General features: G+C 34.9%; 2 protein-coding genes across 2 annotated transcripts; both read right to left on the reverse strand.

Annotated features, from left to right (window-relative positions):
* Nucleotides 1–15,039: 15,039 nt before the first annotated feature.
* LOC149194528 (putative serine carboxypeptidase-like 23) lies at nt 15,040–17,415 on the reverse strand. The gene is made up of 8 exons (XM_089407695.1): nt 17,307–17,415; nt 17,109–17,201; nt 16,739–16,824; nt 16,268–16,507; nt 15,830–15,963; nt 15,593–15,688; nt 15,274–15,379; nt 15,040–15,180 (listed from the first exon to the last, which is right to left on the reverse strand). Exons 1-8 carry the CDS (start codon nt 17,413–17,415, stop codon nt 15,040–15,042), a joined length of 1,005 nt encoding a protein of 334 aa, XP_089263821.1.
* Nucleotides 17,416–33,222: 15,807 nt separating this feature from the next.
* LOC149194529 (putative serine carboxypeptidase-like 23) lies at nt 33,223–41,697 on the reverse strand. The gene is made up of 10 exons (XM_089407696.1): nt 41,313–41,697; nt 41,129–41,236; nt 35,489–35,584; nt 35,291–35,383; nt 34,920–35,005; nt 34,448–34,687; nt 34,013–34,146; nt 33,776–33,871; nt 33,457–33,562; nt 33,223–33,363 (listed from the first exon to the last, which is right to left on the reverse strand). The coding sequence occupies exons 1-10, from the start codon at nt 41,695–41,697 to the stop codon at nt 33,223–33,225; spliced, it is 1,485 nt and encodes a 494-aa protein (XP_089263822.1).
* Nucleotides 41,698–72,089: the final 30,392 nt, after the last annotated feature.

Genomic DNA, 72,089 nt, shown 5'->3' on the forward strand with positions numbered 1-72,089 from the left:
TTTGGTTTCTTATGAACCATACTGATGTCTTTGTTTGTGCATCTTTTTGTTGGTTATTAGGTGATAGTTTGGTTCAGTTCTATAGGAATTATTTCCAATGTTTTAACATTTTTCTTATCATAGAAATCATTTATGTTACAACGATGACATTATCTCATGTTTCAGAGGTATAATAAATTGGCCAAAGAAGCAATATACTATGTTCAACACATTCATGAGTATTGTTCAATCCAAAACACAATACTTACTCATTTCTCATGTACACGTCATTCAGCCCAAGAATGTAAAAACATACTTAATGATATTACAAATACATACTCAATGACATTGCAAATACATACTTACTGACATGGAAAATATATACTTAATCACATTCCAAGAACAATAACACTTATATTTTAATGTTTCAGGCTATTGAATCTGGGACAAAGACTATCCACCCAACCTTAGAGAGTTGCAGCCATTTTCACCAACAATTGTCACCCCCATGCCAGATTCTAGAGACTGAGGGGCTTACTTCATGGATAAAACACCAATTACCAGCTAAAACATGGACTCCAGAGGATCTCCATCCTACACCCACTAGCCACTTGGTAGTAAAATGAAGCACATGGAGTACATATGCCAACTTCCTCCACCCAAAGGTATCAAGGGAATCCAGAGAGTAACATCTCCACCCTTAAAAAACATATTGTGGTTCCACCCATGTAGGGGACTCAAAAACCCATTGTCAATGAACAACAAGAAGGTTTCAGAGGCTCTCCGTCCAGGATTCCAAGGAAAAAATCATCCACCCAAACCATTGAGGGAATCCAAAGAAACCCATCTCCACCCTTTGGCTTTACAGGGACTCGAGAGGCATTGTTCCTCACCAAGGAGAAAACACCTGTTTACCACTATTTCCAACTGAAACAATTCACGTCCTTCCTCTCTCTTCTTGTGTAATGTTGAATCCTATATGGTTGAATGAGTGAAAGAGTATTATGTCTCTCTTGTGTGAATTATAGTGATAATCCCCCCATTGAGATCGATCCCCCTCTCTTTTCTTTGATGTATTCTCTTCTACGTTGGGATTGATTTCTATTCTTACTACCAATACAATCAGCTTCATTAATTTAGTTTTCCTAGCCTTATAAGTGTTTCTTAAGGAAGCATGGGTTTTATAATTCCTTTCCACCCAAATTAATTTCCTAACCAGTCCATCAAGGCTCACCAATCGACCCTTTAATGGGTGTCTCAAAGAAATTCATATTTTTGCACAAGAAAATCATTGACATCCCAAGCAACAAAGATTCTCTCTATTTTGGAATCTGTATCCCCTGACTCTGTCCCAGTTTAAATTTTATTCGTAAAAATGTTTACAATGTATTTTACAAATAACAATAGTTAGGGCTGTCAAAAATGTTTAATATCTCGCTATTATACCTATTATTTTCTCCTCTTTTATCTCCTCTTCCCCCTTTTCTCCCCCCTTTCTTTTTCTTCACCTTTTCTCTTTTTTCCTCTCCTCTTTCTTCTCCTTTTTTTTTTAATCTTTTGTCCCCCCTTTCATCTATTTTCCTTCTCTTCCTCTCCCATTATTATCATTTTTTTCCCTTGTTGGTTTATTCTATTATCCTTAATTTTATGATTTCCTTCCTTTCTTTATTATATTTATTATTTATATATTGACTCCTTTCTATTCTTTTTTTTGTCTCATTTATATTTTATTTTATTTTATTTTATGCCTTATTATTATTTTTTTATTTTTTATTTTTTATTTTTTGTTGAGCTTCCCTATGGTCTCATTTCTTCCTTTATTTATTTATTTATTTTTCTTCATAAGCTTTCCTTATTTTGACATATTATTATGATGATGGTTGTTGTCTGTGACTCCAAACATTGATCTAAAATGCCTACTGGGGATTTATCTCTCAAACATGATTTTTTAAGGATCCTAATTGTCTTTAAAATATAAATTAATTTAAAAATATTATGTTGATGAATATGTTGAAAACAATCAATTATTATTATTATTTATGGTGAGATTTAAAAATGGTTTGAATCCACCTTTATGCTTCATGCTCTATTTTTCCACCATTACCTTTGATTACTGAGTGGTTGCTTAAGTATGGGGGACGTCCTCCTTCGGCTTCCCCTATGCATATAATATCTTTTTTCGATAGAGAGAGACATTCCATGAGTCCTTGGATGGTCTGGCATGATCTTCTGGTCAATTTCTTCCATCAAAAACTTTTAAAGCTCTGAGTAAGCCTCAACCATATCTGACTACCACTAAAAGCCATGATGTGTGAGTGTGCTCTTTTATACAAAGGGGGACGGGGTTCAAGAGTTTCAAGTGGTTCCAAAGCTTGATTCCAATTAGATTCCTCAACTCGTAGCTTTCATGAGCACACCTCATTAGATATTTAGGAAGAAATTTGATTGGTCAAAGAGGAAATTCAGTAGGAAACGTAGGAGATTTTTGACTCAGATGTCATGGTAAATATTTCTCTTTACATCCCTGATAAGGGAAACTTGTGGGGAATATACAATCATTAGCTTAATATAATGGACCTTTACTAGCTCATTAAGTTTTTCTTGGGAAATATTTTTGTGGATAAATGGTAGAGTCAGAGGACCATCAAACCTTCTAGACAAGCTCAGGGACCTCATGTTGGAGGTGAAAGGATGGTTGGCTAAACCATAGATAAGTTATCCTCCCATATCACCACTTCCTTGGACATACAAGGTGAAAGAAAAATCTACTAACCTCAACACATCACTATCATCCTAAAGCTTAGGTTTCTTCTTTCATGATATTAATTCTCAGGTTTCTATGCTTGCCCATTAAGACCATTGGCCCCTTATTTTCAAATTTTTTGTTTAGTCTTATTAGCTTTTTATCACATGATTTGAGAAAGTCAAATGTTACATCTTCTTCTCTTCTTACTGACTCCCCTGGGTGGCACATCAAATTTACAATGAAATTTCAAATCTCATATTTTAATCTATGATTTAAACATGTTTTTATAGACTCTCTACTCTTTTGTTTTCTGTTTGGTTACTTATGTGATAAGTTAACATTAAAAGAAGATAACTTAGTTGTAATTATTTGATATTTTTAATGTGAAAATTAATTTAAAAAAAAATTATTATTTGTAGGAATTTACAGGGTAAGTTCCACAGAAAGAATACCAAAAGGACACCGCTCACAACCAGATCTCAAATCAATACACCAGTATTTTTGACGTGGTTAAAACCCTCAGAGTGCAAGGAGGGAAACAGTCCACGGCCTGTCCCAACGTGGGTACTACAGGCAATTTATTAATCAAAGAATGAAAATTTACATAAGCTTCTCTCATGCACGGATTACCCGAACAATGACCCTCCATGCGCTTTAAATAGAACTCATGGACCAATCGGGTGTCAAGCCACGGATCAAGTGTCGGTAATACCGAGGTGAGAGTGAACCGTCGGATCACTACATATCGTGACCGTCGGATTGTAAGTTACAAAATGTACAACGGTAAAGAAACACACTTTACCTAACTCTAACCTAACTCTATACTAGACCAAGTTGAACTTAACTATATCCTATGTGTCGGAATATCCTAACATCCCCCCTTAAGAACAACTTGGGATAGGATTGAAGGATTTACAAATATGACACAATAGGAGAAGGAAGGAGGCACTAGAGCCTATCCCCCCTTAGTGACAACTTCCTGAACTCCAAGCATATATCGAAGTTTAGTGAACTTCGCCTCTGTGAGAGCCTTTGTGAAGATGTCTGCAACCTGATCATCTGTTGGACAATATTGCACTTCAAGAACATGGTCATGAATGAGCTTTCTGATGAAGTGCATGTGTAGTTCAATGTGTTTGCTGCGCTGATGCTGGACTGGATCTTTGCATAGCTGAATGGCACTTTGATTATCACACCAAAGTGTGGTTGGATGCTGCTGCTCAAAGCCAAACTCTGATAGGATCTGACGAAGCCACAAGGCTTCCTTACTAGCTTCCACGGCACCACGATACTCTGCTTCTGCTGACGAAAGAGAAATGGCAGCCTGTTTCTTACAAGCCCATGTAATAGGTCCTGAACCAAGAGTGAAGACATAACCGGCAGTAGACTTCCGATCATCAGGGTCACCAGCCCAATCAGAATCAGTGAAACCAACTAACAGAGGAGCTGCTTTGGCACTGTAATGAATCCCAAACTGTACTGTACCTCGAACATAACGAAGTATTCTTTTAGCTGCTTTCCAATGACTTTCACGGGGGTTTTGCATAAAACGAGCAACAAGGCCAACAGCAAAGGAAAGATCAGGACGAGTATGGGTTAAATACAAGAGTTTTCCGACAAGTTGACGGTATAAGGTAGCATCAACTTCAGGAGAAGTACAAGAGACTGAAAGTTTGACTCCAGACTGAAAGGGAGAAGGGGCTGGCTTACAGTCTTCCATGTGAAAATGACGAAGAATATCACAAGCATACTTGGACTGGGAAAGGAAAATACCCTCTTGGGATTGCAAGACTTGAAGACCGAGAAAATAGTGTAAGTGTCCTAAGTCTGTCATTTCAAATTTCTTTTTAAGGCTTGACTTCACATGGTTTATAAGGTTGGGATCACTACCAGTAAGAATAAGATCATCAACATAAAGAACAAGGATGATAAGAGAGTTGCCCACTTTCTTGGTGTAGACAGTATTGTCAGAATGACACCTAGAAAAGCCAGATTCTAAAAGAAAGCTATCCATTTTGGCATACCAAGCCCGAGGAGCTTGCTTGAGGCCATAAAGGGATTTCTTAAGTCGACAAACAAGGCTGGAGTCTGTTTGTATGAAGCCAATGGGTTGTTCCATATAGATTTCTTCCTGCAAGTCCCCATGCAAGAAGGCAGATTTAACATCCATCTGATGGACTTCCCATTTTAAAGAGGCAGCAAGGGAAAGAACAAGGCGGATAGAGTTCATTTTGGCAACAGGGGAGAAGGTTTCAGTGTAGTCAATGCCTTCAACCTGTGAAAAGCCCTTAGCAACGAGACGAGCTTTATGTTTATCAACTTTCCCATCTGGTCCATACTTGGTTCTGTAAACCCATTTACATCTAACAAGTTTGCGTCCCTTTGGTAGAGGAACAAGATCCCATGTATCATTTGTCATCAATGAATGATATTCTTCATTCATAGCTGCTTCCCAATGTGGATGGCCTGAAGCTTCTGCAAAAGTGTCAGGATCATGATTTACTGGAGCTTGAGCCAGTAAAGAAGAGGCTCTTTCAAACTGAGAACGTGTACGTCGCTGATCTGTAGGATCACCGGCAAGATCACCTGCTGCATCCCGAGTAGCACGGACCCATCTTGGAAGTTGAGGATCCTGAGAAGGTGGGGGAGGATTATCATCCTCGCTTTCATCATCTGAAGAAGAAATGTTTTCAAAAGTAGAAGAGATAGGAAGAGGTGGCACATCCGCCGGACTAGGCTCGCAGGCCGATTTATTTTCATCAAATTTTACATCTCTTCTAATGATAACATTTTTGGACTTAAATGGAATAAGTCTATAACCTTTTACATCTTCAGAATATCCAACAAAAGTACATTTCTCACTCTTAGGTTCTAAAGCTTTATGCTTTTCATCTGGAATATGGGCCCATGCTTCACTTCCAAACACACGAAAGTGACTTACATCTGGTTTAATGGAACTCCAAGCTTCTTCTGGAGTGATATTCTCTAGAACCTTAGTAGGAGTGCGATTGATTATATAATTTGCACAATTAATTGCTTCGGCCCAAAAACTAAGACTGAGTCCTTTAGATTGCAGCATACAATTAGCCATTTCCTTTAAGGTGCGATTTTTCCTTTCAGCTACACCATTTTGTTGTGGAGTGTATGGAACAGTATGTTGCATTTGAATTCCATTTTCGGTGCAAAAGTTGATGAATGTGTTTTTAACATATTCTCCACCATTATCAGTTCTTAGCTTAAGAATTTGATGTCCAGATTGTTTTTCAACAAAGGCTTTGAAGGCCAAAAAAGTGTTAAATACTTCGCTCTTGAGTTTTAAGAAGTATACCCAAGTGCGTCTGGAGAAATCATCAATGAAAGTTAAGAAGTACTTGCAGCCAGAGAATGAAGCAACAGGAAGAGGACCACATAAATCACTGTGCACAAGCTGTAAAGGGGCTGAGGCGTGCCAAGAGGCACGTTTGTCAAAACTGTCCCGATGATGTTTTCCGAGTACACATCCGGAACAAACACCATCTCTGCAAGATACCATAGGAAGACCTGTCACCATATTTTCTTTACATAGATGCTGAAGGGAGCGATAGTTTAAGTGACCAAATCGCTCATGCCAAAGTTTGCTCACTTCATCATTATGAGCAACAAATACTGAGGGAAGATTGGATGACCCAAAGTTGTGAAACTTATACAACCTTTTGGAATCATCAGCAAGACCAGTAGCTAGAATCTGTTTAGGATCTTTTAGATCCTTGATTACAACATCATGAGGTGAAAATTCAACAATTTTACCTTCACCTGAATGAGTTATCTGATAGACAGATAGAAGGTTGCAGGATAAGGTTGGAACACATAATACATCATTAAACTGACCATTGTCTAGATGAACAGTTCCAGTCCCTACAACATTAAGAGATCTATCATCACCAATATATATATTTTTGGTGTTACAATCATTTAAAGAAGAAAACATGGCTTGATTTTTGGCCATGTGACAAGAGGCTCCAGAATCAATGAGCCACTCATGAGAATGAGAAGAAGAAGAAGATACATTTAATGCATAACCAGACTGAGATGATTGATAATGACATGCAGAAAGTGCCATTCCGGAAGTTGAAGTTGAAGTAGGCTCCACATGGATGTTATGTTTCTTCATTGCGGCTTCCAAGGCTTCCATCTTCTTAAAGCATTTAGATTCTAAGTGGCCATCTCGATTACAAAAGTTACAATGTCTATCAGTCTTCTTCCATTTGTTTTTATTGGTCTTATCATTTTGCTGAAATGATCTTTCATTTTGAGGCTGAGATGGTTTAGGACCATTCTTTTGAGGATATGACTTCTTAGGATTCTTTGAATTTGGTTGCTGCTGGGCGGCTAACGCTTTCGTGGAAGAGTTTCCAAGATTAAGAAGACCAAGGTGTAAGAGTTTTTCTTGTTCTCTTATTAAGGAATCACAAAAGGAGTCAAAGGAAGGGGCCTTGTATTCTTGTCCTTGACAAATGAAAGCTTCCCTTGTAGAATGGAAAGTGGAAACAAATACAGAGTAGGCTGGTCCCAACTTAGTAAGGATGGAATAAATAAGGTTACCATCTTCTTTCTTAACTTTAACACCTTCCAAGAGATATCTAAGGGTCTTGAATTTGGACAAGAAATCTTCAATGCAAAAAAAATTATTAGGATCCAAAGTAAGCAGCTCATTTTCAAGTTGATGGGCTCTAATTTCATTTTTAATTCCAAAAACTTTAGCAAGTTTTTCTAATGCTTCATGAGGAGTCTCAAGTTCTGCAATGTGGAATCTAAGATCAGGAGAAATAGACATCCCTATCAAACCACGTGCTTGATCTTGTCTATTTTCCCATTTTGCCGCCTTGTCTTCATCTTTTGGTTTCTTCTCTTGGTCTGTGGCTATTCTGTAGAGACCTTTACTTCTAAGTAAATCTCCCATGTAGGCTACCCATTGGAAGTAGTTAGTGCTGTCAAGAATGACTTGGCATGGACTTTCCATTTTAAAAAAACTGAAGCTGAAGATGCTGAAAGTAAGTGTTCCAATGGATAGATCTCGAAAAAATAGGCGGTTTAAAAAAAAACGGCTCTGAAAAAGGCTTCCGGATGAAGAAGTTATGGCTTTTTGAAAAAAAAATGTTGACGTTGCCGGCAAAGTGCGCGAATGTGCGGGAATGAAAAAATCCGCCCCCACAAAATGGAGACTTGAACCCAAGACCTCTACTCTCTTAAAATAGCTTTGAACCAATTGATCTATACAAAAAATTTGAGAGAGAGAGAGAGAGAGAGAGAGAGAGAGAGGGGGGGCCTTGGTTTGCGTGCTTGCCTTGAGAAAGCTCTTTTTCCCTACAAAACACAAAACACAAAACCCAACACGAATATGCAAAGAAAAACGAACCTTACGGCTCGAAGTTAGCTTTAGCCAAAAAAACTATAAATTTTAAAAAAAATCTCAAAGTTAGCTTTAGCCGAAAAACTAAATATTTTTCTCAATGTTTCTGATTTTCCGAGATCACACTAAGGTGCAGGGAAAAGAGCATACGCATGAGAAAAATCCTTCCTTTCTGTTTCTGATTTGCCCAGATCGCACAGAGTCGCAGGGCAAAGAGCATACGCAGAAATGAAAGGTATAGATCCGGTTAAAAAAAAGGCTAAATAAACTGAGACCGAAATAAGCAGAGAGAAAATAACAGTAAACTGCAAAAAAAACACTGTATACCTCCCGATCTGAAAAATGACGCAGCTAGGGCTACCGGAAACCTTTTCGCGTGAAACGAAAGGGGTTCCTCACTGGAACAGATGCTCCGAACGCAACAGAGCAGTCCTCTCGGCCCGAAAGCAGTCAGAAACAGCAGATCTAGGAAACGACAGCCGCATGCAGTTCTACCGGCTTCAGATTTGGATCACCAACGGACGCGGCCCTCAAATAGCTCTGATACCATGTAGGAATTTACAGGGTAAGTTCCACAGAAAGAATACCAAAAGGACACCGCTCACAACCAGATCTCAAATCAATACACCAGTATTTTTGACGTGGTTAAAACCCTAAGAGTGCAAGGAGGGAAACAGTCCACGGCCTGTCCCAACGTGGGTACTACAGGCAATTTATTAATCAAAGAATGAAAATTTACATAAGCTTCTCTCATGCACGGATTACCCGAACAATGACCCTCCATGCGCTTTAAATAGAACTCATGGACCAATCGGGTGTCAAGCCACGGATCAAGTGTCGGTAATACCGAGGTGAGAGTGAACTGTCGGATCACTACATATCGTGACCGTCGGATTGTAAGTTACAAAATGTACAACGGTAAAGAAACACACTTTACCTAACTCTAACCTAACTCTATACTAGACCAAGTTGAACTTAACTATATCCTATGTGTCGGAATATCCTAACATTATTATTATTATTAAATTAAAAATACACCTCAAATATTTATATTAATATTTAATTATATACACATTATACATATTTTTTTTAATACAATCTAAAAATATATAATTTATAAAAATTAAATGTTAATGAATACTTAATATTTGTTAAGCACTTAATAAAAAATTAAATAGATTAAATACATGAGAGTGCTCCTTTATATAACTAGGCTATGAAAATCTCCAAACATGCCCCAAATATGAGTCTCGCCAACTGAATCATATTAGAGTTTGATTATGAAAAGAGATAAATTTGAATCGTATTAGAAATTGACTTTCACATGAAAATCCATAAAAAAAGAAGGTAAGGGTGGGCCTTTTCTAATGACTCATTAATATAATTTAACAAAATTCATGATAAGTCTCATAAAATATGCCAAAATGATTTCTTTTAACTTTTGGGAATTCATCCTATCATTGAATTAATTTTTAGAAATAGAATTGCATTTTAAAGTGTTTTACCAACAATGATGTCTATATAGCATATTAATCTATTTTTAAATATAATATTTATTTACAAAACCTCATATTCATATGATATTTGTAGTGCATAGATATATGTACGCATTCATTTTTTTTTTTTACTTAATGGCATATTTTTTCAAAACGTGTGTTTTATTTAAACAGTTTAAAGGTGAATGTTCAAAACCTATATGTATTTATGTGTATAGAAAATTTAAGTGTATGAGATTATTAAAAGTAATATTATTGATATGTTGGACTAGTAGTTAAATTTATGATTTTTTTCAAAAATAAAAAATAGTTAGGTTATTTATAATTTTTTAAAGTTATTTTTTAGGTGGTTTATTGAGATCAATGATTGTTATGTCTATGAAATATATATAGGAAGGAGATCCACTTATTAGATTTTTTTGGCTCAACCATAGAGCTTGATCATGAGAGTGTTCATAGAGATTAACCCATCACTTGTGAATAATAGAGGTGCTTTAATTATGGGGACTTAACCAACAGAGATAACGCTCCACATTTTTTTTTTGAAATTGATGTTGTAATTTCCTATCACTTTTTGTTAAAATTGAAAGGTGGTCAACTACTATAGTTTCTATTTAAACTTTATTTAAAAATTTATTTAAGCTCCATTTCTTAACTTCTATTTAAAACCTACGTATTTGAATATTTTATGTATATAATTTTTTACATGATCTGATTTGTAAATATTATTATCTATTTAAATGTTTATTTATCATATGGATATAATTTTTTACATGATCTGATTTGTAAATATTATTATCTATTTAAATGTTTATTTATCGTAACATTTTATAAACAAGATATGAAAGAATGGGCAAAAAGGAAGAAAACGGTCAAAGTTTAGGACCTGGAGGTGATAGAACGACAACTTTAGGATATTTCAAATTTAGTTGAAGAAGATTTAAGCACTCAGGGATCCAAAGAGATCATCACAAAAAAAAAGGAAAAATCAAATCCTAATAGCATGGGAGGATAAATGGTGATTGAAAAGCAATGCCATCTGGTGAAAAAGTGGGGGTGATAATGCTAAATTCTTCTAGGTCTATGCTAAGGAAAGAAAAATGGAATATATCCTACTCAAGATGATGAATGTAGAAGGGTTTCTTGTTTTTAGGGCCTAATCACCATGGAAAAGAACTACCTTAAAAACCTCTTCCGAGCTTGATTGGAAGCCTCTATTGAAGAAGTGATATGTACATTAAAACTCTTCCTTAGCACACTCGATGAAGAGGAAAGAAAGGAAATTATGGAGGAGGTCTCACAGGAGGAGCGCTAATGAGTGTTGCATAGTTTTCAGAAATATAAGATACTTAGCCCTAACAGATGGGGAATCAAATTTTTCCCAAAGCTTTATGAAATTTGAGGCCCAAATCTTTTGGAAGTGCTAAAAGCGCCCCAAAAGGAAGCTTGAATTCATTCTATATTTAATTAAACCTTCATTTCCCTGATTCGCAGAGAAAACCATCCCCTTTCCTTCACAAACTTCCATCCTATCTCCCTTTATAAGGATATTTGCAGGATCATAGCCAAAATTATTTCCTCTAGATTAAAACCTATCCTTCCGAGATCCATTTTTGGAGGGAAGGCAAATTCATGAATCTATTGGAGTCACCCAAGAAGGTATGCACAACATCAAAACTCAAAATATGAAGGTTTTGTTATTAAAATTTACCTTTCTAAAGCCTAATATAGATTCAAATGGATATATATTAGGCTTCTTCTGACCCACATGTGTTTCAGCTTCAGCTTTATCAATGGGGTCATGAGCTACATATATACTATATCCTTTGTAGTCCTTATAAATGGCTCATCCTCCCCCTTTTTCCATGCACAAAGAGGGCTACGTCAAGGTTGTCACCTTTCCAATTTATTGTTCTTATTGGTGAAAGAAGGATTAAGTCAAATTCAATTAGGGGAAAAAGTATGTGGCGACTTTCACAAATCTCTGATAGCCATGACATTGGTTGTTGCATGCTTTCTCTTTTTCGTCAACATCCTTATATTCTACAATGGGGGGTTAAGGGATATTAATACACTAGAAGAGATCCTTAATCTTTCTCGGAAATCCACTAGTATGTTTATAAATTCCCAAAATATCTATATAACCTATTATAATCTAAATTAAGAGGAAATATTTCACATGACATGACTTCTTCCACATGTTTCTAAACCAATAGAGGAAAGTATCTAGGTTTTCATCTAAAACCAAACTATTACAACAGAGAATATTGGTGTTGGATCATTTCCAAAGAAGAAGAAAAAACAAATTAATGTCTCAAATGGTTGTGCAGGGTGGGATGTGTGGCCTTGATCAAATCTGTGCTCGAAGCTATTCCTGTATATTTGGCATCTCTTGCATGGATCCCTAAAGGAGTATTGGAAAAATTAGAATAATCTACTCAAAATTTCTTTGGGAAGGGAAGAGGGAACATGAGGGTGTTGTCATGGGTCCAATGAGACAGGATAACTATGCCACAATTTCTAGGTGGTTGGGGTCTAAAGAACATCTCCTTATTTTCAAAGGCTTGAGTTACCAAATGTGGATTGAGGCTAATCTCATCATCCAACATATGGAAATAGGTGGTCCACCATAAACAAATTTCCCTTAATTCATTGGAAGACTAGATAATAATGGATGATAAGAATAGAGAAAATATATTGGTAATATAGAGGTTCATGCTCAATTCTTTCAATACCATAGGTAATGGGTTAGCGTGGTGGGTAGGAAAAGGAGACAGAGTGAGACTTGGTCTTGATCCATTAATAGGATTTGACCAAAAACACTTGCTTCCCACCCCCTTGCACCAAATTACTAAGAGAAAGAGGTCAAACAAAGTCGTCTCATATAGACAATCCCACAAACTCATCAATCTGGAGAGATAGTTGGTTATCAAATGAATAGTTGGGTTTAGAGAAGGATAAAGATGACTCATGGAAAAGTTTCTTGCATCTCTCTCATATGGTCACATAAGATTAAGTGACAAAGATGATGAACTCATTTGGATTATCTCCCCTTAATGGACCTACATGTTTAATCTTGGGTACATTTCCCTACCAGTTGAGAGAGTTGTGGAAAAATAGAAATGACAGTGGAAAGTGGTCTAGAAAGCTAAGTGTCTAGCCAAATAAAAAAAAATTATGTGGTGTCTAATGGCAAAGAAGGTCTCAACCTCGGATGTACTATAATGACAATTAATGATTGATCAAGGTTGGTGCCAAAAACAATGATGAAAATGTAGTACACATGTTCATCTCGTGCATTTTTTATCAGTAGGTGTGGAAAGAATGTAGGATCACTCTAGCTCACCCGGTCTCTTGGGAAGGTGTGAACTTGGAGGATTCATGGAAGGAATGACACTAAAATCCTAGTAGTCATTCCATTGAATCACTTCCCCTAACCATATGCCAAGGATAGAAACAAATTTATATTCTAGGACAAGCTTTCGATTCCTGAACATATTGCAACTGAAGTTCTTGTTATTTGAAGTCACTTTCCATAGGAAAAATATATTTCCCCTCTTAGAGTGGTCATATAGGTTATGGGCCTATTTTGACAGAGCATGTATCAATTTGGGACAATGGAGTGGAGTGAGATCTTTCATCTTCAATTTGGGACAATGGAGTGGAGTTAGATCTTTCATCTTTCTTCTAAAAGCTCACTGTTGTGTTATGTCAAATTTGGTTTAGGAAAATGAACCAATAGTCACGCCAAACTGCTTTCCTGTAAATATTTATTACTATTTACATTAGAGAAAGAATGCACTAATCTTACAAGAATATTATTACTATGCTTATTCTCAAGAAAATTATGCCACTTAATTCCGTTTAGGAAAATAAACCCAAATTTGGTTTAGAAAATGAACCAATAGTCACGCCAAACTCCTTTCCTGTAAATATTTATTACTATTTACATTAGAGAAAGAATGCACTAATCTTGCAAGAATATTATTATTATGCTTATTCTCAAGAAAATTATGCCACTTAATTCCGTTTAGGAAAATAAACCCATAGTCACGCGAAACTCCTTTCTTGTAAATAGTTAATACTATTTGCCTTAAAGAAAAGATGCACTAAGCTTGCAAGAATAATATTATTATACTAATTCTCGAAAAAATTATGTGACTTGTTAACACTTTCTCCCTTTTACTTGTTATCATATTTACAAGGAGAAAAACAAGACACCTAACAATCTCTAAAAAAAGAAAAGCATAACCTCGCCTAAGGAATATGGGGTATTAAAAAACAATTAAATGGATAGGTCTATGGTTTTTTCCACCGAGAGTGGGACTTTCCACTTGGATCATCAACACTCTAATCTTATACGCATCCAATCAAAGTCATGATTTTGAAGTATTTTATCTATTTTATAGTTGCAAATGAATGTACTTTGTCATGTTTTTGTTGGACAGTTTCATTTTGTTCCTCTAAAATGGTTGTATCAATACATTTTTGATGTTTTTTCTACTCTAAAGTGTTGTTTAAATGAGCACACTAGTCATACGAGTTTCTTTCTGTTAGGTGTCTTTTTTAGTATCACTGCATATGAATACATACAAGATGTGTAGAAGAAAAATGTATTTTTCAATCATTTCAATGAATTAAACAGTTTTGTGTATACAAAGAATGTAATTTTCAATCACCTTAACCAATAAAATAGTTTTTTTCCCTCGAGAAAAAACCATAACATTTTATCTTTCAAATATTTTTCAACTTTCTTTTTTCATTTTTGTTTAGCAAATTCTATAGGTTAAAACTTGAACTATTTAATTTTATTATAATTTTATATTTTTAAAGTATAAATTTTAAGTTTAATATTGATGGCCAGAAATTTTTTATCAATGTTTTATCTTTTTAATATTTCTATATTATAAAATTTAAATGATTCTAATATAAGAATTTCTTTTCATATTTTTATATTTAAAACTAAATACTTCTTATGTTGAATAAAAAGATTTCCTTTTTATCGAAATTAAAATCAATCTATAATTATTTTTATAAATTTTCCTGCATATTAAATAATAATTTTCCGTTTTACTTGAGATTAATAACTAATCCTTCACATTTGATCAAAGCATCACTGAAGCATTCTTTCACGAGAATTTTTTTTATCACTCATCATATTTGACATGATAATAAATTATCAAGTAAATTTTCCATAACGGTTTTATTGCAATCGTAAAATTTAAATTGGCACGAATGTTTACTGGCAGCATTGGTCGGCGGATCACGACATTGCGCGATTATACGACGATAACAATTATGAAGAAATATCTGTTTATTTCAGCAAGCAATTGACAACGGGTTCAAATGCAAGCGCATTAAAAAAAAGCTGTTTATTCCGGCGAGACCTCCCATTAGTTGTACGCAGTTTGGATAAAATCTGAATCCGGTCATTCGGGCAAGGCTTTATCTTCCAGAAAATATTTGAACAGTGTTAAAGCCCTGGACGGTTGCAATTGCGGAACTCCATGCCCCGCCCCCCTAACGGTGGCAAATGTCAAACCCTTGTAAATCACACTATATCCACCGACCTGCACCATCCACGAGAATGCATGGTGACATAAAATCAGATTTATTATCGAGATTTTATCTCTGAAATTAATGAAACTGAATTGATTATTTACCTCGAAGCCATTAACCCAAGGGTACCATGCAGTGTCAATTGGAAGCTTGAGCTCATTGCTGGAGAGTCTTGTCCCGGTCACAGGAACTCTTGAATCCATGTCTCCACTGGAAACCAAACCAAAAAAAACTGTAATAAAATACTTGAATGATCCCTACACAATTTGTTTGTGATATAGGCATTATTTGAAGTGGTGTTTGGGAAATTGATCTGAGTCAAATTTTCATTAAAATCGGCAGATACCACCCACACTTATTCCCGTTGAGTTAATATATTTAGTAATACACGCTAATGGGCATTAAAATTGTCTTATATAATACCTGTAAAGAAGTATTTGAAACCCACTTGAAATTAGCTGACGATAAATTGGTAAGACAGTTGAAACAGAATCCGCCCAAGAAGTAAAAAGAAACTCACTGTTACCGAGTCATGTGAAACAATATTTTAGCACATCGTGTTGTGAGTATAAGAAGGTACGAAAATTAAAATTGTGGCAATAACTGATATTAGTAACTAATCTGCGTATTAGTAACTATAATTTCTAAAGACCGACATACCTGCACTGGGTCCAGTTATAAGGTATGTTTGTTACATTTGCATGTATGGCTTTCTGAACTTCCGGCCTATTAAGATACACGGATACGTAGTTATTCATGCAAGCATCATATCCTGGTATTTCAGTTTCTTCTTGCTATTTTCACAACAATCACAAGTACAGTCAAAGTTTAGCAAAGGCAGCAATGTGGTGGAAAATTTTGAAATTTAATGTCAGAAGAGAAGTCAATTGGTAAACAACTTGACATTGGTAAACCATTTAACTTTGCATAGAATCTAAATAAGGATAGTGACCGATTTATTGTTTAGTGGGAATTGAAAGTAATACCTAGGTAAATAGAAGAGGAGGACCATAGATGAAGAGTTAATTGTCAATGTCATTTAACATAAATGAAAAAACAATTGTTTACTTTCGCATAATATGTATAATTTGCACTTACCCTCGCCAATTGGGATGAATTATCTAGGCATATCGGAGCATAGATACTGTAAATATCGATATTTCCCATTTCTGCATAGACTAGATCTTCCATAAGATTGCACTGCAGTACACTGAAGTTTGAAGCACTGCAGTTCAAAATTGCTTGCTGATAGAGTTCATCCGATATCAATGCATGACTCCATGCGTACTCATATGTTCCAATAAAATCTGTATCGTCATTCATTACGCCATTTCCCACCTGCATAAATTGAATGTTCGCGCTTCAATTGATTGTGTAAATAAGTTTCCAAATTTGATTTTGTAAATAAGTTTCAAATAAATTGAATGTTTGCAGGTTTTTCAAGTTGTATGTCCGGAAACTTCACATGGCCATTCATAAAACAATTTTGTATATTGAAATTTTTTCGTACACATTTTGGTTTGACACCAATGAAATTCACTAAAAGTCACAAATGTGAGTTGTACTCACCATTATTCCTCTGAAATTAATAAAAGATGCCTGCGACAAATTTTTGTGCTGTAAAATTTTTGAAACCAACTCTGGAATGTAGTATCCTAGAATCAATAAATATCGTCAACGCCTTCACTTAAAAATAAATATTTCCACATAGATCAAATTAGCTTTAGAAATCTGTCTTACTATCACCCAGAGTATCACAATTGTTAATAAATTTCAGTACAAGATGTGTCAAAACTATCGTATCTCTAAAAAAATGTCACCGATGCATTAATTTTACTGTAGCACCTTGCAATTAATTAAGCTCACCAAGGTTCTAATGATATTTAATTGAAACTAACAAAACCGTTACGACTATCATAGGCATTGCAAACAATACTACCTGCATAGCTTTCCCCTGCAATGTAAAACTTTCGGAATTTATACTGTGGAAACCTGTTGAACCAGTTTACCAGAAATGCATACGATTCTTCGGCTGGAATAAAACAAAACAAAAAGCCCGTTAAAAAAGTTTAGATTTTCCTAGCTTCGCTTAAACGCGCTTACTTCTCGATAAACGGGAAAAAATTCGCAAAGTTACCCGTTAGTTTATCGCCGGTTTGCGTGTAATCCGAGGTTGTGTTCGAGTACGAGAATCCAACGCCTGCCGGGGACTCCAAAAATAGCATGTTCGCCGCTGTTGGAAGCATAGACCCTTTGGTAATTACCGTAACATCATAATGTAGAAAGAGTTTGTAGTAGTATTGAGTTTTTCTATTCTCTATATTCTATTACATTTTCTCTACATTTATTCTGCTGCACTTTTGCATAAATAAATAAATAAATAAAAGTTTCAGAATTAAAATGGATAGTTAAATAATAAATCAGGTTCGTTATATATCAATCAAATTTATAATATATATTTTATATAATTTTTTTCTAAATAAGATTAATCTATTAACATAAAGGGAATAAAATTACAATGTGATCGTAGCCAAAAACACTGTATTGAAGAAAGACATAGTTGTCAAGATAAGCATAGAAGGAGACTGCCCAATGTCAGGGAACTCAGTCTTGACCCAGTTATCAGAACCCACGCAGGGGAAGAAGTTATGATCTTCTTGATATTGCAGAGTTTACAAAAATTCAAAAATAAATAAAAAATAAAAAATAAACAAAAATTCCGCATAGCAGTTTGAACATAAACTTGCCCAATTGTATGGGCCGCAGGGCACAATAGCAAGGCAACAGTGAGCAAACTAATCATCTGGAGGCTCTTCAACTATACGACACCAATCGGTATCAGGCAGATCCCTTGCAAGAGCAGCTTCAGATTCGGAAGGACCAGGATCAGCCGGCGCCATCACAACAGCCTGAGCACTGCGAGCTTGAGCATCCAGAGCCTGCAAAGACGCGCTGCCAATCCCCATCTGGAGGTTCGAAGCGGAACAGTGACAGAGCCAGGGCCCTCCGGATGAGAGCTAGACTCCCCCTCCTGGGCTTCCTCATGGAAGACCACCAAAATGTGAGCGGTAATCCTTGGGCGGTTCAGAGAGCAGTTGAAGGTGAAGAGCGTGGAGCCAGACGAGGGAGAAGGCACAGGATAGTGGCTGGAAGCAAGAAGACACCCTCTCCCACTGCGGGTGCGAGGGTAATGGCCGACAGAGAAATCACTGGAAAGGGAAGGTGAATCGGAGGAAGGGCTGGAAGGCGCGCGCCAAGGATGGCCCCTGCGGGACCGCATTCTATGGCACCGACGAGGCATTGGGGAGACAGAAGCAGCGGGAGAAAAGTGAGGCTGGGCAGCAGCAATGACAGGGCCAGAGAAAATCAGAAGAACATCAAAGCGAAGGCCAGAGGCCCAAGAGAAAAACCAAGGGATTAACGGAGGCGGCTCCGCAAAAAGACCAGAGCAAAGCTTCAGAGTAGCCTCCCCTTTCAAGCTACGAGAGGCAGCAGAGATGACGGAGCCAACACCATATAGACAGAAACCATAGCTGAGGCCAAAAGCTAGATAGTAATGCGAATGAATCAACGAAAGCGGCTCCACAGCAAGCTCATGGCTGAGCCTTAAATTATCTTCCCCCTTCACGCATCAAGAAGCACCCGCCATTACTGTTGCATTGAAAAGAGCCAAGGTCTGAGGCAAGCTGGAGCGTCGGATAGGATGGGAGATCCAGAGCCACTTGAAATAAAGCAAATGAACACTGCGCTTCTCAAATGCCGAGATCCTCTGTTCATAAGCCGTTTATCCATTCTGTACTGGGTAGGCAGGTGTCGTCCCACCTCGCTCCACCCCTGTCCCATCAGATTTAAAGCCTGTCTATACACCCGCATCCGGGGATATATTTTATATTATTAAAATAAAATAAAAATATAATTAAAATAAAATAAAATTATTAAAATTATAATTTTATGTTAAATTATTATTATTATTATTCTTGATAAAAATTTTATTTGTAAATGAGTGCTTTTATAATACCATAGTTCATTTATACACTATGTTCAAAAAAATCACAAGTCAATTTATTTTTAATTAATTAAATAATTAAAATGGTTAAAAGGCCATAATTTTTTTTGAGGTAAATATCAACTTTTAATTTGTGAATCTTAATAAGAATATTTTAAAATATTCTATAATGATTAAATCCCTACCATCCACCTAATAATTATTGATAGTCATATTGAAATTAAAAAAAATACTATTTCAAAATAGTCATACCTATGGCATAAACATAATATTTTCTGTACTACTTTCAAGATAAATCTCAATCTTTGAATTGTGAATACTTCTAAAATATTCTAGAATATATCACAGAGATTAAATCTCTACCATTTTCCTAATAATTATTAATAATTAAATTAAATTTATAGAAGCATTATTCAATAGTATACATGTTTATCCACATACATGATTTATTTCAATTATTCAGTTTAATAAAAAGACATAACTATTTTGTATACAAATCTCACTCTTTAACTTGCGAATACTATTAAAGATATTCTAGAATATTGTATGGAAATTAAATCTCACCATTTACTTAATATTTATTTATGAAAATATTATAATCACACATTGATTAATATAATGTATAATTAATAAATATATATTTTTAATTGTATAAATAATAAAATTTATTAACGGAAAAAAATATTATTTTTAAATTATATTATTATTCTAAAAAACATAAATTAAAATTATAAAATTAAAAACATAATCTAAAATTAAATTCATATGAGATAACGAAATTGAATGAAATAAATTTTAAATACTTTCATCTATTTAATTTCAACGGTAAAAAGCTTGCATTGTCAAACGATAAAACATTATCATTTTCTTAATTTCAAAATATTTAAAATTAAATAATATATATTAATTTAGTTTAAATAAAGCTTAATTAAATTAAAAATAATAAAAACAAAATTTATCACAAAAATATAACAATTAATAAGATATTATATTGTTGAATGTTATAAAACATTAAGAAATATGATTAACTAATATGGTTTATATTAACATATATAAACTTTCTCTCTTACACATATATATAAATAACTAAAAATGGTTTTTAATATAATAAAAAAATATTTTAAATTGAAAATATCCAAAAAATAATTATAAGTGATAAAAAATAGAAAAAATTAAATAAAAAAGAAATAAATCTAAACAAAAAATTAGTAACTAACACAAATGGAAGTTACTAAAGAGCACATAATAAAGCCTCAACCAATCACTTTACAAATATATAAATTTAAATAATAATAATGAATAACAAAAAAGTGAATTTTTAATATTAAACTATAAATAAAAGAATAAAAAATCTATATTGAAATCCAACTGTAAAATAATAAAATAATAAAATATCATTATTTTTTTAATTAAAAAATACTTAAAATTAAATAATATAAATTAATTCTACATACTATTTACCTAACAAATAATTAAATATAAATAACATATTATCATTATTTTTTTAATTAAAAATACTTAAAATTAAATAATATAAATTAATTCTACATACTATTTACCTAATAAATAATTAAATATAACTAACATATTATAATAAAACTAATAATGTTATTAATAAATAAATAATATTTGTTTTCTCTGTTTAATATATTTTATTAATGCTATCTTTATTTAAATTGAAACTTAAAGATGAACTTTTCGCGGATCTTCTCCACAGAGCATTTTGTTTCCTGTATGAATACTATGTCGGTTTTTCCTCTGTGATCCTATTACCTAGATTCCTCTGTTTTCTTCTGCTCCCTAGTCCTCTAATGTTCCAGGTTATGATTTTCATTGAGGTGAGGTTTTAAAGGAGTAACTGGAAAGGTATTTCATCCTTCCTGAGTCAATCATGAGTTTGCCACACTCCAGCAGTAGTTCTTTCTGTCTTTTCCTTCCCCTCCTTTTGCCTGGATTTTTTTTAGTTTTCCTGTTATTAATCCTATTGAGGAAGTCCCTTTATTTTCCTGGTTATCATGTCCTCTTTTGACTCCTACAGCTGTTTGATGTGACTTATTAAGGAATATCTGTTGTATCTTCTCCACATCCTCCTGAGGGATGGAGTTTATTCCCAAGTTTCCTCCTTGTTGTAGAAACTTTTCCAGTTCTAGGTTCTCCCTTTCTAGGATCTCCTGTAAGTCTTGATCCTCTGTACCACTTTCACTTTGAGTCGTTTCTTGGTATTTTTCTATTGCCATGGTACTCAAAGGGTCCGTCATGTGTTCATTCTGATCCTAAGTGAAATCCATGTTGGTATCTTTTCCTTTCCCCTTTGCTGACTGATTCTCTATACTCTCTTGATCACCTCCATCTACTTCTTTTTCTCCTAAGATCTCAAAATTGTTGTTACTTTTTGTTTTGTTATCATTCGTAATAAAGTTATTTTGTGTCTTCCTTCCCCCTCCTTTTTCTTTTCCTCTTGCTTTGGTGAAATCTGTCTGGTCTTTCCCTTTGCTGGTGTTTAGATTTTCAGCTCTTCTATTAAGAGGACAATCTCTAGATAGGTGCCTATGCTCATGACATTTGTAACATCTGAATGGGATATATTCATAGTCAATTGTTTGAACCCATTCCTCGTCATAGACTTCTAGAATGACCTCCTCTAGAAGGGATCCTGATAGGTCCATCTCCACACATATATGGGCATAGGAGGTATATTTTTCCCGTAGAGTTGTCTCTGAAATTTTTAAGAAATGACCTAATTTATTGCCTATAGCGTTTAAAGTAGCTGACATCCAGTGATCTAAAGGTAAGGAGTAGAGTGTAATCAATACCGGTACTGAAGTGAACGTTTCTCGTTCTAGCACGAAGTTCATCGTCCATGGTCGCATATAGAGACCAGTAGCTGCAAATAAGTATGGTCCCCCTTCAAAAATCCTGTCTCTGTCTTCCATGTTCGTGAACACCACTGTAAAAAAACCCTTGGATCCAAGATGTATATTTAACTTGCCCTTTGGTTTTCAGTGGTATTTTATCCAAGTGTACAACACTTTCTCTGATGGCCAGATTCCCATAAATTTGCATATGATGGCATAGTTTTCCATGTGATCCCTGTGCGCTTGCAGAGCTGGATTATTCAGAATAACCCTAGGTTTAGTTATGGTCTTGGGTTTACAGGGCCCCATCTTGGCTCTGTTCTTTGTTCCCTAACCTCTGTCTTCCGCTTTCTCCGTCTGTCGGTCTTCTTCGTGGGCCCCTTGATTTGCATGGGTTTTGCTGCTTTTCGCCTTCTAAGTTTCAGTGCTTTTGTCTTGACCTCCAAGAGTTGTGGAGGTTTGTTCTTATTCCCTCCTCTTCCTCTGTTTGAAACCACATTACTATAGGAAGGAGTGGAGCTCCCTCCTCCTGTGCCTTCATGGGTACCTGTTACCCTCTGTCACTCTCTTAGATAAACCTTAGAACTCATTGCGCTATGTTATCTCTCTCCGCTCCATGATCAAGATTCATTTGTATACAGTGTCATACATTTACTACCCATTGACAAGCCAGTTATTTTTAGCTGTTGTTAACGTATAGAGGGCCTCATAAAAGTATACAATGTACGTTGTGTGATTACGTCATCCACAAATATGATTACAGCAGACTTATTGTTTTCCTAGCAACGTTGATATTCGATAATTTTTAATCACCACAATGGTGCTGCTGGCCGATCATGATATTTACAAATGATTATAATATTCGATACGTTTTAATGACTACAAAAGTGGTGCCAACAAATCATGATATTTACAAACTAACACATCATGATATTTACAAATTATTTATAATATTCGATATCTTTTAACAACAATGGTGGTGCTGACAAATCACGAAATTTAAAAATTATTTATGATATTCCATACTTTTTAATCACCCCCACAAATCATGATATTTGCAAGTGCGTTATTTTATGGGGCATATTGTGTTAGGAGAATATATTTAAAATTTGATTATAAATTGACAAAATTGTTATTTTACATAGAACAATAATTTTAGTCATTTATTTTATACAACTTAAACCTGGGATGATTTTTTGGAATGTTATATTCATTTTATATTTAAAAATAATTTAAATGATAAAATATTATAATTTTATTAAAATTAATATCTTTAAATTTTAATAAAAAATAAAAAATTTATATTATTAAATTATTTTGGTAAATATTTTTAAAATTGTTTTTAATTTTTCAATTTATATGTGGGAAAGTGTTTATATTTTATGTTTAGAAGGTGAACAATCCATTGTAGCTATATAAATTAAATGGTTGGAAAATGTTGATAAACATCAAATTATAATAAGCATCAAAACACTTAGTCCATAATATATCTCACATTGTTAAAAATAAAGAAATAATATAAAGTAATTAAATTATAACTTTATTTTAAATTATTATTGTTATTATAAGTATTATTAATATAAAAATACTTAAAATATATATTAAATATACATACATTTAAAAAAGCATGGAACAAGATTCTTGTTTATGGAGATCATTAATTTATAAATAGGAATTGTTACAATACCATCCCCTCAAACCCCATGTCCAAAAAATCATAAGCACTTCAAATGACACTTGCTCATATGAGACTTTTTTTAATTAATCAATTTAATTAAAAAGAAAAAAGGGGCTCTGCAATGTGGGTGAACGAACTGAGGGATGAGGTCATCGGGGAGGGTTCATGCCACCCCACTGTTGGCTATTAAGAAGGGGTGGTGTGGCACACATCTGTTATGTAGACTCGCATGTAGATTAAATCCACTTCAATGCAAGGAAAGTTTAATTTACGTCGTTTGACAAAGGAGGAAAGGCTTATGAAGGAAGGTATGGACCCTACATGGTAGCAAGGGCTCTAGTTATGTGACACTCTAAATGGAATTACCTTAAGCTGTATGAGTGTTTGGTTTCTTATGAACCATACTGATGTCTTTGTGTTTGGTTTAGTTCTATAGGAATTATTTCCAATGTTTTAACATTTTTCTTATCATAGAAATCATTTATGTTACAATGATGACATTATCTCATGTTTTAGAGGTATAATAAATTGGCCAAAGAAGCAATATACTATGTTCAACACATTCATGAGTATTGTTCAATCCAAAACACAATACTTACTCATTTCTCATGTACACGTCATTCAGCCCAAGAATGTAAAAACATACTTAATGATATTACAAATACATACTCAATGACATTGCAAATACATACTTACTGACATGGAAAATACATACTTAATCACATTCCAAGAACAATAACACTTACCTTTTAATGTTTCAGGCTACTGAATCTGGGACAAAGACTATCCACCTAACCTTAGAGAGTTGTAGCCACGTTCACCAACAATTGTCACCCCCAAGTCATATTCTAGAGACTAAGGAGCTTACTTCATGGATAAAACACCAATTACCAGCTAAAACATGGACTCCAGAGGATCTCCATCCTACACCCACTAGCCACTCGGTAGTAAAATGAAGCACATGGAGTACATATGCCAACTTCCTCCACCCAAAGGTATCAAGGGAATCTAGAGAGTAACATCTCCACCCTTAAAAAACATATTGTGGTTCCACCCATGTAGGGGACTCAAAAACCCATTGTAAATGAACAACAAGAAGGTTTCAAAGGTTCTCCATCTAGGATTCCAAGGACAAAATCATCCACCCACACCATTGAGGGAATCCAGAGAAACCCATCTCCACCCTTTAGCTTTACAGGGACTCGAGAGGCATTGTTCCTCACCAAGGAGAAAACACTTGTTTACCACTATTTCCAACCGAAACAATTCACGTCCTTCCTCTCTCTTCTTGTGTAACGTTGAATCCTCTATGGTTGAATGAGTGAAAGAGTATTATGTCTCTCTTGTGTGAATTATAGTGATAATCCCCCCATTGAGATCGATCACCCTCTCTTTTCTTTGATGTATTCTCTTCTACGTTGGGATTGATTTCTGTTCTTACTACCAATACAATGAGCTTCATTAATTTAGTTTTCCTAGCCTTGTAAGTGTTTCTTAAGGAAGCATGGGTTTTATAATTCCTTTCCACCCAAATTAATTTCCTAACCAGTCCATCAAGGCTCACCAACCGGCCCTTTAATGGCTGCCTAAAAACAATTCATATTTTTGCACAAGAAAATCATTGACATCCCAAGCAACAAAGATTCTCTCTATTTTATTTTTGCACAAGAAAATCATTGACATCCCAAGAAACAAAGATTCTCTCTATTTTGGAATCCGTGTCCCCTGACTCTGTCCTAGTTTAAATTTTATTAGTAAAAATGTTTACAATGTATTTTACAAATAACAATAGTTAGGGCTGTCAAAAATGTTTAATATCTCGCTATTATACCTAATTTTATTTTCTCCTCTTTTATCTCCTCTTCCCCCTTTTCTCCCCCCCTTTCTTTTTCTTCACCTTCTCTCTTTTTTCCTCTCCTCTTTTTTTTTTATCTTTTGTCCCCCCTTTCATCTATTTTCCTTCTCTTCCTCTCCCATTATTATCATTTTTTTCCTTGTTGGTTTATTCTATTATCCTTAATCTTATGATTTCCTTCCATTCTTTATTATATTTATTGTTTATATATTGACTCCTTTCTATTCTTTTTTTTGGTCTCATTTATATTCTATTTTATTTTCTACCTCATTATTATTTTTTTATTTTTTATTTTTTTGTTGAGCTTCCCTATGGTCTCATTTCTTCCTTTTTTTTTTTTTTTTCCTTTTCTTTATTTATTTATTTTACTTCTTAAGATTTCCTTATTTTGACATATTATTATGATGATGGTTGTTGTCTATGACTCCAAACATTGGTCTAAAATGCCTATTGGGGATTTATCTCTCAAACATGATTTTTTAAGGATCCCAATTGTCTTTGAAATATAAATTAATTTAAAATTATTGTTTTGATGAATATGTTGAAAACAATCAATTATTATTATTATTTATGGTGATATTTAAAAATGGTTTGAATGCAAATTTATGCTTCATGCTCTATTTTTCCACCATTACCTTTGATTACTGAGTGGTTGCTTAAGTATGGGGGACGTCCTCCTCTAGCTTCCCCTATGCATATAATATCTTTTTTCGATATAGAGAAACATTCCATGAGTCCTTGGATGGTATATCCCTCCTGGCATGATCTTCTGGTCAATTTCTTCCATCAAAAACTTTTAAAGCTCTGAGTAAGCCTCAACCATATCTGACTACCATTAAAAGCCATGATGTGTGAGTGTGCTCTTTTATACAAAGGGGGAGGGGGTTCAAGAGTTTCAAGTGGTTCCAAAGTTTGATTCCAATTAGTTTCCTCAACTTGTAGCTTTCATGAGCACACCTCATTAGATATTTAGGAAGAAATTTGATTGGTCAAAGAGGAAATTCAGTAGGAAACATAGGAGATTTTTGACTCAGATGTCATGGTAAATATTTCTCTTTACATCCCTGATAAGGGAAACTTGTGGTGAATATACAATCATTAGCTTAATATAATGTACATTTACTAGCTCATTAAGTTGTTCTTGGGAAATATTTTTGTGGACAAATGGTAGAGTCAGAGGACCATCAAACCTTCTAGACAAGGTCAGGGACCTCATGTTGAAGGTGAAAGGATGGTTGGCCAAACCATAGATAAGTTATCCTCCCATATCACCACTTCCTCGAACATACAAGGTGAAAGAACAATCTACTAACCTCAACACATCACTATCCTCCTAAAGCTTAGGTTTCTTCTTTCATGATATTAATTCTCAGGTTTCTATGCTTGCCCATTAAGACCATTGGCCCCTTATTTTCAAAATTTTTGTTTAGTCTTATTAGCTTTTTATCACATGATTTGAGAAATTCAAATGTTGCATCTTCTTCTCTTTCTTATTGATTCCCCTAAGTGGCACATCAAATTTACAATAAAATTTCAAATCTTATATTTTAATCTATGATTTAAATATAATCCCCTAGGTGGCACATCAAATTTACAATGAAATTTCAAATCTTATATTTTAATCCATGATTTAAATATGTTTTTATAGACTCTCTACTCTCTTTTTTTTTCGGTTTGGTTACTTATGTGATAAGTTGACATTAAAAGAAGATAACTTAGTTGTAATTATTTCATATTTTTAATATGAAAATTAATTTTAAAAAATAAAAAATTATTATTATTAAATTAAAATTACACCTCAAATATTTATATTAATATTTAATTATATACACATTATACGTATTTTTTTTAATAAAATTTAAAAATATATAATTTATAAAAATGAAATGTTAATGAATACTTAATATTTGTTAAGTACTCAATAAAAAATTAAATAGATTAAATACATGAGAGTGCTCCATAATATAACTAGGCTATGAAAATCTCCAAACATGCCCCCAAATATGAGTCTCGCCAACTGAATCATATTAGAGTTTGATTATGAAAAGAGATAAATGTGAATCGTATTAGAAATTGACTTTCACATGAAAATCCATAAAAAAGAAGGTGAGGGTGGGTCTTTTCTAATGACTCATTAATATAATTTAACAAAATTCATGATAAGTCTCATAAAATAGGCCAAAATGATTTCTTTTAACTTTTGGGAATTCATCCTGTCATGGAATTAATTTTTAGAAATGGAATTGCATTTTAAAGTGTTTTACAAACAATGATGTCTATATAGCATAATAATCTATTTTTAAATATAATATTTATTTACAAAACCTCATATTCATATGATATTTGTAGTGCATAGATATATGTACGCATTCATAATTTTTTTTACTTAATGGCATATTTTTTCGAAACGTGTGTTTTATTTAAATAGTTTAAAGGTGAATGTTCAAAAATTATATGTATTTATGTGTATATAAAATTTAAGTGCATGAGATTGTTAAAAGTAATAATATTGATATGTTGGACTAGTAGTTAAATTTATGATTTTTTTCATAAATAAAAAATAGTTAGGTTATTTATAATTTTTTTAAGTTATTTTTTTAAGGTGATTTATTGAGATCAGTGATTGTTATGTCTATGAAATATATGTATGAAGGAGATCCACTTATTAATTTTTTTTGGCCCAACCATAGAGCTTGATCATGAGAGTGTTCATAGAAATTAACCCATCACTTCTGAATAATAGAGGTGCTTTAACTATGGGGACTTAACCAACAGAGATAACGCTCCACATTTTTTTTTGAAATTGATGTTGTAGTTTCCTATCACTTTTTGTTAAAATTGAAAGGTGGTCAACTACTATAGTTTCTATTTAAACTTTATTTAAAAATTTATTTAAGCTCCATTTCTTAACTTCTATTTAAAACCTACGTATTTGAATATTTTATATATATAATTTTTTACATGATCTGATTTGTAAATATTATTATCTATTTAAATGTTTATTTATCTTATGGATATAATTTTTTACATGATCTGATTTGTAAATATTATTATCTATTTAAACGTTTATTTATCGTAACATTTTATAAACAAGATATGAAAGAATGGGCAAAAAGGAAGAAAACGGTCAAAGTTTAGGACCTGGAGGTGATAGAACGACAACTTTAGGACATTTCAAATTTAGTTGAGGAAGGTTTAAGCACTCAGGGATCCAAAGAGATCACAAAAAAAAAAGGAAAAATCAAATCCTAATAGCACGGGAGGATAAATGGTGATTGAAAAGCAATGCCATTTGGTCAAAAAGTGGGGGTGATAATGCTAAATTCTTCTAGGTCTATGCTAGGAAATAAAAATGGAATATATCCTACTCAAGATGATGAATGTAGAAGGGTTTCTTGTTTTTAGGGCCTAATCACCATGGAAAAGAACTACCTTAAAAATCTCTTCCGAGCTTGATTGGAAGCCTTTATTGAAGAAGTGATATGTACATTAAAACTCTTCCTTAGCACACTCGATGAAGAGGAAAGAAAGGAAATTATGGAGGAGGTCTCACAGGAGGAGCGCTAATGAGTGTTGCATAGTTTTCAGAAATATAAGATACTTAGCCCTAACAGATGAGGAATCAAATTTTTCCCAAAGCTTTATGAAATTTTAGGCCCAAATCTTTTGGAAGTGCTAAAAGCGCCCCAAAAGGAAGCTTGAATTCATTCTATATTTAATTAAACCTTCATTTCCCTGATTCGCAGAGAAAACCATCCCCTTTCCTTCACAAACTTCCATCCTATCTCCCTTTATAAGGATATTTGCAGGATCATAGCCAAAATTATTTCCTCTAGATTAAAACCTATCCTTCCGAGATCCATTTTCTCTTAAAAATTTTCCATCTTTGGAGGGAAGGCAAATTCATGAATCTATTGGAGTCACCCAAGAAGGTATGCACAACATCAAAACTCAAAATATGAAGGTTTTGTTATTAAAATTGACCTTTCTAAAGCCTAATATAGATTCAAATGGATATATATTAGGCTTCTTCTGACCCACATGTGTTTCAGCTTCAGCTTTATCAATGGGGTCATGAGCTACATATATACTATATCCTTTGTAGTCCTTATAAATGGCTCATCCTCCCCCTTTTTCCATGCACAAAGAGGGCTACGTCAAGGTTGTCACCTCTCCCATTTATTGTTCTTATTCGTGAAAGAAGGATTAAGTCAAATTCGATTAGGGGAAAAAGTATGTGGCGACTTTCACAAATCTCTGATAGCCATGACATTGGTTGTTGCATGCTTTCTCTTTGTGGTCAACATCCTTATATTCTACAATGGGGGGTTAAGGGATATTAATACACTAGAAGAGATCCTTTATCTTTCTCGGAAATCCACTAGTATGTTTATAAATTCCCAAAATATTTATATATCCTATTATAATCTAAATTAAGAGGAAATATTTCACATGAAATGACTTCTTCCACATGTTTCTAAACCAATAGAGGAAAGTATCTAGGTTTTCATATAAAACCCAACTATTACAACAGAGAATATTGGTGTTGGATCATTTCCAAAGAAGAAGAAAAAAAAAATTAATGTCTCAAATGGTTGTGCAGGGTGGGATGTGTGGCCTTGATCAAATCTGTGCTTGAAGCTATTCCTGTATATTTGGCATCTCTTGCATGGATCCCTAAAGGAGTATTGGAAAAATTAGAATAATCTACTCAAAATTTCTTTAGGAAGGGAAGAGGGAACATGAGGGTGTTGTCATGGGTCCAATGAGACAGGATAACTATGCCACAATTTCTAGGTGGTTGGGGTCTAAAGAACATCTCCTTATTTTCAAAGGCTTGAGTTACCAAATGTGGATTGAGGCTAATCTCATCATCCAACATATGGAAGTAGGTGGTCCACCATAAACAAATTTCCCTTAATTCATTGGAAGGCTAGATAATAATGGATGATAAGAATAGAGAAAATATATTGGTAATATAGAGGTTCATGCTCAATTCTTTCAATACCATAGGTAATGGGTTAGCGTGGTGGGTAGGAAAAGGAGACAGAGTGAGACTTGGTCTTGATCCATTAATAGGATTTGACCAAAAACACTTGCTTCCCACCCCCTTGCACCAAATTACTAACAGAAAGAGGTCAAACAAAGTCGTCTCATATAGACAATCCCACAAACTCATCAATCTGGAGAGATAGTTGGTTATCAAATGAATAGTTGGGTTTAGAGGAGGATAAAGATGACTCATGGAAAAGTTTCTTGCATCTCTCTCATATGGTCACATAAGATTAAGTGACAAAGATGATGAACTCATTTGGAGTATCTCCCCTTAGGGGACCTACATGTTTAATCTTGGATACATTTCCCTACCGGTTGAGAGAGTTGTGGAAAAATAGAAATGACAGTGGAAAGTGGTCTAGAAAGCTAAGTGTCTAGCCAAATAAAAAAAAATTATGTGGTGTCTAATGGCAAAGAAGGTCTCAACCTTGGATGTACTATAATGAAAATTAATGACTGATCAAGGTTGGTGCCAAAAACAATGATGAAAATGTTGTACACATGTTCATCTCGTGCATTTTTTATCAGTAGGTGTGGAAAGAATGTAGGATCACTCTAGCTCACCCGGTCTCTTGGGAAGGTGTGAACTTGGAGGATTCATGGAAGGAATGACACTAAAATCCTAGTAGTCGTTCCATTGAATCACTTCCCCTAACCATATGCCAGGGATAGAAACAAATTTATATTCTAGGACAAGCTTTCGATTCCTGAACATATTGCAACTGAAGTTCTTGTTATTTGAAGTCACTTTCCATAGGAAAAATATATTTCCCCTCTTAGAGTGGTCATATAGGTTATGGGCCTATTTTGACAGAGCATGTATCATTTGGGACAATGGAGTGGAGTTAGATCTATCATCTTTCTTCTAAAAGCTCAGTGTTGTGTTATGTCAAATTTGGTTTAGGAAAATGAACCAATAGTCACGCCAAACTCCTTTCCTGTAAATATTTATTACTATTTACATTAGAGAAAAAATGCACTAATCTTGCAAGAATATTATTATGCTTATTCTCAAAAAAATTATGCGACTTAATTCCGTTTAGGAAAATAAACCCAAATTTGGTTTAGGAAAATGAACCAATAGTCACGCCAAATTCCTTTCCTGTAAATATTTATTACTATTTACTTTAGAGAAAGAATGCACTAATCTTGCAAGAATATTATTATTATGCTTATTCTCAAGAAAATTATGCCACTTAATTCCGTTTAGGAAAATAAACCCATAGTCACGCGAAACTCCTTTCTTGTAAATAGTTAATACTATTTGCGTTAAAGAAAAGATGCACTAAGCTTGCAAGAATAATATTATTATACTAATTCTCGAAAAAATTATGTGACTTGTTAACACTTTCTCCCTTTTACTTGTTATCATATTTACAAGGAGAAAAACAAGACACCTAACAATCTCTAAAAAAAGAAAAGCATAACCTCGCCTAAGGAATATGGGGTATTAAAAAACAATTAAATAGATAGGTCTATGATTTTTTCCACCGAGAGTGGGACTTTCCACTTGGATCATCAACACTCTAATCTTATACGCATCCAATCAAAGTCATGATTTTGAAGTATTTTATCTATTTTATAGTTGCAAATGAATGTACTTTGTCATGTTTTTGTTGGACAGTTTCATTTTGTTCCTCTAAAATGGTTGTATCAATACATTTTTGATGTTTTTTCTACTCTAAAGTGTTGTTTAAATGAGCACACTAGTCATACGAGTTTCTTTCTGTTAGGTGTCTTTTTTTAGTATCACTGCATATGAATACATACAAGATGTGTATAAGAAAAATGTAATTTTCAATCATTTCAATGAATTAAACAGTTTTGTGTATACAAAGAATGTAATTTTCAATCACCTTAACCAATAAAATAATTTTTTTTCCTCGAGAAAAAACCATAACATTTTATCTTTCAAATATTTTTCAACTTTTTTATTTATTTTTGTTTAGCAAATTCTATAGGTTAAAACTTGAACTATTTAATTTTATAATAATTTTATATTTTTAAACTATAAATTTTAAGTTTAATATTGATGGCTAGAATTTTTTTATCAATGTTTTATCTTTTTAATATTTCTATATTATAAAATTTAAATGATTATAATATAAGAATTTCTTTTCATATTTTTATATTTAAAACTAAATACTTTTTATGTTGAATAAAAAGATTTCCTTTTTATCGAAATTAAAATCAATCTATAATTATTTTTATAAATTTTCCTGCATATTAAATAATAATTTTCCGTTTTACTTGAGATTAATAACTAATCCTTCACATTTGATCAAAGCATCACTTAAGCATTCTTTCACGAGAATTTTTTTTATCACTCATCATATTTGACATGATAATAAATTATCAAGTAAATTTTCCATAACGGTTTTATTGCAATCGTAAAATTTAAATTGGCACGAATGTTTACTGGCAGCATTGGTCGGCGGATCACGACATTGCGCGATTATACGACGATAACAATTATGAAGAAATATCTGTTTATTTCAGCAAGCAATTGACAACGGGTTCAAATGCAAGCGCATTAAAAAAAACTGTTTATTCCAGCGAATCCTCCCATTAGTTGTACGCAGTTTGGATAAAATCTGAATCCGGTCATTCGGGCAAAGCTTTATCTTCCAGAAAATATTTGAACAGTGTTAAAGCCCTGGACGGTTGCAATTGCGGAACTCCATGCCCCGTGCCCCTAACGGTGGCAAATGTCAAACCCTTGTAAATCACACTATATCCACCGACCTGCACCATCCACGAGAATGCATGGTGACATAAAATCAGTATTATTATCGAGATTTTATCTCTGAAATTAATGAAACTGAATTGATTATCTACCTCGAAGCCATTAACCCAAGGGTACCATGGAGTCTCAACTGGAAGCTTGAGCTCATTGATGGAGAGTCTTGTCGCGGTCACAGGAACTCTTGAATCCATGTCTCCACTGGAAACCAAACCAAAAAAACCTGTAATAAAATACTTGAATGATCCCTACACAATTTGTTTGTGGTATAGCCATGATTTGAAGTGCTGTTTGGGAAATTGATCTGAGTCAAATTTTCATTAAAATTGGCAGATACCACCCACACTTATTCCCGTTGAGTTAATATATTTAGTAATACACGTTAATGGGCATTAAAATTGTGTAATATAATACCTGTAAAGAAGTATTTGAAACCCACTTGAAATTAGCTGACGATAAATTGGTAAGACAGTTGAAACAGAATCCGCCCAAGAAGTAAAAAGAAACTCACTGTTACCGAGTCATGTGAAACAGTATTTTAGCACATCGTGTTGTGAGTATAAGAAGATACGAAAATTAAAATTGTGGCAATAACTGATATTAGTAACTAATCTGCGTATTAGTAACTATAATTTCTAAAGACCGATATACCTGCACTTGGTCCAGTTATAAGGTATGTTTGTTACATTTGCATGTATGGCTTTCTGAACTTCCGGCCTATTAAGATACACGGATACGTAGTTATTCATGCAAGCATCATATCCCGGTATTTCAGTTTCTTCTTGCTATTTTCACAACAATCACAAGTACAGTCAAAGTTTAGCAAATGCAGTAATGTGGTGGAAAATTTTGAAATTTAATGTACAGAAGAGAAGTCAATTGGTAAACAATTTGACATTGGTAAACCATATAACTTTGCATACAATCTAAATAAGGATAGTGACCGTTTATTGTTTAGTGGGAACTTGAAAGTAATACCTAGGTAAATAGAAGGACCATAGATGAAGACTTAATTGTCAATGTCATTTAACATAAATGAAAAAAAAAATCGTTTACTTTCCCATAATATGTATAAGTTGCACTTACCCTCGCCAATTGGGATGAATTATCTAGGCATATCGGAGCATAGATATTGTAAATATCGATATTTCCCATTTCTTCATAAACTAGACCTTCCAAATCATTGCACTGCCCTACACTGAAGTTTGAAGCACTGCAGTTCAAAATTGCTTGCTGATAGAGTTCATCCGATATCAATGCATGACTCCATGCGTACTCATATGTTCCAATAAAATCTGTATCATCATTCATTACGCCATTTCCCACCTGCATAAATTGAATGTTCGGGCTTCAATTGATTGTGTAAATAAGTTTCCAAATTTGATTTTGTAAATAAGTTTCAAAATAAATTGAATGTTTGCAGGTTTTTCAAGTTGTATGTCCGGAAACTTCACATGGCCATTCATAAAACAATTTTGTATATTGAAATTTTTTCACACACATTTTGGTTTGACACCAATGAAATTCACTAAAAGTCACAAATGTGAGTTGTACTCACCATTATTCCTCTGAAATTAATAAAAGATGCCTGCGACAAATTTTTGTGCTGTAAAATTTTTGAAACCAACTCTGGAATGTAGTATCCTAGAATCAATAAATATCGTCAACGCCTTCACTTAAAAATAAATATTTCCACATAGATCAAATTAGCTTTAGAAATCTGTCTTACTATCACCCAGAGTATCACAATTGTTAATAAATTTCAGTACAAGGTGTGTCAAAACTATCGTATCTCTAAAAAAAATGTCACCCATGCATTAATTTTACTGTAGCACGTTGCAATTAATTAAGCTCACCAAGGTTCTAATGATATTTAATTGAAACTAACAAAACCGTTACGACTATCATAGGCATTGCAAACAATACTACCTGCATAGCTTTCCCCTGCAATGTAAAACTTTCGGAATTTATACTGTGGAAACCTGTTGAACCAGTTTACCAGAAATGCATACGATTCTTCGGCTGGAATAAAACAAAACAAAAAGCCCGTTAAAAAAGTTTAGAATTTCCTAGCTTCGCTTAAACGCGCTTTCTTCGCGATAAACGGGAAAAAATTCGCAAAGTTACCCGTTAGTTTATCGCCGGTTTGCGTGTAATCCGAGGTTGTGTTCGAGTATGAGAATCCAACGCCTGCCGGGGACTCCAAAAATAGCATGTTCGCCGCTGTTGGAAGCATAGACCCTTTGGTAATTTAGCGTAACATCATAATGTAGAAAGAGTTTGTAGTAGTATTGAGTTTTTCTATGCTCTATATTCTATTACATTTTCTTTACATTTATTCTGCTGCACTTTTGCATAAATAAATAAATAAATAATAATAGATAATAGCTTCAGAATTAAAATGGATAGTTAAATAATAAACGAGGGTGGTTATATATCAATCAAATTTATAATATATATTTTATATTATTTTTTTCTAAATAAGATTAATCTATTAACATAGAGGGAGTAAAATTACAACGTGACCGTAGTCAAAAACACTGCATTGAAGAAAGACATAGTTGTCAAGATAAGCATAGAAGGAGATTGCCCAATGTCAAGGAACTCAGTCTTGACCCAGTTATCAGAACCCACGCAGGGGAACAAGTTATGATCTTCTTGATATTGCAGAGTTTACAAAAATTCAAAAATAAACAAAAATTCCACATAGCAGTTTGAACATAAACTTGCTCAATTGTATGGGCGGCAGGGCACAATAGCAAGGCAACGGTGAGCAAACTAATCATGTGGAGGCTCTTCAACTATACGGCACCAACCGGTATCAGGCAGATCCCTTGCAAGAGCAGCTTCAGATACGGAAGGACCAGGATCAGTCGGCGCCATCACAACAGCCTAAGCACTGCGAGCTTGAGCATCCAGAGCCTAGAAAGACACATTGCCAATCCCCATCTAGAGGTTCGAAGACAGAACAGTGACAGAGCCAGGGCCCTCCGGATGAGAGCTAGACTCCCCCTCCTGGGCTTCCTCATGGAAGACCACCGAAATGTGAGCGGTAATCCTTGGGCGGTTCAGAGAGCAGTTGAAGGTGAAGAGTGCGGAGCCAGATGAGGGAGAAGGCACAGGATAGTGGCTGGAAGCAAGAAGACGCCCTCTCCCACTGCGGGTGCGAGGGTAGTGGCCGACAGAGAAATCACTGGAAAGGGAAGGTGAATCAGAGGAAGGGCTGGAAGGCACGCGCCGAGGATGGCCCCTGCGGGACCGCATTCTATGGCGCCGACGAGGCATTGGGGAGACAGAAGCAACGGGAGAAAAGCGAGGCTGGGCAGCAGCAATGATAGGGCCAGAGCAAATCGAAAGAACGTCAAAGTGAAGGCTAGAGGCCCAAGAGACAAACCAAGGGATTAACGGAGGCGGCTCCGCAAAAATACCAGAGCAAAGCTTCAGAGTAGCCTCCCCTTTCAAGCTATGAGAGGCAGCAGAGATGATGGAGCTAACACCATACAAACAGAAACCATAGCTAAGTCCATAAGCTAAATGCGAATGAATCAACGAAAGCGGCTCCACAACAAGCTAATGGCTGAGCCTTAAATTATCTTCCCCCTTCACGCATCAAGAAGCACCCGCCATTACTGTTGCATTGAAGAGAGCCAAGGTCTGAGGCAAGCTGGAGCGTCGGACAGGATGGGAGATCCAGAGCCACTTGAAATAAAGCAAATGAACACCGCGCTTCTCAAATGACGAGATCCTCTGTTCATGAGTCGTTTATCCATTATGTACTAGGTAGGTAGGTGTCGTCCCACCTCGCTCCACCCCTGTCCCATCCAATTTAAAGCCTGTCTATACACCCGCATCCGAGGATATATTTTATATTATTAAAATAAAATAAAAATATAATTAAAATAAAATAAAATTATTAAAATTATAATTTTATGTTAAATTATTATTATTATTCTTGATAAAAAATTTATTTGTAAATGAGTGTTTTTATAATACCATAGTTCATTTATACTGTTCAAAAAAATCACAAGTCAATTTATTTTTAATTAATTAAATAATTAAAATGGTTAAAATGCCATAATTTTTTTTGAGGTAAATATCAGCTTTTAATTTGTGAATAATAATAAGAATATTTTAAAATATTCTATAATGATTAAATCCCTACCATCCACCTAATAATTATTGATAGTCATATTGAAATTAAAAAAAATACTATTTCAAAATAGTCATACCTATGGCATAAACATAATATTTTTTGTACTACTTTCAAGATAAATCTCAATCTTTGAATTGTGAATACTTCTAAAATATTCTAGAATATATCACAGAGATTAAATCTCTACCATTTTCCTAATAATTATTAATAATCAAATTAAATTTATAGAAGCATTATTCAATAGTATACATGTTTATCCACATACATGATTTATTTCAATTATTCAGTTTAATAAAAAAGACATAACTATTTTGTATACAAATCTCACTCTTTAACTTGCGAATACTATTAAAGATATTCTAAAATATTGTATAGAAATTAAATTTCACCATTCACTTAATATTTATTTATGAAAATATTATAATCACACATGGATTAATATACTATATAATTAATAAATATATATTTTTAATTGTATAAATAATAAAGTTTATTAGTGTGATAAAATATTATTTTTAAATTATATTATTATTCTAAAATACATAAATTGAAATTATAAAATTAAAAACATAATCTAAAATTAAATTCATATGAGATAACGAAATTGAATGAAATAAATAGTAAATACTTTCATGTATTTAATTTCAACGGTAAAAATCTTGCATTGTCAAACGATAAAACATTATCATTTTCTTAATTTCAAAATATTTAAAATTAAATGATATATAGTAATTTATTTTAAATAAAGTTTAATTAAATTAAAAATAATAAAAACAAAATTCATCATAAAAATATAACAATTAATAAGATATTATATTGTTGAATGTTATAAAAAATTAAGAAATATGATTAACTAATATTGTTTATATTAACATATATAAACCTTCTTTAAGACACATATATATAAATAACTAAAAATTGTTTTTAATATAATAAAAAGTTATTTTAAATTGAAAATATCCAAAAAAACTATAAATGATAAAAAATAAAGAAATAAACCTAAACAAAAAATTAGTAACTAACATAAATGGAAGTTACTAAAAAACACATAATAAAACCTCAACCAATCACTTTACAAATATATAAATTTAAATAATAATAATAAATAACAAAAAGGTGAATTTTTAATATTATACTATAAATAAAAGAATAAAAATCTATATTGAAGTCCAATTGTAAATAATAAAATAATAAAATATCATTATTTTTTGAATAAAAAAATACTTAAAATTAAATAATATAAATTAATTCTACATACTAATTAGTGGGGATACAAATAACCCCTCTAATTATCGGACAATTATGATCAACCCTCTCTTAGCCAAGTTATATGGCAGTATTTTGGAAAAGAAGTTAAGCATATGGCTTGAAAGTGAAGGTAAGCTGGCTAAAGGCCAATCAGGTTTCAGAAGGCATCACTCAACAACAGACCACCTCGTTACGCTTAGGATCATTACTGAGGAATGTCGTAATGATAAATCCAATTTATTTTGTTGCTTTGTGGACTTTAGAAAGGCTTTTGATACGGTTCCTAGATACAACCTTTGGAATAGATTAGAAGAGCTAAAGGTTCCTCTCGAGTTAAGAGCTGCCGCTATAAGGTTATACGAGAATGTAATTGCCAAGCTAAAGAACAATGAGGGGTGGTCAAAAGATATTAAGTGTAACATCGGAGTTAAACAAGGTTGGCCCCTCTCCCCTACCCTATTTGGCATTTACATCGATAAGCTTGAAGGCTACTTAGAGGAAGCAGGATGTGATGGCACGATCTTAGCTGGGATAGTCGTCATCCTACTTCTCTATGCGGACGATATTGTTCTTTTGGCAAGGTGCCCATCTGATCTTGATAAGCAACTCAGGCTTCTTAAGGATTTCTGCTCTACCATGGGTATGACTGTTAACACTGACAAAACAAAATTTATGATTATCAAATCCAAGAAGGACACTTACGCTAATTTTATGTATGACAATAATAACTTGGAGGAAGTGTATTCTTACAAGTACCTAGGAATTGATATTCATCACAAGCTCAACTGGAACCATAGCATTGAGAAAATGATTAATGGGGGGTGGAAAGCTTATTTTGGTCTTGAAAATAATTGTAAAATAGTGAACCTCGTAATGTGGGATAAAAAGAAGTTCATCTTTGAAACTTTAGTCACTCCTGTTATTTTATATGGCTGTGAGGTTTGGGGTTGTAGCATCTCCAGAGAATCATGGAGAAAGATTGAGAAAATTCAGAAGCGTTTTATAACTTATAACCTGAAAATTAAAAGTAATACACCATATCCTATTCTCCTTATCGAAGCATGTCTTTCTCCTATTGAGAGCCTAGCTATGATTAGGTTTCTGTTGTACAAGCACAAACTCAATAACATAGACGATCATAGACTTCCTAAGCTAGCTTTAAATTCCAGCCAAAACCACCTAAGGCTCAATCAGGGGTGGCATAAAGACACAAGGGCCTGGTTAAACTATTGGGAGATCAACGAGAATGATGCATTGCAAGACATAAATAACATTAAAGATATTGTTATTTCTAAGTTCAAAGAAAAAATGCGGTGTGAGAAAGATTTAGCGGCTAAAAGAAAATTAAGTTATTATAAGAAGGTCATCAACCCCACCCTAGAAGATCAAAAGTATCTCTCTATTTTAACTAGCTCAAAGAAGAAAATTAATATAGCAAAAATTAGAACGAATTCTCATGAGCTCCATAGTGAAACTGGTCATTGGGTAGTTCCTAAAACGCCATGGATGGAACGGATCTCCCATATATGTGAGAATAAGAACATCGAGGATTAAAACCACTTCCTCTTAGAGTGCCCCTCATACAACCACATTAGATCTCACTTTCACAATCTTTGTTACAATACTGACCTTCATAGCCTTTTACAATGTCAAAATTATAGTGAGCTCGGAAGGCTTCTCTCCAAGCTTTTTGAGCATAAGAATAAAATCTTAAATCAAATTAAATAATTTGTTTTAGGTCCGATAGACCAATGTTTGGTCTGAGGGGACGTTAACCACCATCATCATCATCATCACCTAACAAATAATTAAATATAAATAACATATTATAATAAAACTAATAATGTTATGAATAAATAAATAATATTTGTTTTTGTCTATTTAATATATTTTATTAATGCTATCTTTATTTAAATTGAAACTTAAAGATGAATTTTTTTTATACTTTCTTATTTTAGATCTTAAGATACGAATAAAAAGAAACTTAAAGATGAACTTTTTTTTTTATACTTTCTTATTTTAGATCTTAAGATACGGATAAAAAGAAGTCATATTGTTGACTTTTCTAATAATGGTCAAATCTGAAAATATTCTTAAAATCTACCGTCTAAAATACCAAAATACACAACTCTCTCATAACTCTAAAGCAACACAAACTTAATTCATACCATAAAATATTAAAGCTATTCCAGAACTTAAATATTAGACGTATCTCATAGGGAACTATGGTGTTTCCATCTTCATTAATACATACTCTGTAAATGTTAAACTGATCCATTAAAAATGCGAGCAATGTGGAGATCCTAAAGAATAAATATGCATGTACATCTCTATAGTTTCCGGAAATAAATGAGGACAGTACTAGCCTTCATTCCATGAGTACGGGTTGTGTCTCAGAGTTCTCCCGTCTGGGTTGACGCGAAAAGGTCCTAATTCCGCCATTGCTCCTAGTCCGAACGACGAACATCCAGGCCCTGCGACAACATTCGTTTGTGAGAACTCCGAGATGTAAGAAAAACAATTATTATAGGAATATTCAAGGGAATTTACCGCCGTTAAGCCATAGAACCAGCGGCTTCTGGGAGGCATTTCCAGTGGCCTCGGCGAAATAGTAGAAAAGCGCTCTGCCTGCGTTGGCGTCGACTGTTACATATCCAGAGTACTGCCGGAATTTGAAACCAGTGGGCTGCCCGGGGAGGCCGTGCGGCAGATAATCGGCTTCTTGCGAGGGCCCCTCAGTCAAATATTCGGAATCATTCTTGAAGCTGGTCGTCGCGCTCTCACTCTCCCACTTGGTAATTTTTATGGTACGGCTTCTGCTTCTTACAGATTTGGCCCACGACTGCAGTTTGTCACCTTGAGAGGCGAGCTGATGACACGGAACAACCGGTGCGAGCAAAAGGATTGAAAGAAGAAAAAACTGCATTCTCTGCATCTTGACAACCGAACAACGAAGGAATATCCCAGGTTGTCTTCTTGACTAGGGTTTTCAAGTACAGACTAATCTAACGAGAGCCCGGGTGCCTTACTTATTGTTACTGGATAAGGCTATATCTGGGAAAGGGGTGAATTGAAAATTGAGGGAGTGGAAGTCGAGGGAGTTGAAACCGGGTTTTCTTACTCCCACTTTAGGTAAAGAAGTCCGTTGACAATCGGTAAGAAAGAGTTGTTCCAACATGTACAAACTACGTATCGAGCACGGCGTGAACAAATAATTATTAACACAGCCTTTTTGTTTTCACCAACGTTGAGAAGATTCGATTCTTTTTGGACCCAGAAATTGGGGGCGTTGTTGTTCACCAAAAACGAATCTTTGTAAATTATTAATTTTTTTGCCAAATTATTCACGCACAGTTAATTGGAAACTGTGCAGTAATCTCAAAATTTGTTTATTGGAGTATTTTTTAGGTTGCGTGTTTCGTAAGAATTTAAATTTAGTTGTAAATAGAAACGCAGTGGTCTATAACACGATTTTTTTGAAAGTTTTTCCGGCCGGTTTTTCTGGTCGAAATCTGGCAGGAATTTATTGGAATCGCAAGTTTGATAGCTAGTTTCTGCACAATGAAAGCGTCTCAGTGGTTTTCGAGGGTGCTGAATCCAAATATGCAGTTAAAAAAACCATTTTAACTGCAAGAAATCAAGATTTAACCTCAATTTCTTCTGCCGGATTTCGTCACCGAAACCGGAATCTCCAAAAAGTCACATTATAAACAACTCCAATAGAAACAGCCCTAGCTCTAAATAAAATAATATATTTAAGTTGCTTAATTCCTGTAATGTGTAAATGAAAATGATCTTTCCTAATTATTTATACAAGTTGATAGAAAACTCCGAAAGACGTGTTTGTGGTTAATTAGGGGTGGATTGTTTTTTACAATTTTTTTAAATTTAGTTGTGAATTAGAGTACTAATTAACTTAATATATTTAAGTGGTTTAATATATAAATATTGTTACGTTCAAAAAAATGAATGTTGCAAATTATTTATTCAAGTTAACAGGAAACTTAACATAATTTCAAAAATGCATTTATTTGATTATTTTATGGGTTGATTTTTCCTTTTTAATAAGAATTTAGTTGCGAATGAGAAAAGTTGTAATTTCAAATAAAGTAATAGATTTAAGTTTCCTGACTTATATAATTTGCTGGTGTTGATAAATCATGATCTTCTCAAATTATTTATAAAAGTTGATAGTAAACTTCCGAGAATCTCAAATGTGTTTATTTGGTTTTTTATGATTTGATTGTATGGGAAGAGTTTTTCCATAATTTATTTACGAAAGAGAAGAAATGAAGTTCTAAATATAATAATGGTCTTTAAGCTATTTCATTATATAATTCGAGTGTTTTAATAATTAATTTATTTATATTAAGTTAGCCAAAAGTTGTATATACTATAAGATTGACACTCATACAACTAGTGAGAATTAGATTGTTTAAGAAGACATGGATGGGTCTTCTAAATACGCTTTTTGTTGGACACCTAATCTTCTATGGGTTAATGTGGAATGTGAACAACTACCAGAATCCAAGAGATCACTTGAGATATGAATCCAAGAGTCACATCAATGTATTATAAATGTATATCATGTCAATAATATAAGCAATTCAATGCTTATATTTCACATTCATTGTTTACATTCCATGCGAGTTTAACATTGTATCAGAGTTGCAGGTGTATTCCTGCTTTGCCCAAATTTGATCCACTTGTTTTGTGACCTCTCTGTGCATGTCAATTCTGTCGTTAGTTGTACATTTCATGAATGTTTTCTCAGCTAAATTGGAGCTATGATCTCTGCCATGTAATTGCCATTTTCTCTGCTCCTGCAAACCAATAGAATTTGTTCACTCTTTCTCTATTCCACATTCAAATGTTACCTCTATGGAATTCACGTCTATTTCACATCAAATCCCAGCGTTATTATGAAATTTATGGTTTGTCAACCCTATCGGTTAGTATGTCAGGCCTGGTGAGTAATGACTCTGCCATCTGCGCTTTTCTAAACCTGTCACTCCGATGATATGTCAATTTTCAGCGATTCCCTGCCTTTGTAGGAATGTCTTGGTTGTGGTAACAATGTATCTATTTTTCACTTGATTGGTAAATTCGTGCACATCGTTAACATTGCACATTAGTTCTTTACTGCCAAGGGAATGGTTATACTTGTGAGGAGATACTAAATCCATTGGTTCCTCTCTCCACTGCGCAGCAGAAGTTGTACTCTCTCTAGTTTCCTGGCATATTGTTGTATGCTTCTCTCCGAACTTTATATGCTCCCATACATTGGGTTTCCTAGCATAATGTTGGTTTTCAGTGACTCCCTTGCTGATGGTTTGAGGGTGATCATTGCACTGGATTTCATAGCAAGCACCGCAACTGAAACCATTATGGAACAGGTACAACAGAAGTAACTAGAATAGGAAACGCTGTAAGAGGCATACTGGGCAGGGGGCATAACCGATGGAGAGGCTAGAATAACAAGGCGGAAAAAGGAAGGTACAACTCCTGGAGGCATGCGAGCAGAAGCAACAACTAATGATGCACATAGAGGAATTGCTTCTGGTGGTACAAGGATGGTTAAGCCAGGTTGGTTAATTCTCGTGTTGGGTTGTGTTATATTCTTTCCACGACTAACCTATGTAGTGAACTAGGGGGTTAGAGGGGGGGCAGAGCCCCCCCTTTGTTGCGCTGATTGTGCAGCGGGGGGGTTTGAGGAGGACGGGTAGCCCCCCTCTACAGGGTCCGGGGTAGCGCCCCGGGAATTTTTTTTTTGGACCCTATAGTAGGTTGGGCGAATCCACCTATGGTTTTCAGTCCATGGTTTTGGACAAGATGGTTTTCGGTCCATGGTATTGGATTCTTTGACATGTATAAATATGTATTGTAACATTGAAAGGAATATAATGAAAAATCAAGCTAGTAGTCTCGGTTTTGGGATCCAGGGGAAAATCTCTGTGTATATGTGTTTTATGTGTTATGCTCTCGCATTGTTTATTTTCTGTGTTTTAGAATTCATATGTAGGTAATTTCTGTACGGGGTTAAAACCTACATTTGGTATCAGAGTTGTTTTGGCTTCAAGGGGACGCCTTTGTTGCTAAGGGGTTTCGCTCGGGCCTGTGGTAGACCTTGTTTAGTGGGAGATCTGCGAGATCGATTCTGGTGGTAAAAGAAGATGGTGAGCAGTGGAAATATAGAGATCGAGAAATTTAATGGTCAGAGTTTTGAGTTGTGGAAACTCAAGATGGAGGATCTGTTGGTGGATAAAGATCAGTGGATCGCAGTAGATATGGGTACTAAACCAACGAGAGTGTCCGATGAAGAATGGAAGAAGTTGGATTGGAAGGCAAAGAGCTTAATACGATTATGTGTCTTAGATTCAATATTGCTGAATGTATCAGGGGAAGCTACGACGAAGGCTTTGTGGGACAAGTTAGGGACTTTGTACCAATCTAAGTCTCTGGTGAATAAACTGTTCCTGTGGAAAAAGCTGTATAACCTGAGGATGAAAGATGGAGACTTGGTGACAGAGCATCTAAATGCATTTAATACTGTGGTAAGTCAGTTAGCATTTGTTGATATTAAAATTTCAGATGAAGATAAGTGCATTAGTTTGTTGTGTTCTCTACCAGATTTGTGGGATAGTCTGGTTATTGCAATAGGTAGCAATGCAATTACCTTGCATTTTGATGAAATAGTCTCATCCTTGTTGATGGAGGAGATGAGACGGAAAAATATGGAGAGCCAGAATGGTGATGCCTTGTCTATACGAGGACGGTCCCAGAACAAAAACAAAAATAAGTCATCGAGTGGGAGATCTAAATTTAAAGGGAGATCTAAATCTCGAGGAGAACCTGTAAAGGTGGCGTGCTAGAAATGTGGAAAGGAAGGGTACTTCAAAAGGGACTGTAAATCTAAAGCTCCTGATAAAGGAAAGGGATCTAATGATGCTCCTTTTGTAGAGGTGAAAACCACCTTAGATGAAGGTGGGGATGTGTACTTGGCTTCTTCAAGTACACATGTAGACGGTTTTGGGATCTAGGAGAAAATCTCTGTGTATATGTGTTTTATGTGTTATGCTCTCGCATTGTTTATTTTCTGTGTTTTAGAATTCGTATGTAGGTAATTTTTGTATGGGGTTAAAACCTACCTTTGGTATCAGAGAAGATCTACAAGTGGGTATGTGTTTAACCTATTTGGAGGTGTAGTCAGTTGGATGAGTAAGAAACAATATGTAGTGGCACTATCAACTACAGAGGTAGAATACATGGCAGCCACTCATGCAAGCATGGAAGCAGTTTGGTTGCAGATATTGTGTTCAAGTATGGGGTTAGTAGAGGGAGCTATAAGGATAGATTGTGACAACCAAAGTGCAATTTTATTGGCAAAGAACCCTACTTATCATTCAAAGACAAAGCACATTGATGTTCAGTATCACTTTGTGAGGGATATGATAGAAGAAAAAAAGGTGTTGTTGGTAAAAGTGGACACTTTGAAGAATATTGCAGATGCATTGACAAAATCTGTGAGCTCTGAGAAGTTCTCCTGGTGTAGAGAAACAATGGGCATTTCAGGGCTGGAAAAATGACTAAACTCTCATGTGGCCCCCTATGGAAAGAAAACAACAAGTGGGAGAATGTTGGGTTGTGTTATATTCTTTCCACGACTAACCTAAGTAGTGAACCGGGGGGTTAGAGGGGGGGCGAAGCCCCCCCTTTGTTGCGCCGATTGCGCAGCGGGGGGTTCACGGGGGGGCGGCAGCTCCCCCTGTCCAGGGGGTTTGAGGGGGGCGGGTAGCCCCTGTCTACGGGGTCTAGGGCAGCACCCCATGATATTATTTTTTTGGACCCTATATTAGGTTGGGCGAACCTACCTATGGTTTTTGGTCTATGGTATTGGATGCTTCGGCATGTATAAATATGTATTGTAACATTGAAAGGAATATAATGAAAAATCAAGCTGGTAGTCCCGGTTTTGGGATCCAGGGGAAAATCTCTGTGTATATGTGTTTTATGTGTTATGCTCTCGCATTTTTTATTTTCTGTGTTTTAGAATTCGTATGCAGGTAATTTTTGTACGAGGTTAAAACCTACATCCCGACGTAGAAATTTGAGGAGTGGAAGCATCTAAACCAACTGGGATAGTTGGGTGTCTATTGACAAATCTATGCAAGCTAACAATGGAGGTATCATTAGATGGCGGTAACACAACAATGCTTGCAGAGAACCTATCTTAGTTATTCCCTCTTCGCGCCTGTTGAAATAAAAAATTCTACTCCTGTCTGAGATTGATATTAATTTGGCACACCTCCCAAGGAGAATAGCTCCCCATCAACAAAACCACCACCCGTTGTTCTTGTAGCATCATCGCCACCATAAAACATATCATGAGCACTGGTCCACCCAAAACCTTGCGCAACTTGGAGCATTGAAAGGAGACCCAATGAAACAAACCATAAAAACACCATTTCTAGAGAATGTAATAAAAACTACAACAGAGATCAACTCTTATAGATACTAAAGAGCAGGGAATGGATATTCTTTAATATGTTTTCTAAGGTCTCCAGTATCAATATAATATGGACGCCCTCTATATTATATGAAGAAAGCACCAGAATTCCAATCCTCAACCTTTAACTGCCACTTATGCTAGTATTATGCCTATGCCATGACGTCCACGAGTTCCAAGGAGTTGGACTTTGTACTAACCAATGGTACAGGTTGGTTTCGTTGGAAGTGCAAGAGATATTGTGTCTCGTTTTTCCTACTGTGCGTATGGATTTAGCACATCAAAGGCCAGTAGAGATGGTATTCAGGTGTCAGGATGAAGATTTACATTTGTCATAAGAGACTCATTGGTTAAAGTAGGTGTATTGAAAGACTTTATATCTGGATTGCAATTGAATGCATAACATGTTACAAAATAAATAAACTATGAACATATTAGTAACAAAAAATGTTGTTATCTATGGGAGCTCCTGCAATCTTCAATTCCCAATTCCAGGCCTTTAAATTGCAACAGAACAAACTCTTTCTGTATAAATATATTTTTATATCCTAGGCAATGATCTCTAGTGAAGAATGGCTCTTCTTTTTCATAGTGTGAGTAGTTTGAATAATTTTAGAAGTGAGTGCATTGAAGCAGTGAGTCGTTTTCTGCATTGAAATTGGTACTACATTGTATGCTATAGTGACTTTGTGATATTGCTATCTTGCTACTCATGTAATAGTTGCAACTATTTATCATTTTATAGTTCAATTTGTAGTTGAAGATAATTTCATTTCTCTAAATTTGTTGGTTTGAAATGGATTGAATGGATGATGTATTAAAATTACTGAATAATTTAATACATTCCATTGTTTTTGAGATGGTTAAGATCAACAAAACCTCTCTTTCAATATTAAAATCTGTATGAAAAATGCAGAGGAGAATATTGAGTTTTTCGAGTTTGAGACAAAGCTACAACAAGAAGAGCTATGACATCGTAAGCATCATTCTGTTTAGAACATTGGGATAGACTGCCATCAACAGCAAGTCATTATTGTTTAAATTCATTCAGATTTAGTACCCAATGAAGCAGCATAATTGCATGCAGAAGCAGAAACTCAGCCTGCACTTCTCAAGTGAATAATCATACATTTGGAAGAGCTCGTCCACAACAAGAACATAATAGGTCTTGGATATGATAAGGAGACATCTTTTCATATTCCAAATTACTCAAATCCCATTCAGTTTCAGAGTGTTGGATTTCTTTATGACAGTTCATCCTCAACTGCTCCAGATTCTGCTCCTCCACATTCGCAAGCAAAAGTTGTTAAAAGCCAACATTGTAACTGAGTTAGCCATATGAAATATCATTGTTTTGATCTTCATATGTGCAAGCATTGTGATCACCGTACTCATTCTTCACACAAATGCTTAAAAAGAAAACCTCTTGCAAGAACAAAGATTCATCTTGGATGGATCACTTCTAGGCAATGGGCCTTAACAACTAAGAAGATATTTCAATCATATGTCAGAACTTGTTTTAGAGTATTGAATAGTCTTTTAGTTGATTTTTCATCATATTCTCACCTTGTATCTGATAGGGGGGGAATTATTGTCATCTACAAGTTTCAAAGCCACATTAAGCGAGCCTGAGTCACAACCTACCGTACCAGATTTAGATTTTTAGCCAGAGACAGAGATGCCCCTGAGAGTGCCTTCAGTTGGTGGTGAATCTTAAACCATCTATATGGGGTTAAGAACTCCTTTTCGAGTTGAGATTATCCCTCTTCAAATAATTGGGGATACTTCCTCTAGCAGAAGACTTCAGCTTCTTGCTAATTTTGGAAGAGTGTTAGGCATTGAATTAAGCATTCTAGAGTTGGTGGCCATCCCTAAACCACTACAGGTTGTAGACCTCGCTTTTCTAGGTTTAAGGTCTCCCTCTCCAAAGAATTAGGGACACTTCCCCTAGAAGAAGATTTCAACTTCTTGCCAGACTTGGAAGATTTTCGGGAGCTGCACTAAGCATTCCAATGTTGGTGGTCATTCTTAAACCACCCCCGTATACCAACATTTCATAGAGCACATTCAGCCTAGTGTTGCCATGCATTATTGCACATTTTTTTATTACATCTCTCTTCTTGGACTCATACATAACCCTTCATATTAAGTGAGGAAATTTTGGACACCTAATCCTCTATAGGTTGGTGTGGAATGTGAAAAGCCACTGGAGTCCAAGAGACCACTTGGGATATGAATCCAAGGGTCACATCAATGTATTGTAGATGTATATCATGTCAATAATATATGAAATTCAATGCTTATCTTCCCCATTCGTTGTTTACATTCCATGTGAGTTTAAAACCCTTTATTCCCTTACACATCTATCATTGTTCTCAACAATTAAAATATAGGCGAAGGTGCTATTTGACTATCATAAAATTGAAAACAAATGTGTATTCCTTAGGTCTTTTCTAGAAATCCCATAATCCTTTCCATTAAGACAAGTTGACATCATTCAATGTTGTATTACTCTTGGCCTTCATGGACAAGTTCTCCCATTTTGTTATGACACTTATCCTCTTCCAATATGGATATTACTTTTGGCCTTCATAGACAAGTTCTCCCATTTTGTTATGACACTTATCCTCTTCGTGACTAAGCTACATGAAACAACGGTAATTTATTTTTAGTAATTTTCCCTTGGAAAATGCTATTGCAAGCTTAGATCAATCTAACACAAGATCTATCATGCACTGAGAGGGATCAAATTCCTCGAGGTTGCGAACCTTTCCTCATGTTCTACACACCAAAAATAAGGTTTGCAACTCGAGGGATTTGATCCCTCTGGGTGCATGATAGATTCGGTGTTAGATGGATCTAAGTTGGTTCTAGTTGAGTCCAATGATGTCACATTGTTAGATTATCGTTATTATGTATATGTTTGGGATAAACTTCGAAATTCACATTATGTTTTATTTGCTTGGCATGACCATATTGTTCTCTTCTTTAATTTAGTTTGTGTTTCTTACCTTGAATGGTTTGTACGTCTGTGTTTGGATGCTTTGAGTGATTTGTGTGTTTATGTGTTTGGATTTAGATGGTAATGTTTGTGAATGTCGCAGTTGTTGTGTTATATTTTTATATGTGTATGTATTGTGTCTATTAGTAATTAGTTGGTGATGAAGAAGGGAGCCAATCTTGTCAATAGTTTGAAGGAGGATTGATACTGCACATTTATTTCATGTAATTTTAGGTATCACAACTTCTCACAACTAATGAATTCTAAATAGTGTCTATTCCAGGTATTGCTAGATATATCTTAAAGAGTAATTTTAATAATTTACTACATCAAGGTTGCTCTAGTAAATTTTTTCTTCCATAATGTTTGAAATAATTTATTTCCTTCAAGAATATTTTGGTGATTTTTTTATCTTTAGTCTATTTCGTAAAGTCAAGAAATAATGTATTTTTGATTTTTTTGTTAATGAATGGTGAGACTTATACAATATTTACATTATTTGTTTCTCCAAACAATTATTACATTTCCTTCAAGGATATTTTGATTGGTTTTGAATGTTTATAAATATATCTTTTCCTCTTATAAATATTTTGAATACGTTGTTGTACACAATTATCTATTAGTAATTTTGAATATATGTAATTGTATATGAGTAATTAGTTGGTGATGAAGAAGGGAGACTATCTTGTCAATGATTAATTTACACTTTACAAGAGGATTTATTATGCATATCTATTTTATTTTAAGTCTAGGTATCATAAATTTTGAAAGCTAATTAATTCTTAATAGTGTACCTCTAGATATTACCTAATATATCCTGATTTTTTTTAATAATATATAGCCTGAAGATTAACAAAATCTAATGCATCTAATGAGATTAGAAATGAAAATCTACACTGAAACCAATGCATCTCATGCAACCAATAAAATAGGGTTAGAAATGCACATATACATTGAAATCAATGCATCTAGTGCAAGCAATCAAATAGGATTAGAAAAGAACATATAGATTGAAATCAGTGCATCTAGTGCAAGCAATAAAATATAATTAGAAATCAACATCTACACTCAAATCAATGCATCTAGTGCAAGTAATCAAATAATATTATAAATTTTTGATTTTGGGTAGCATTGGATATGATCTAGCTCCAAAATTTTGTGTAGGGGCTAGAATAAATGAGATCTCCAAGACCTAGAAATCATTTGGAGAAATTCCATCGGGATGATGAGTTATTAGAATAAAGATATGGGTGAGAAGCTTCTAAGTGACAAGGATCAAGTCTGTTTTAATCTTAGCAGTTGATTAGGGACTTAATCTTGACCGTTGATTCATCAAAAGAAAAAGTATAAGAGAATACTTGAGAGTCATTTGGGGAAACATTGGGCAAATATTGAGTAACCCAAGGGAAATCAATTCTCAAGGAGAAGGAGTTTGATTTCAGAGGGAGAGTTGGTGGGTGAAGGAAGAGGAGGGAATTAGCATGAGTTAGAGACTAAGGAGGAGGTGACACAGAGGATACTAGAGATAGCACAGAGGGAATATTAGATAGAGAACACAACTTGAGACACAATCCTCACGCAGGCCTCATGTAGAAGTGACGCAGAGAAGGACAAAGGATCTCCAGTGTGTCAGAACTTCTCTCGGTAGAGGAGGAAAATTTTCTCAAGTGTTTTTCTCATAAGTATCTCAAGATTCTATAGAATCCTTCTTTGTAAAGAGATTATTGTTGAAGATTAATAAATAAACCGTCATCTGTTGTACTGGTTTTCCCACATTGGTTTTTTCCAGGGACAATTGTCCAAAAATAACTGTGTTGATGTGATTGATTCTTGTGCTTGTATATGACTATTATTTTCTCTATGTTATTATGTGATAACTACAATATAATTTATTTTAATGTTTATTGAAGGGTTTTGTAAATAAATTATCATGGAAGATAAGTAGGAGAAATAAATCAGTTACTGCAATAGAATTTCATGTTAGAAATTTTCACATGATATCAGAGCAGAGATTAGGTGACAAGATTAGAGAATCTACTATGAGTAAGGAGCATAGTGTTGGGGAAGAAACTTAGAAGGACTCACGTAGCTCTCTAGGGAAAGAGGAAAGCACGAAGAACATGGATCATGATTATTCTATGTTAGTTGCTAGACTAGAAGAAGAAGTTGCTTTCTTAGCAAGTTCTGCCTCCTCTGAGGTTTGGTATATTGATAGTGGAGCTTCTGCGCACATGATAGGAATACGAGAATGTTTTTTGAATTATCAGGAAGAATATATTAACTTCCAAATCACCATGGGAAATAAGTCAAACTGTACCCCTGTAGGAAGAGGTACTATAGTCTTTCAAACAGAAGCAGGGGATTGACTTCAAGCATCCAATGTACTGCATGTGCCAGGATTAGGGATTAACTTACTCTCTATATATCGGCTACAAAACAAGGGCTATGATGTTTTATTCATTGGGAAAAAGGTATATGTCAAACACCTAAGTTGGAAAAGCAAGGCTAAAATTGGAGTTAGAAGTAATAGGTTGTATAAGTTATAATAAGAATCTCCAATGGAACTAATAGGCAACAGTGGGGAAAAGGATTTGAATTAACTATGACACAAGAGGATGGGACACTTACACTATGGGGATCTAATAATTCTCAGAAGAACTGTCACAAGAGTTCCATATTTAAGTACCAAACGTGACGATGTATGAAAAGGGTGCTCACTAGGCAAGTATGCCAAAGAGGCTTATTCCAAAAGCAATAATAGGTCTAGTAGTGTTCTGGGATTGATACACTCATATATTTTTGGACCCATGTCCGCACGGATCTTAGTGGTGCTGAATACTTCGTTAGATTCATTGATGACCATTCTAAAAACACTTGGATCTACTTTCTAAAAACCAAGGATGAGGTTTTTGGTTGATTCAAAGAGTTCAAGCCTCTAGTTGAGAATCTGACATGAAAGAGGATAAAAGTGTTGTGCTTAGACAAAGGTGGAGAATACATTGACAAGGAATTCATTGATTTTTTCGCAAGGGAAGGTATCATAAGAGAATGGACAACTCCATATAATATAGAGCAAAATGGAGTAGCAGAAAGGAAGAACAAGACTACTGTTGAAGCACCAAGGGCAATGTTGTATGATGAGGATATGCCCCAATTCCTATGGGAAGAAGCATGCAGCAGGACATTTTGTGTCTAGAACAAGACTCCTAATAGGGCATTAGGTAAGATTACTCTGGAGAATGTCTTCACCAGTAAGAAGCTTGAGGTCAGTCATTTTAGGATATTTGGGAGTTTGGTATACTGCCATATACTCGAAGAAAAGAGAAATAAATTGGATGAAACTGCAGAAAAAGGATATCTTGTGGGATATAGAAATAATGCTAAGGCATATAGAGTCTATCTTTCAGGGAATAACAAGATCATAATCTGACGGGATGTAAATTTCATGGAGGACAGAGCTTTTAGGAAATCCTGAGAAATGCCTTCCGAAGAGCAGCCAAAGGATGATTGATTGGTCCAACCACTTCGACCAACAAAAACCAGTGCCAGTATTTCTCCTAAAGAAAAAATCTATAGGTATCACAAAATGTGGAGTCTTAGGAAGAGGAGGGGTAGATAGATCTACCCACTACCAGTGGAAGAATGAGCTAGGAACTTCGACAGATACTACGGGATGCAGAGGATTTCGTTGGTGTGCCCAGAAATGAGAAAAGGGAGTGTAGATAGCCAGACAGATAGCAAGCCTTGGTGGCACAGGTTGGAGAACCCTATAGTTTTTAGCAGGCCGTTCAACATAAAGTATGGGAAGATGCTATGGTGGAGGAATACAATTCCATAATGTTCAATGATGTCTGGGAAGTGGTACCTAGGCCTCATGATAGGTCAGTTGTAGGTTCAAGATGAATCTACAAAGTTAAATACGCTACAGACAGCAGTGTGGAAAAATATAAAGCCAGGTTTGTGGCTAAGGGGTATGCTCAGAAGGAAGGCATAGAATACAAACAAACCTTCGCCCCAATAGCCAGGTATACTTCTATTAAACCTGTGATATCCCTTGCAACAAATATGGGGTGGGAGATTCACCAGATGGATGTCAAGATTGCATTCTTGAACAGGGTGATAGAAGAAGAAGTATACATTAAACAACCTAAGGGTTTTGAGACACATGAGAAGAAATCTCATGTATGTAGGTTAAATAAAGCCTTATATGGGCTTAAACAAGCACCTAGAGCATGGTACGGGCAAATTGATGGTTACTTGCAGAAGATGGGATTCGTTAAGGGTGACACAGATCCTAACCTCTACTATCTGGTTGTAGAGAATGAGCCACTAATCCTAGTGTTATATGTGGATGACCTTTCCTTGACAGGCTAATCCAGGATCATCAAAGATTGCAAGTAAAACCTAACTATATAATTCAACATGAAGGATTTGGAATAGATACATTATTTCCTAGGGTTGGAAGTTTCGCAACAGAAGGGTGGGATTTTACTTGGACAAGGGATATACGCTACAAAGATTTTGAAAAGGTTCAGAATGAAGGACTGTAGACCTATGAATACTCCAATTATTACCAACTGGAAGAAGAATGACGCATCTGAAGATAAACAAGTCGATGCCACCTTCTACAGGCAACTCATAGGGTCCCTGATGTATCTAGTCAATACCAGGCTAGATATTTGTTACACTGTCAACACCCTAAGTCAGTTCATGGAGGAACCAATGAGGGCGCACTAGGAAGCAGCCAAGCATGTTCTTAGATATATATGAGGAATAATTGAGCATGGACTAATGTACACCCAAGGTAATGACATCAAGATAAGTGGGTTCACTGACGCAGATTGTGTTGGAAGTTCAGTAGATCGAAAAAGTACCACTGGGTGCTGTTTCAACATTGGATCAAGAATGAACTCCTAGTGTAGTAGGAAACATAAATCCGTAGCTCTGAGCTCAACTAAAGCTGAATATATGGCAGTTAGCACAACTTCATGTGAAGCCATATGGCTTAGGAAATTGCTTGTGAATCTATTGACGAGAAGCATGGAAGTGACCAATATTTTATGTGATAATCAGAGTTGCATAAAGCTCTATGAGAATCTTGTTTTTCATGATTGGTTGAAGCACATTGAAATCATGTGTTACTTTATCAGAGACTATGTCCAATGAGGGGCACTTCAGTTAAGGTACACCCTGATAGGAGAATAGGTGGCACACATTCTCACAAAGGCTCTAGGAAGAACAAAGTATTTTTATTTCAGGGAGAACATGGTGATGGTTAAGAATCCATTTTAGTAGTAGAAGTGGATATTATAGGGAGATGCAATGCATTAGTTAGCTGTGGTAGTGTTATAGGCAAGATGATGCGACATATTGAGAGGGAGCTAAAGTAAAGATTTATCAACAACAAATGCAGTGTCGTGGGCAATAGTACATGTTGCAGAAGCACATTAGATGAGGGGCAGTAGACTGAGCATCAACAATGAAGAGGACCAATGTTGTGGATCATTATGATGCTTCTATTGGGAAGCATTACTAGAGCACATTCCTCGCTAAGAGGGAGTGTTGATTTTGGTAGCATCACATGTGATCTAGCTTTGAAATTTTATGGAGGGGCTAGAATACATGAGATCTCCAAGGCCCAAAAATTGCGTGGATAAATTCCATTTGGATGATGAGTTATTAAAATAATTAATATTTTTAATGGCATTCCTATGTCTAAAATTAGGAAAATAACAATATTAATGGTATTAATAAATATATGGCTAAGAAGCTTCTAAGAGACGAGGATAAAGTCTGTTTTAATCTTAGCCATTGATTAGGGACTTTATCTCGACCATTGATTCATCAATATGAAAAGTGTAAAAGAAGACTTCAATGTCATTTGGAGACACAATAGGAAAATACTCAGTAACCCGAGGGAAATCGATTCTAAAGGAGAAGGAGTTCTATTTCAAAGGGGGAGTTGCAGGGTGAAGGAAGAGGAGGGCATCAACATTAGTCAGAGACTGAGGAGGAGGTGATGCAGAGGATCCTAGAGATAGCATAGAGGGAAGATCAAAGAGACATCGCAGTTGGAGACACAGTCCTCAAGCAGGCCTCACACAGAAGTGACGTAGAAGTGACACACAGAAGGACAAAAGGTCTTCGGGGTGTCAAAATTTCTCCAGGTAGAGGACAAAAGTTGTCTTAGGTGTTTCTCTCATAAGTATCTCAATATTTTGTACAATCCTTCTTTATAAAGAGATTGTTGTTGAAGATTAATAAATAAACCCTCATCTACTGCACCGGTTTTCCCACATTGGGTTTTTCCTAGGACAGTTGTCCAAAAATAACTGTGTTGATGTGATTGTTTCTTGTGCTTGTATATCACTGATATTTTCTCTATGTTATTATGTGATAACTGCAGTAGAATTTATTTTAATGTTTACTGAAGGGTTTCGTAAATATCTTATTGAGCAAGATAAGTAGGAGAAATAAATCAATTACTACAGTACAATTTCATGTCAGAAATTTTCATAGAAATCACCATCTACACTAAAATCAATGCATCTAGAGAAAGAAATCAAATAGGATTAGAAATCAGCATCTGCATTAAAATCAATGTATCTAGTGCAAACAATAAAATATAATTAGAAATCAATATCGACATTGAAATCAATGCATCTAGTGTAAGCAATCAAATAAGATTAGAAAGCATCATCTACACTAAAATAAATGCATCTAGTACAAGAAATATTCTTTCCACTCCCCCCCCCCTTCCTGCCCCCCCTCCATCTATATCTATATCTCCCTCCATATCGTCTCTGTCTATCTATTCCCCCCCCCCCCACCAAAAAAAAAACACACATGCTCTCCCTCTCAATTTTTATCTCTCCCTCTCTCCCCCCCCCTCCCTATCTCTCTTTTCTTCCCTCTCTTCACCTCCCATATATCTCTATCTCCCTCTACCTCTCCTTTGTCTCTTTATATCACCCCAAAAAGTTACACACTCTCTCTCCATATCCATATATCTCTCACTCTCTCTTTCTCTCCCTCTCCCTCTCTCTTCCACTTCTCTCCCTCTCTCCTCCTTCTATCTTTCTTCCCTCTTGCTCTCCTCTCTCCCTCTATCTTGCTCTCCCTTATCACTCCCTCTCTCTCTCTCCACCTTTCTCTCTCTATGTATTTTTCTTACTTCCCTCTCACTCCCCGTCGAGCTCCATCTCTCTCTCCCTCCCTCTCTGCTTCTCTCTCTCATGTCCTCTCTCTCCCTTCCTTCCTCTCTCTCCCTTTATCTCCCACCTCCCTCTGTCCCCCCCCCCTCTCTCACTCTCTTCTCCCTCCAACCTTGTCACCATCTCCCTCCCTCTCTCCTTATCTCCCCCACTCCTTCAATATCTCCTTCTTTGCATCTCTATCTCACACCAAAACTTGTGCACTCTCTCTCTATATCTCCCTTACTCTCCCTATCTCTCTCTCTCCACTTTTCTTTTTCTATGTATTTCTTCTTCACTTTCTCTCTCCCCCTTCAACTCCATCTATATGCCCATCCCTCTTTGTTCCTCCCTCTCTCCTCCTCTCTCTCATGTCCTCTCTTTGGTCCTTCCCCTCTCTCCCTTTCTCTCCTACATCCCTATATCCCCCCCATCTCTCTCTCTTCCATCCAATCTTGTCACTGTCTCCCTCCCTTTCTTCCCCTCCATCTTTATGTCTCCCTCTCTCTCTCTCTCCTCTCTTTCTCTCTCTCTCTCCTCTCTTTCTCTCTCTCTCTCTTCATTCCTCCTCTCCCCTCTTCTTCATTTTATCTCCATCTCTCCCTTGTCACTCCCTCTATCTCTCCATCTATATCACTCCATGTCTTTGTTCTTCGATACATATATAGTTAAATTTAATATATATCATGATATATTAATCTATATTATAATATAACAAATTTAATATTGTATTAATCCAAAGTTATTAAATTTAATAATTTTAATATTTTAATATTAATCTTTTAATATTAATATTAGATTTAATGATGTTTTTTTACCTAGCGTGACAACAAAATTTATAATAATACTACATCAAATTAATATTTTCAAATATTACAAGTTTGATGTCGAAATATTATTATGCTTTTAAAGATTTTGATACATCCACAGGATATCGTTTTTTGTTTTAAAGATTCATTTTGCAAACAGTCAATTAAAAGAAATATTAAAAGATTTTGGAGCAAGATTTTCTATTCTTTTTGTTGAATTAATTATTTTCCATTGATTTAATAGATGGTATTGGCTTTAGTAAAGAGTAAATATTTAAAAATTTAACTAATTTGGAATTTTAATGTGGTAAAAAAATTGTTAAACATAAATTTATGATCCATCCAAATTCAAGTATATGATAAAGAAACTATTAAACACATATGATCCATTCAAATTCACATATATGATAGAGAAACTATTAAACACGAGATAATTTATTATCCATTTGAATTATTTATAATAATACATAGTTATATTTTAATAATTAATCTTAATCCATTAATAAGATTAAAAAATTATATATAATTTAAAGGTTCAAGCTATATATAATTTAATATTCAAGTTAATGTTCTAGCCAATGTTAGTGAATTTTTTTATTTTTATTTTTATTTTTTGAGAAAAATGATATACTTACACATCGAGGTCGTACTAGGCTATAGAATGCACCTCTCAACACAATAAAAACTTCAATGAAATTACTAAACAAACTAAAAAATAACATGTCTCATACCATACTTTCTTATCCTCATAATCATTCCAAATTAGGTTTCAATATAATTTAACTCCTTTTAATAATGTACTCACGAATGTACTCACGAGTTGCAAATTATTTAATTCATTCAAGCCACTCAACAAGAATACATGGTCCATGTAATGGCTTTAAGTTTAATGAAACGGTCTAAAATGATATGGAAACTAATTATGTTAAAACCGTGTATTGAGAATATATGGTCCATGTAAAAACGGTTTAAAATGATATGGAAAATAATTATGTTAAAACCATGTATTGAATGACAGACATTCAGTCAACCTAAACTACTAATCCAAGACACGCCAAACTAAAGTAAAACATTAGTGGGTAAATTATGAGATAGAAGTAAATTTTGAATAGTTCAACTTTTGTAATCATTAATTAACATTCACGCAAGCCAAACTCCTAATTTGAGACCTACCACACCACGGTAAAACATTAGTGGTTAAAGTATGAGAAATAAGTAAATTTTGAATAGCCCAACTTGTGCTTGCATGACTTCTTCTTTGGTCACTTGAAAAAAAAAAATATATTCAGTGACCCAACATAAAGTGGTGCAACCCAAGAGATAACCGTGTTCACCATGTCCATGACCTACACAACCGATGTATGGTCTCTATGAAGAAAAAAAATAAAAATAAATGAGCAACACAATCTGCGTGTGGGGTTAATGAATAGCACACCACTAGCGAGCGGAGAAAAGGATTATAGGGCTTTTTATACGTTCACACATAATGTATAATCTTTAGGACAATAATAAAATAACCTATACTAGCAATTGCACCGAATGTTGCAAAGGAAATGCCGTAAGGCATAAATTCGAGAAGCATCATGATATCTACAAAATCATTGAAGATAAAAACTAGTAAACAAAATGTTATCCCACTGTCTTAAATCATAAGAAGCAGTTTCATGTGAGCTATTACATCCTTGAAAGTGTCCATTGTTAGTGGCATATCTCTGAAATGACAATTCATTCAACAGTGGAGAAACTTCAGCTTTAACTAAGAAATAATATAAACCAAAAATGCATATTGCTGAAGATTAACCATACCTTTATTATCCTACAACTAACTATTAACACTAGTTATTATCCATAGGGTATAAAAGTACATAGGTCATGGATCAAAATATTGTGAAATTAACATATTCCCTTCATCAACTCTTCCCATATCCTAAATGATGCATGTTGTTTTGGCTCAAAGAATTTTCTAATTCGGGTTTTTAGCAAGAATTTTCTAGTTTAGGTTTTTGTCAACGTATCCCTTTAGCCCTGAAGTTATAAGCATCCACCCTCATCTGGATAATAAATGACCTTTCATATATGATGATATTAATCCCAACGGTTGATTGTCCTTATGTAATTACCATGTTATTATCATTCTAGTTGTAGAGAAATAGGATTAAATTTCTACAATTTGCATAGAACCAAAATCAATGAATTGGGTTTGCATTAGGTAGCACTTTGAAGAATGCATGCTCGTTGCTCTTTTTCATGAGTTCGTTTGAAGGTGGTATGCATATTTGATAGTCAATACCTTATCTCTTAATAATGATTAACATATTCTTTATACCTCCAACTATGAAATGAATGTTGTATTTGTTTTATAGTTCCATATTGTATCCACATGAAGGTTGGAATTTGGATTGAAATAAAATGTGGGTGTTGATGTAGGGATGGATCGTGTAGATGGTAAGACAGAGCATCATAATTTATCTTCTATGAAAAGAGCTTGGGGTGCTATGAACACTATCATTGGATGTGGCTTCGATCTTGAAAACATAAGAATTTATTATACATTAAATGGCAAGCAAGTTTACTCTCTGACATGCAAATTAGATGAGATTAGTAATCCTCTGTACCCAATAATTGCAACCAACTATGATGTGACTGTGTTGGTAAATCTGGGCCAGAGTGCATTTGAGTATGCTCTGGCCAATGATAAAAGGGTGGTTGATCCATGCTTCAAGAGGCCATTTTCTCCTAGTCCTCAAAATCCTTTTTCCTAGTCCTAAAAAAGAATTAGGTGTCTTATATGAAGACAATGGTGATATTTTCTTGATGGGTAAACTTGATTCACAATGGCTAGCAAATGTTGACTCCTCAAAGTTCAAATACACATGATTTGCAGCTGAAATGCCTGACTTCTGAGGGTTATTCTGAGTTCTTTGAGATTGCCCTCGATGCAAATATGTAAATAAAAAACTTGTCAATATATGGGATCTTTGCCAAATGCATCAGAGTAGAGTTGTATTTTTGTCTCATTATACTTCTTCGGCTCATCTCTTTGTTTTTGAGATTGGTAAGGATATCCAATTTTGAAGCCCAGACCCTCCCCTGTTATCTCTTCTATTTGGAAAATATTATATAGGTATGCGTGTGTGTTTCATTGGAAGGTAATGTCTTATGTATAATACTCCTAATTCTAGTGGCAGCTGGCTTGGTTTCAATTTTCATCTCAAATCAATCATGGGACGAGAATGGAATTGAAGAATTATGATTGGTCATTTAAACAACTAGGCGATGCTCATTTCTTTTTTGGAATAATGTCCAAAATATTAAATGCACACTGCAAATTGGTGACATGCCTCACGAGGATCATAACATGTTCTCTCTTTTATACATTCAAAAATGCAATTCCAACAATAAAAGGTTGCAAATTCACCAACAGTTACATAGCTAGATTCTAGTAATAGTTGCAGTTACAAATCCCAAAAATGGCATGTTTAAACTTATCTCTTTAAAATTTTGATTTAAAAGCATGTACTGCAATGCTCTGTATCTGTTAGATAATGGAAAATGATAATTCATAGAAACAAAACTAATTTTCCATCTTCAGTCATCATGAAACATAATCATAATGATCCTGAATGAAAATATGTCTAACATACTAATCTACTGCTTCTTCTGATAAAATGACAATCACTTTAAGCTCTGGTTATTCTTTTACATAGACAATCATTTGATGTAGTTGCTAGCTTCAACATAGAAAAAGGCATAGTGATCTTTATTTTTGGAAGAACATATATATCATAGAGCCAAAGGACAATCACAAAAGATTCGCTGCACCATATAAGCAAGGAGAGCTAGCATATCCACTGTGACTCTGATCTTAAGAAGAGTAGTGATTATTATAGACATTTACATATACTTCCATTCACTTTGAATCTAACCCACAGAAAATGCTAATTCATCCAGGAAAGCTGAAATGAACAATATCAAATTCAAGTAGTGTAACAATTATTTTCGGTAGATTTGTAGCTTTATGACGATGTGGTAAAAGGATAAGGAGAAATCTGTTCCTCATATTCTTTGGGATTACCCTCCGGATTCTGAAGAAAACATTCAATTGAAAAATACTGTAGGGGCACCGCATGATATTCTCTGGTGAGAGCAAGATCAACCATTATCCAGAGGTGATTAAAATAGGGGAATTGGATGTTGTTGACATCTCAGTCTTTGCCAATGGCGAGAAATTCACTTCTTCTTCTAATAAAGAATAAGACGTCGGTCGGTCGACCAACCCATCCATCTGATGAGGTGAGATGTTTTCCTCCTCTATTAGTGAATGGAAGGAAAAGCCTCCAGCAGCTTACCTTAATAACCCTTCCCGAAATGAACAGATACATTTTCCTTATTATAATAAAAAACATAATAAAGAATAAGCCGATCGCTGGCCGACCAACCCATCCATCTGATGAGGAGAGATGTTTGTCCTCCTATGTTAGTGAATGGAAGGAAAAGCCTCCAACAACTTACCTTAATAACCCTTCCTGAAATGACCAGATACATTTTCATTATTATAATAAAAAACATAATAAATAGACGATTGCCCTTTGCATCCAGATAGAAGAAGTTGAATCCATCTCTAGATTCACTTTTTCAACATGCAAGGATAGGAAGATTTTGAAAGGTAATAGAAAAGGGTAATGGGAGATAGCGCTCGGATAAGGGCATCAACCGAACCACCCTCTATTTGGGAAACATCCCCCTACATTCGCTCACACACGGAGCTTCAAGTTTGAAAGGTTCAGGACTATTCTTTTCTTTGGAATGGAGAGACCAAGCTGTGAGCGAGCTTCAAGTTTGAAAGGTTCATGACTATTCTTTTCTTTGGAATGGAGATACCAAGCTCCAACTAGAGAAAGATTCTTTTTTATTCCAAGGAAGAAGTGTAAGAGGCCCATATCCGTCATGGAAAACTGTCATGTAAAGCAATTTTGAGTACAGAAATGACTGAGGCTGAACTACGTATTATTAGTAGAGCATCTACATAGAGCATTATGATCAACAGAGAGTCAAATGTTTTCAACATATAAACACTACGATCATATTTGCAACCTATTATTAGTAGAGCATTTACATAGAGCATTATGATCAATAGAGAGTCAAATGTTTTCAACATATAAACACTAGAGTCATATTTGCATCAAATGAAACTTTGAGACAGTAAATAAGAATCAATTTTTGCATACCAAGCTCTAGGTGTCTAGTTGAGGCCATTGAGTGGATTTCCAAAGTCTTCATACAAGATATGGATTCTGTACATACCCTTGTGGTTCCATGTAGAGCCATATTATGCTGACAGGCCCTAAAACATTCCACCACCACTTTCACAAGGCAATGTCTGTTTCCAAAAGGTGTAGCCAATCATGGTTGAAAATAACCAGCCTGCCAATGGGCCATAAATGGACGTGGGTTGTATATGCCCACCATTGGATTTTGGCAGGCCAGTGATCCAACGACGGACATATACAACCCCTTGCATTTATGGCCCATGGGCAAGCTAGTTATTTGTTACCGCCAAACATGGTGCATGATCTATTTTGGAGTTGCATAGTTGTTTAAGAGTGCTAGGAGAATTTATTGAATACATGGTCATCAATCGTCATCAAAAAAGGTTTATTGGAGAGTTGTTTATTGGGGGAGATGAATTCCTTGTACATTCTGATTCTGGGGAGTTTGGAGGTGTGTCAGAATTATTCAATTGCAGGTTTTATTGAAACTTTGATGTGATGCTATCTTAAGTTGCATATCAGAATATTTAGCAAAGTGTTCTTGTATGATGTGCCTTTCTGTTCGATTGACACACACTCTGATTTGAAGGTTCTTTCATTAACTTTCAGATAGATGTTCTGACATACACCTTTCTTTACCATATTCTTTACTTATATAAGTAGTAAACAAGGTTCAAAAGGCTTCAACCCATGGGAAAATGCTGCTTGATTGTCAACTAATTTACCTATTTGTCGTTAAGTGTCAGATTCCATTGTGTATAAGAGGCATTCCAATCTACTTGTGCAAAATCCCTTGATGTCTCCTATTGTATCAATGAAAATTACATGTTCTTTTCTTCTACTTTCCACAAACCCTATAAAAGTAATAATGAATGGCAGATGTGTACTTCTAATGTGACATTATATGCCATTTACCAATCAATTACTATGGATGAGAAAGCGGTCTAACTTTGCTGCAATGTGGGAAATGTCACTTCTCCAATTTTTGCAAGTATACTTACCCTTTTCTGAAAACCATTGAGAAGCTCCCACTCACTGATGATATCTTCTGATATCTTCCATTATTTCATAGTGAGGATCCCTTACAATGCTTCCACCATGTTTTTCAAAATTGAAAAGAATTGTGTTAAAAGCACTCCCTATCACATTATCTATGTGCTAGTGACCCTCCTTTATGAGTGTTAAAGGGTAACAAAACTCTCCTTTTTCACTCTACAATACTGGGACATATAGACATTTATAAGGGACAATGATTCTTTTGACTCCTTATCTTCTACTTTGACAGCCACCCAGAAACATAATTTGACACTATATATTAGCGTAAATCGATATTTTTACCAAAGGCTGCAAATGTCACCAAAATCTCCCTGAGATATTTGCGCTACACCCAAGGTCCCAAACAATTTTTCCGAATTGTTTGTGACAAGGCCATGGTCTCTTCTTCAGCTAGTTTTATTTCTTGGAGAAATAAGACCTGCAGTTTCCTCAAATTCACTAATTATTTTACTTCTTTTACTACCTTTGGTTTGATGAGGTCTCCAAGTCCCCTAATATTCAACGATGTAATTTTCATTTAGACTTTCAGAGAGCATACTTACCTCCTCCAGCCTTACATCTCGCATTTTCTTTGTTGCTCACGTTTCGAAGAAATTTTGTGATCTGAGGTTGGTTTCCAAGTTTGATAGTTTGCTTTGATTTAGCCTCTCTTGTATCTTTCTTAGAAAAACATGGTGGAAGCATTGTAAGGGATCCTCACTGTGAAAGAATGGAAGATATCATCAGTGAGTTGGAGCTTCTCAATGGTTTTCAAAAAAGGGTAAGTATACTTGGAAAAATTGGAGATGTGACATTTCCCACATTGCAACAAAGTTAGACCATTTTATCATCCATAGTAATTGGTTGGTAAATGGAATATAATGTATTTCTAGTATTCTGGCTCAAGGGGATTCTAATCACAAACCAATCAAGTTGGATTTGGACTCTCCATAAGATTTAGATCTGATTCCTTTCTGGTTTAATCCCGGGGGGCTCCAGAAGGAAGGGAAGGCTGACTTGATAACTCATGCTTGGGCTATGTCAGTTCACAGGTCTCTTACCTTTGTTTGGGAATAAAATATGAAGGATGTGAATCATGCTCTTAGAACCCAGGCCAAAATCAATTACAGGCCCCTGCAACAAGAGATAAAATAACTAATTCAAAAGATTGAAGATCATCAAGGCTTGATGGAGTCCAGACCATCACTCACAAGAAGTTAGAAGAAGAAAAAAACCTAGTAACCAAATATTTAAAATCAACAGGAAAGGAGGAAGAATACTGGCATCTCATGTCTCGAAGCCTCATGTGATATAAATACATCCTTTTTTCACAAGCATACTAAATAAAGAGAAACTAGGAATCGAGTAAAGAAAATTTCTTCTCGAGGTCACCTTAAAATATGTTTTTTCTAGGAAATTAAGAGAGGACTTTTTCTTCTTCAAGAATCCATATTCTAGGGACAAAGTAAATGACTCGGAAATGTAGAAATACTTTATCTCTTGTCTCACCTCCATTATTTTGTATTAGGAAAATTCTCATCTTGTTAAGCCGATTAAGGAAGATGACGCAATTGAAACCATCTAGTCCCTAAACATGGTTAAAGATCTGGGACCGGATGACTTCTTTATAATTTTTAATGTGAATGCTTAACTCCTCCATATTTAAATGAAGGTTTGGGGGAAATACCAACTCATCCTTTTTAGCTCTAATTCTGAAGGAGACATAGTTGTCCTCATTCTCTCGATTCTGGACAATCTCAATGTGTAATTTGGCCTAGAAGTTTCTAACAAAAAATTTAGCTATTAGGCTCAAAAAGATTTTCCCTACAATCATATCAAAAACCAAGTTGGTTTCATGAAGCATCGATAAATCATAGACAACATCATTCTTGTTCAGGAGGCGATTCATTCAAGAAAGAAATGGGGTTAGCTGGGTATGATTATCAAACTTGACATGGAAAACACCTTCAATAGAATCCATCACTCCTTTTTATTCTCGGTGATGGAAAAGTTGGGTTTCTGTAATGAGTTCATAAATTCTACTAGAGCTTGTATTGGAAACCTGTGAATAGCTCCTTTAGTAAATGGACTCCCCTGTAATATTTTCTCCACCTCTAGGGGTTTGAGGCAGGCTTCCAATACAAGATCCTAGTAGTAGAAACCTTAATATATTAGTGGCAGAAAGCTTACTAAGGAACCTAGAGATGGGAAGAAGGGAAGGGAAGGGAGAATATGAGGACTAAGTATAGAAAACAACACTAAATATGTGAATCATTCCCAGTTTGCTGACGATACATTGTTGTTAGGGGGAGCCTCCAAAATTATTGCTCAGCGATTCAAACCAGTGTTGGATCAATATCTAGACCTGTTGGGGGGCTTCATTGATAAAACAAAGAGCCTAATCATAGGATGGAACTATCCACTTCAAAATATTAATGAAATTGTGATGGTTCTGGGATTCCCTTTATAGAATGGAATGGAAATTATTTAAAATACCTAGGAATCCCCATTTTGATCGGTGCCTCTAATATGGAGAGTTGAATCAATACCTTAAATAAATTTTCTAAGAAATTTCAACCTTGGGGTGCTCAATGGCTCTCTTCATTAGGATATGTTGTGCTAGTTAAATATGTTCTATCATTGCTTCTTGTCTACCTATACTCTGACCTTATAGACCCAAAAGTTGTGCTCAATCAGATGAGCTTGTTAATTCACAAGTTTCTATGGCAAGGAGGGAGGAATAGTGAAAGAAAATTCCATTTAGTAAACTTCCATTTTGTCTCCCAATGGTTAATGGGGATTGGTAGTCAAAGACCCTCTGTTTATGAATATTTCTCTTAGAGCTAAAATCGTTTGGATACTTATTTCAAATTCCAGTGAGTGGTGGAAATTTGGCTTTCTGCTGGAATATTTCAACAAGAATTGTCTTCTCAGGGTAGAATCAACTTGTTGGGCAGGTCCAGGTTTTACTATTTGAAAGTTGTGAAAGGAATCAACCCCTCTTATTATTGATCACCTTAGTTGGAAACAGGGAAATAGGTCTCGCTTATATATTTTGAGATCCTATTGAGTGGAAGTGAAGAATTCAAAATCCTTGCTCAGTGGATGCAAAAAAATGGTTTTTATAAAATTAAAGGACATATAAAAATGGGATATCAAAGGGGTATGGAAGGGTTGGATCAACCTAGAGCTGCCAATTCATTTAAGGTTGGTTTGGGATAATTAGACTTTAGTGATAAATGGTTGTTTATAGGAGCTGCCTAAACCTGTAGTAGAATTCCCTCCCTTGCCGAAGTCTGATGTACAATTTGGTCAGAGTGTTGACTGATCTGGAAATCTGACTATTTTGGATGATCTGGTTTAATTTAAAATTGGGAAAAACAACCAATGGAATCATTCCAACATAGAGAGTTTTCACTGTGCTTGAAATTCCTGCTGGATTCTTGTCAAATTTGTGGTTGGAAAGAGGATCTGTTTGCTATACAATTAACGTACTCTATTGTTCATGAGTAGCATGGTTTTTGTACCCCAATGAGCTTGTCAAATATTTCTGAAATGATATTTTGAACAGGTCAATCCTCACAATCATCAGCCAAAGTTATGTGATTTTGGAAGTGCCAAAAGCTCTGGTGAGTTGTTGGTGAAGTGTAACTAGTAGATTCCTGAATTGGTTTAAATTATTTGATGGCAGCATTTAATGTTTTATGAAATGTGTAATGTTTAGAATACTAGATTTTGTTCAAAGGACTTGGGATTTAAGGTTTGATTCACGAGTCTATTTAATGTAGAACTTCATTTCTCTGTATGTATATATGTATATGCTGATGCTCTTCTTATCAGGTAAAAGGCGAATCAAATATATCATACATTTTCTCCAGTTATTTTGGAGCTCCTGAGCTTATATTTGGAGCCATTGAGTATACTTCTACTATTGATATCTAGTCCATGGGTTGTGTCTTGGTTGAGCTACTTCTTGGTTAGGGAAGTGGGTTTTCAATTTCAGAGTACAGTCTTACCTTTGCAGATCATGCATCAATATTGAATTTGCAGTTTGTAATATTCCCAATGACATCATCCTTACATATACTTGAGGAAATTTTCCCAAATTTGTACCAAAAGACAGTGTAGCATGCTAATCATTCTCACTATGCAGAAATCCTACAATCGTGTTTCTGTATTATATCAAGTAAGGTATTCTAGGCACACAGATTTCTAATTTTCCTTACTCTTTAGAGGGTCTCTTAGGCTCCCACTAGGATCAGATTTCATCCCAACTATCACTACCTAGTCTGTGGGGTGGACAAGAAGGTCTTTTGATCATTAGTGTGAAAGCTACATACAGTTTGACAAAGATATGTAAATTATTGTTATCAAACTATGGAAATTTAGGATTTTATTTTTTATGCAGTTGGAAAATATTAAGGCTAAGCAGTAAGGTTTCTTTGTGTAAGTTCAGTAATATGGTTAAACTTCTAATAGTCATACTTCAAAAAATCACTTTTGAACGGTCCAAGTAGTGTCCTGCTAAGTCAAGAATAGAAGGCCCAATTCAGCTTCAATTCAACATCAATGCATGAATAACTACGGTGTTGCAGTAAGTTATGTAAGCCCAATTGTTTTGAATAGTGGAGGTGTTTAGTAGGTTTGAGAATACCCTTTACTAGCCTTGGGTATGATATTCAAAGCATCAAAATCACTCTCTGTTTCTAGGCCATACTGCCTTGAGCATTAACCCTAATTAAGAGGCATACAGTTGGAAAATCTATTTGGATTTTGTATCATTGTACTGTGATATAAGCATCCAATTGAATTGTCATTGTCCTCTTTTCACCTTAAACGTTTGCAAATATGCCTCTTTTCACCTTAAGCTATTTGACAAAAATGGATTTACCATTTACACTCATATCCTATCGAACTTTGCTTGGAAATATACAAATCACTGTTGATTATATTCTAGGATTAATTAACTTTATACTCTAGGTAGAGGAATCATGGCAGAGCATGGTGCCTTTTTCCAATGTAACCAACCATGTATAATTTTCTTGTCACCTACAACAATAATTCACCATCTCTATCAGTAATATAGTGAAACAGAATTTAAACCCCGAAACATAAACACAAGTAACCATATTAGCTGTCCTGGAGACAACCCACTTCACATCTCATGGTGAAACAATGCATTTTACAGGCACGGTTTTATGATTCTTGAGCTAAATAGAGATGACTTCCAAGGGATCCATCCCTTTGAGGTTTCTTGAAACAATATAATCAACTTTCCCATAGGATTAAATGGAAAAATTTATTAACTGTAGCCTCTTATTTCGTGTTAATAACATGAGTAAGCCTCTTGCGTTTGATGCTAAGTAGTTTGTCATATATCACCCATGCAAAACTTATAAAATGGGGATCACTAGTACCAGATCCTTTCAAATTTGCACGGCCCCAATAATCTGGGTGATATGTTACATGATACCCAGCTGATGCCCTGGAACTTTTCTTGTTAGCAGAGCTAGTTGCAGTGTTCTGGTAATCATCATAGCCATTTTCAAACCACCCTCTGCAGCGTTTTGAGAGACCTTACTGCATACATGATGGTTTCCTTTAGATCTCTATGCTTCCTATTATCATGGAATATTGACAAAGTTACGATATTTCCACTGATAATATTCGCAATCCATAATAATCCATCATTGATGCCAACTTACAGCCATATCATTTTTTGTGCACTAGAGCTTCACTAAGGTAGATTTCAAATCCCTCCACCTCCAAATTATTGTCATATGCCTTCCGAACAAATTCCTCTTTGAATGAGCTTATAAAAAGAGTCTGTGATGCTTGTACACGTTTTGATTCATATATTGGTTTATCCTCTTTCTCCATGAAATCAAGAAATTCTTTTTGGTGTAAGCTGGCAGGAACCTAACTGCTTTTGAAAATAGCTCGACTAACTGTAGACAACTTGCACTTTGAGCCATACTCGGCTCTTGGTCAGAAAATGCAGTATGAGAATTGGCTATCATTCCCAAGCTGTCATTCATCATATAATTCACAAAATACTCTTGAACCTACTGCATCATCAAACAAAATCATATAAGATAATGAATGGAGCAGTGCTAGTGTTTATGCTTAAACAAGTATAAGAAAGAAATATAGGTAATTTGTCTCCAATGAAGGCCCACAAATTCTTTTCATATAAACATTGGCTTAATTAAAGTGAACATGGATAAAGAAAAAGATCATAATCACAAAGTTAGTAGGTTAATATTCCAGAAAAGTATGCTAATATTCTCCTCTGAACAGTTCAGAACATGAAGCCAACCAATGTACAAATAGTGCAAGGATTCATATATTTTAATGAGATGGGGTCAATGGGGTTAGTAGTAGACTGTCCGGTAATATCTCAGTGAAAAGTGCCTAAAACATCCCAAATTCTAGTAAAAAAAGAATAATAAAACCTAAGAGGATGCTTGCAAGACAAAATTAAATGGGGAATATTATTGGTAAATGTTTGAAAAGCGATGTAGTAGGCATCCTTATTTTTAATTTTTTCTGGGAACATTGTTCTGGTCAGTTTTCTCAACCTGTCTCCTGCAACCTAAAGCATCAAAAGAAAACAACAATATAAAATAATCATGAAGTTCACGAGCACTCACATGGACTTTCAGTGTTTTCTTCTTCGACTTCCCCATGGCTTCCGAAGAAAAAATACCCAACAACAAATCCCAGAATCAAAGCTATAAAAACCCCCATTGAAAGACAACACTGCCAACATGAGAAAATATCCCAGCCCTGCATTCAGACCAAAAAGGGTCGATTCCATGACCCTAAATCCAAGTAATCTAGGGTTTCTTCTAATCATAGAAGCATTGAGGTTTGAGGCATCTTTACCACTCGAAATCCTGAAACGAGACCATAGATTGACAATATACTCATGAAATACAAAAGAAAAAAAACAAAAAAAACAAATAGCAATAAGGGTAAGCGAGTAACCAAGCCATTATTGAGTCTTTCAGTCATCGAACAGCAGGGTCATGTCTCCCACAACCAAAAGCATCAAAAGAAAACAACAATATATCACTTGTCTCCCGTAGTAAAACATTATGTGCATCATCTTGGAGGTCTCGAGTTCAAATCCGGATGAAACCATTTTCCACAATTTCACTAGAAATGCCCCTAACAAATCCGATTCAGGGCCTGGTCCTCGATATTGAAATACATACAAAGTAGACCATTCCGATGGGGTATATTCTTCTCCAACTCGTCCAAGATTGCCCTCCCTCTAGCATGTATACAAAAACCTTCAAATGCAATCTTGAAATCAGGAATGTATGACTTTATCTTCATCTTCAAAGTTTTCTTCCCACACTAAAAACTGCTGCTAACCCAAATTAGACAAGAAGACAAAGATACGAAAAGAAGAAAAAAATACGGAAATGTGAGAACCCGAATCAGAAAACAGGAAGCAGATACAAAAATCTACGAACTGGGGATTGGGCTCCAAAAATCTAAGAAT

This window comes from Pinus tabuliformis, chromosome 2_2, assembly GCF_031772625.1.
Source record: "Pinus tabuliformis cultivar Carrire ecotype Pingquan chromosome 2_2, CPIR1, whole genome shotgun sequence".
In the NCBI taxonomy this organism is placed as follows: Eukaryota; Viridiplantae; Streptophyta; class Pinopsida; order Pinales; family Pinaceae; genus Pinus; species Pinus tabuliformis.

What these genes read in the sequence shown, in the direction of transcription:
- LOC149194528 (XM_089407695.1), bottom strand. Translation starts at nt 17,415, where the DNA reads ATGCTTCCAACAGCGGCGAACATGCTATTTTTGGAGTCCCCGGCAGGC. An exon ending in TTAATTTCAGAGGAATAATG is followed by an intron (nt 16,508 to 16,738) that starts GTGAGTACAACT and finishes CAATTTATGCAG; the next exon opens with GTGGGAAATGGCGTAATGAA. An exon ending in TTTCAAATACTTCTTTACAG is followed by an intron (nt 15,380 to 15,592) that starts GTATTATATAAG and finishes TTTGGTTTCCAG; the next exon opens with TGGAGACATGGATTCAAGAG.
- LOC149194529 (XM_089407696.1), bottom strand. Translation starts at nt 41,697, where the DNA reads ATGCAGAGAATGCAGTTTTTTCTTCTTTCAATCCTTTTGCTCGCACCG. An exon ending in GGTTCTATGGCTTAACGGCG is followed by an intron (nt 41,237 to 41,312) that starts GTAAATTCCCTT and finishes ATGTTGTCGCAG; the next exon opens with GGCCTGGATGTTCGTCGTTC. An exon ending in ATTCATCCCAATTGGCGAGG is followed by an intron (nt 34,147 to 34,447) that starts GTAAGTGCAACT and finishes TTGTGAAAATAG; the next exon opens with CAAGAAGAAACTGAAATACC.